At 35.9% G+C, this 69,822-nt stretch overlaps 3 protein-coding genes and 1 long non-coding RNA gene across 4 annotated transcripts in view; 3 read left to right on the top strand and 1 right to left on the bottom strand.

The window, feature by feature from the left end:
* LOC110269062 lies at positions 37,706-37,897 on the top strand. Its single transcript, XR_002358024.1, has 2 exons — positions 37,706-37,792; positions 37,853-37,897. It is a non-coding gene; the product is annotated as an uncharacterized LOC110269062 (long non-coding RNA).
* On the top strand, positions 40,859-43,052 carry LOC107627848 (protein FAR1-RELATED SEQUENCE 5-like). The gene is made up of 2 exons (XM_021117071.1): positions 40,859-41,035; positions 41,142-43,052. The coding sequence occupies exons 1-2, from the start codon at positions 40,859-40,861 to the stop codon at positions 43,050-43,052; spliced, it is 2,088 nt and encodes a 695-aa protein (XP_020972730.1).
* Positions 62,673-63,821, top strand: LOC107627847. The gene has a single exon (XM_016330666.1). It carries the CDS (start codon positions 62,673-62,675, stop codon positions 63,819-63,821), a length of 1,149 nt encoding a protein of 382 aa, XP_016186152.1.
* Positions 68,687-69,822, bottom strand: part of LOC107626000 (geraniol 8-hydroxylase) — a 3,041-nt gene continuing 1,905 nt past the window's right edge. Inside the window, exon 2 of the mRNA XM_016328760.2 lies at positions 68,687-69,438. Within this exon, the coding sequence (XP_016184246.1) occupies positions 68,833-69,438 (606 nt within the window). The 3' untranslated portion in view covers positions 68,687-68,832. The remainder of the gene's footprint in view (positions 69,439-69,822) is intronic.

Genomic DNA, 69,822 nt, shown 5'->3' with positions numbered 1-69,822 from the left:
GAGAGAAAGAAGTCTATGTGTTGTAACAATTTTCACATAGTGATATTCTCTGGTTGTCATTTGACAACGGCCGTGGTTTTTTCTCCGGTAATTGGAGTTTCCACGTTAAATTCTTGTGTTGTGATTGTGTCTATTTTATTTCTCTGTCAAAGGTATTTTCTCAAGGGGGAATGGTGTCTTATTCCCAACAAGTGGTATCAGAGCTTCGGTTCGGTGGGATTTATTCTTAGTATGCTCTGTGGTTGCAGCCTAATCTGACCTTCCACATCAGAAAAGAATTTTGTCCTATGGCTTGAGGTTGATCTTTGGTTGCTGTTGTTGTTGCTGGAAGGCAGTGTGACACTGTGAGAGTGCTGTTTGGAAAGGTTCTGGCTAAGGAAAGACCCGGTATTTAAGTGTGTCCATTGTGACCCACCTCTCTTTCCTGGGGACCCTTCCTAGTGCACGGTTGAGTTATACTATTCCAGTATACGGTTGCAACAATGTCAGGATATTCAAGTGCTGTGAAGCTTGAAATAGAGAAATTTGATGGAAGAATCAATTTTGGCTTGTGGCAAATACAAGTCAAGGATGTGTTGATACAATCAGGTTTGCACAAGGCGTTGAAGGAGAAGATCTCTGGTTGCTCTCTCTATGAGAGAAGATGATGTTCTCTAGAAGACAAGAAGTATCCTCATGGTATTACCGCACTGCCATGGACAAGGATAAGTTGTGGCAATCGGGTCCACAATTGCACACGGGCATTGGTTGGCGTTGAGATGCAAGGTGTGTGGCGGAGTTAGGTCGATGGCTGAAGAACTTCCAGGAAAAGCCAATTTGGAAGTTGCACCATGAATTTTCAGCAAGGTTTCGATCTCTACCAAGGTGAAATGCTTGGAGTGGTCTAATTCCAAGTGAGTATACTTTCATGGTGGAGTATGATATTTCTCTGAACTATGATTGTCGGTATAGACAATGGCAGCAAAGAATTGTCGGTGTTGACAATGGAACCTGAAGATGTGTGACTATTTCAATCAAGGTGGAGATTGTTAGGATTTGGTTGAATTAGTCCCACATTGCTCAGGATAGCAAATGGAGTGGGTGGCCTAGGCTATAAATATGAGGCTAAGTTCTCCATTTGTTTTTGCACCAGTCAGAAACACTTTAAGCTTGTATCTGATTTTTCTTTTCCTCTGTACTCTTTGATTAGAGAGTGTTGTGAGGTGTAGTTAGATATTTGCTTTAAGAGAGTGTGGGTGTACTGGGGTGCCGGTGTTAGAGAGAAAGAAGTCTATGTGTTGTAACAATTTTCACATAGTGATATTCTCTGGTTGTCATTTGACAACGGCCGTGGTTTTTTCTCCGGTAATTGGAGTTTCCACGTTAAATTCTTGTGTTGTGATTGTGTCTATTTTATTTCTCTGTCAAAGGTGTTTTCTCAAGGGGGAATGGTGTCTTATTCCCAACAATAGTTAACACATATAAATTGGTTTAGTCAGACACCAAAAAATATGCTACTTCGGCAATATGTATCCTTTATGTGGGTACCCAATCCGATCTGTTGCAAGTGGGGTCGAGTGCAGAGCGGGTTCTTGTACGGGTCGGATATGATACCCTGAGCTATGGTTATCGATTGATTATTTAATATTTTTTATATAAAGAACTTAATTTTGATGCATTGTCAGTGTAAAATATCTGTAGATAACCCTAGATAACCCTAGAAAACTCTAGATAACCCAAGATAACCCTAGATAACCCTAGAAAATCCTAGATAATCCTAGAAAATCCTAGATTACCCTAAAAAATCCTAGAAAACCCTAAAAATCCTATAAAACCTTAGATAACCCTAGAAATTCCTAGATAACCCTAGAAAATCCTAGATAACCCTAGATAACCCTAGAAAGCCCTAGAAAATCATAGAAAACCATAGATAACCCTAGAAAATCCTAGAGAAAACTCTTGAAAACCCTAGAAAACCCTAGATAACCTTAGAAAATCCTAGATAACCCTAAAAAATCCTAAATAACCCTAGAAAGCCCTAAAAAACCCTAGAAAATCTTAAATAACACTAGAAAACCCTAGAAAATCCTAGATAAAACTAGATAACCCTAGAAAATCCTAGATAACACTAGAAAATCCTAGATAACCCTAGAAAACGCTAGATAACCCTATATAACCCTAGAAACCCTAGATAACCCTAGAAAACCCTAATAAATCCTAAAAAATCCTAGATAACCCTAGAAACCCCTTGAAAACCCTAAAAAACCCTAGATAACCCTAAAAAACTCTAAATAACCCTAGAAAAACCTAGATAACCCTAGATAACCCTAGAAAGCCCTAGAAATTCCTAAAAACCCTAGAAAACCCTAAAGAATCCTTGATACTGCTAGAAAACACTAGAAAACCTAGAAAATCCTAGATAACCCTAGAAAACCATAGAAAATCCAAGATAACCCTAGAAACCCCTAGAAAATCCTAGAAAGCCCTAGAATATCCTAGATAACCCTAGAAAACCCTCAAAAACCTTGAAAACCCTAGAAAATCCTAGATAACCCTAGAACACCCTAGATAATCCAATAAAACCCTAGATAACCCTAAAAAATCCTAAATAACCCTAGAAAGTTCTAGAAAACTTAAAAAACCCTAGAAAACCCTAGAAAACCCTAGAAAACTCTAGATAACCCTAGAAAACCCTAGAAAACCCTAGATAACCCTAGAAAACTCTAGATAACCCTATATAACCGTAGATAACCCTAGATAAACCTAGATAACCCTAGGAAACTCTAGAAAACCCAAGTTAACCCTAGAAAACTGTAGAAAACCCTTAAAAATCCAATAAAATCTTAGATAACACTAGAAAATCCTAGATAATCCTAAAAAATTCTATATAACCCTAGAAAATCCTAGATAAACCTAGAAAATCCTAAAAACCCTAGAAAACCCTAAAAAATCCTAGATAACCCTAGAAAACACTAGAAAACCTAGAAATCCCTTGAAAACCCTAGAAAATCCTAAAAAGCCCTAGAAAACCATAGAAAACCCTAGATAACCCTAGGAAATCCTAGAAAACCTAGAAAATCCTTGAAAATCTTAGAAAACCCTAGATAACCCTAGAAAACCCTAGATAACCCTAGAAAACCCTAAAGAACCCTAGATAATCCTAGAAAATCCTAAAAAACCTAGAAAAGGCTAGATAACCCTAGATAACCCTAGAAAGCCCTAAATAACCCTAGATAACCCTAGATAACCCTAGATAACCTTAGAGAACCATAGATAACCCTAGAAAATTTTAAAAACCCTAAATAACTCTAGGAAATCCTAAAATACCCTAAAAATCCTAGAAAACCCTAGATAATCCTAGAAAATCCTAGATAACCCTGAAAAACCCTAGAAATTCCTATATACCCTATAAAACCCTAAAAAACACTAAAGAACCCAAGATAACCCTAGAAAATCCAAGAAAACCTAAAAAACCCTAAAAACCCTAGATAACCCTAAAAAACCCTAAAAATCCTAGATAACCCTAGAAAACCCTAGATAACCCTAGAAAACCCTAGATAACCCTAGAAACCCTAGATAATCCTAGAAAATCCTAGATAACCCTAGATAACCCTAGTAAATCCTAGATAACCCTAGAAACCCTAGAAAAACCTAGATAACCCTAGAAAACCCTACATAAACGTAGAAAATCCTAGATAACCCTAGATAACCCTAGAAAACCCTACATAACCCTAGATAACCCTAGATAACCCTAGAAAATCTAGAAAACTTTAAAAACCCTAGAAAACCCTAGATAACCCTAGAAAACCCTAGAAAACCTAGAAAACCCTTGAAAATCCTAGAAAATCTAGAAAACCCTAGGAAGCCTTAGAAAACCAAAGAAAACCCTAGATAGCCCTAGAAAACCCTAGAAAACCTTGAAAACCCTAGAAAATTCTAGATAATCCTAGAAAGCCCTAGAATATCCTAGATAACCCTAGAAAACCTAGAAAATCTTAGAAAACCTAGAAAACCCTAAAAAATCCTTATAACCCTAACAAACCTTAGATAACCCTAGAAAATCCTAGATAACCCTAGAAAGCCCTAGAAATTCCTAATAACCCTAAAAAACCCTAAAGAACCCTAGATACCGCTAAAAAACCTAAGAAAATCTAGAAAATCCTAGAAAATCCTAGAAAACCCTAGATAATCCTAGATAACCCTAGAAAACCATAGATAACCCTAGATAACTCTAGAAAGCCCTAGAAAATCCTAAAAAGCCCTAGATAACGCTAGAAAACCCTAGAAAACCCTAGATAACCCTAGAAAACCCTAGATAACCCTATAAAGCCCTAGATAACCCTAGAAAACCATAGATAACCCTTGAAAATCCTAAATAATCCTAGAAAACCCTAGGAAACCTAAAAAATCCTAGAAAACCCTAGAAAGCCTTAGAAAATCCTAGATAACCCTAGAAAACCCTAAAAAACCTAAAAAACTCTTGAAAATCTTAGAAAACCCTAGATAACTCTAGAAAATCCTAGATAACCCCATAAAACCCTAGATAGCCCTAGAAAATCCTAAGCCCTAGGAATTCCTAAAAACCCTAGAAAACCCTAAAGAACCCTAGATAATCCTAAAAAACCCTAGAAAACATAGAAAATCCTAGATAACCTTAGATAGCCCTAGATAACCCTAAAAAAACCTAGATAACCCTAGAAAAACCTAGAAAACTCTAGAAAACCTAGAAAAACCTAGATAACACTAGATAACCCTAGATAACCCTAGAACACCCTAGATAACCCTAGAAAATCCTAGAAAATGCTAGATAACCCTATAAAACCCAAGAAAACCCTAAAAATCTTATAAAACCTTTGATAACCCTAGATAACCCTTGAAAACCCTAAAAACCCCTTTAAAACCTTAGATAACCCTAAAAAACCCTAGATAACCCTAGAAAAACCTAGATAACCCTAGAAAATTTTAGATAACCCTAGAAAACCATAGAAAACCCTAGAAAATACTAGATAATCTTAGAAAACCCTAGAAAACCTAAAAAACTCTTGAAAACCCTAGAAAAACCTAAAAAACTCTTGAAAACCCTAGAAAACCCTAGATAACCCTAGATAACCCTAGAAACCCCTAGAAAACCTTAGAAAACCCTAGATAACCCTAGAAAACCCTAGAAAACCTAAAAAACCCTTGAAAATCCTAAAAAATCCTAGATAACCCTAAAAAACCCTAGATAATCCTAGAAAATCATAAATAACCCTAGAAAGCCCTAGAAAATAAAAAAAAAACCTAGAAAACCCTAGATAACCCTAGAAAACCCTAGATAACCCTAGAAATTCCTAAAAAACCTAGAAAACCCTTGAAAATCCTAGAAAACCCTAGATAACCCTAGAAAATCCTAGATAACCCTAGAAAACCCTAGAAAATCCTAATTAACCCTAGAAAACCCTAGGAATTCCTAAAAACCTTAAAAAACCCTAGAAAACCCTAGATAATCCTAGAAAACCCTAGATAACCCTAGAGAACCCTAGAAAACCCTAGAAAACCTAGAAAATCCTTGAAAACTCTAGAAAAACCTAGATAACCCTAGAAAACCCTAGATAACCCTAGAAAAGCATAGATAACCCTAGAAAATCCTAAATAACCCTAAAAAGCCCTAGGAAACCTAAAAAACCCCAGAAAACCCTAGATAACCCTAGAAAATCCTAGATAACCCTAGAAAGCCGTAGAAATTCCTAAAAACCCTAGAAAACCCTAAAGAATCCTAGATACTGCTAGAAAATACTAGAAAACCTAGAAAATCCTAGATAACCCTAGAAAACCCTAGATAACCGTAGAAACCCCTAGAAAACCCTAGATAACCTTAGAAAACCCTCAAAAACCTTGAAAACACTAGAAAACCCTAGAAAACCCTAGAAAATCCTAGAAAATCCTAGAAAATCCTAGATAACCCTAAAAAATCCAAAATAACCCTAGAAAGCCCTAGAAAACTTAAAAAACCCTAGAAAACCCTAGATAATCCTAGAAAACCCTAGAAAACTCTAGATAACCCTAGATAACCCTAGAAAACCCTAGATAACCCTAGAAAACCCTACATAACCGTAGAAAATCCTAGATATCCCTAGAAAATCCAAGAAAACTATAAAGACCCTCGAAAACCCTTGAAAATCATAAATAACCCTAGAAAGCCCTAGAAAATAAAAAATCCTTAGAAAACCCTAGATAACCCTAGAAAATCCTAGAAAACCCTAGATAACCCTAGAAATCCCTAAAAAACCTATAAAATCCTTGAAAACCCTAGAAAATTTTAGATAACCCTAGAAAACCCTAGATAACCCTAGAAAATCCTAATTAACCCTAGAAAACCCAAGGGATTCCTAAAAACCCTAGAAAATCCTAGAAAACCCTAGATAATCCTAGAAAACCCTAGAAAACCTAGAAAAGACTAGATAACCCTAGATAATCCTAGAAAACCCTAGATAACCCTAGATAACCCAAAAAAACCTAGAAAATCCTTGAAAACTCTAGAAAATCCTAGATAACCCTAGAAAACCATAGATAACCCTAGAAAATCCTAAATAATCCTAAAAAGCCCTAGGAAACCTAAAAAACCCCAAAAAACTCTAGATAACCCTAGAAAACCTTAGAAAACCCTAGATAACCCTAGAAAACCCTAAAAAACCTACTAAACCCTTGAAAATCTTAGAAAACCCTAGATAACCCTAGAAAATCCTAATTAACCCTAGAAAGCCCTAGGAATTCCTAAAAATCCTAGAAAACCCTAGATAACCCTAGATAACCCTAGAAAACCCTAGAAAACCTAGAAAAACCTAGATAACCCTAGATAACCCTAGATAACCCTAGAACACCCTAGATAACCCTAGAAAATCCTAGAAAATGCTAGATAACCCTAGAAAACCCTAGAAAATCCTAGATAACCCTAAAAAATCCTAGAAAACCCTAAAAAACCTATAAAACATTAGACAACACTAGAAAATCCTAGATAACCCTAGAAAACCCTAGATAACCCTAGATAACCCTAGAAAGCCCTAGAAAATCATAGAAAACCCTAGATAACCCTAGAAAACCCTAGAGAAAATCCTTGAAAACCTAAGAAAATTCTAGCAAACCCTAAAAAGCCCTAGAAAACCATAAAAAATCCTAGATAACCCTAGGAAATTCTAGAAAACCTAGAAAACCCTTGAAAACTTTAGAAAATTCTAGATAACCCTAGAAAATCCGAGATAACCATAGAAAACCCTAGATAACCCTAGAAAGCCCTAGAAATTTCTAAAAACCCTAGAAAACCCTAGAAAACCCTAAAGAACCCTAGATAACCCTAGAAACCCCTAGAAAACTTAGAAAACCCTTGATATCCGTAGATAACCCTAGATAACCCTAGAAAACTCTAGACAACCCTAGATAACCCTAGATAACCGTAGAAAACCCTAGAAAATCCTAGATTACCCTAAAAAATCCTAGAAAACCTTAAAAATCCTATAAAACCTTAGATAACCCAAGAAATTCCTAGATAACCCTAGAAAATCCTAGATAACCCTAGAAAGCCCTAAAAAATCATAGAAAACCCTAGATAACCCTAGAAAATCCTAGAGAAAACCCTTGAAAACTCTAGAAAACCCTAGATAACCCTAGAAAACCCTAGATAACCCTAGATAACCCTAAAAAATCCTAAATAACCCTAGAAAGCCCTAAAAAACCTAAAAAACCCTAGAAAATCCTAAATAACACTAGAAAATCCTAGAAAACCCTAGATAAGCCTAGAAAACCCTAAAAACTCCTAAAAAACCCTAGATAACCCTAGAAAATCCTAGATAACCCTAGAAACCCCTTGAAAATCCTAAAAAACCCTTTAAACCTTAGATAATCCTAAAAAACTCTAGATAACCCTAGAAAAACCTAGATAACCCTAGAAAATCCAAGATAACCCTATAAAACCCTAGAAAATTCTAATAACCCTAGAAAATCCTAGAAAATCCTAATTAACCCTAGAAAACCCTAGGGATTCCTAAAAACCTTAGAAAACCCTAGAAAATCCTAGATAATCCTAGAAAACCCTAGAAAACCTAGAAAAGCCTAGATAACCCTAGATAACCTAGAAAACCCTAGATAACCCTAGATAATCCTAGATAACCCTAGAGAACCCTAGAAAACCCTAGAAAACCTAGAAAATCCTTGAAAACTCTAGAAAATCTTAGATAACCCTAGAAAATCATAGATAACCCTAGAAAAGCATAGATAACCCTAGAAAATCCTAAATAACCCTAAAAAGCCCTAGAAAACCAAAAAAACCCCAGAAAATCCTAGATAACCCTAGAAAATCCTAGATAACCCTAGAAAGCCGTAGAAATTCCTAAAAACCCTAAAGAATCCTAGATACTGCTAGAAAATACTAGAAAACCTAGAAAATCCTAGATAACCCTAGAAAACCCTAGATAACCCTAGAAACCCCTAGAAAACCCTAGATAATCCTAGAAAGCCCTAGAAAATCCTAGAATATCCTAGATAACCCTAGAAAACCCTCAAAAACCTTGAAAACACTAGAAAACCCTAGAAAACCCTAGAAAACCCTAGATAACCCTAAAAAATCCTAAATAACCCTAGATAACCCTAGATAACCCTAGAAAACCCTAGAAAACACTAGGTAACCCTAGAAAACTGTAGAAAACCCTTAAAAATCTTATAAAACCTTAGATAACACTAGAAAACCCTAGATAATCCTAAAAAACCCTACATAACCCTAGAAAACCCTAGATAACCCTAGATAACACTAGAAAATCCTAGATAACCCTAGATAACCCTAGAAAACCCTAGAAAACCATAGAAAACCCTAGTTAACCCTAGAGAACCATAGAAAACCCTATAAAAACTTAGATAACCCTAGAAAAATCTAGATAACCCTAGAAAACCCTACATAACCGTAGAAAATCCTAGATAACCCTAGAAAATCCAAGAAAACTATAAAAACCCTCGAAAACCCTTGAAAATCATAAATAACCCTAGAAAGCCCTAGAAAATAAAAAAAACCCTAGAAAATCCTAGATAACCCTAGAAAACCCTAGAAAACCCTAGATAACCCTAGAAATCCCTAAAAAACCTATAAAATCCTTGAAAACCCTAGAAAATCCTAGATAACCCTAGAAAACCCTAGATAACCCTAGAAAATCCTAATTAACCCTAGAAAACCCTAGGAATTCCTAAAAACCCTAGAAAACTCTAGAAAACCCTAGATAATCTTAGAAAACTCTAGAAAACCTAGAAAAGACTAGATAACCCTAGATAACCCTAGAAAACCCTAGATAACCCTAGATAACCCTAGAAAACCCAAGAAAACCTAGAAAATCCTTGAAAACTCTAGAAAATCCTAGATAACCCTAGAAAACCCTAGATAACCCTAGAAAACCATAGATAACCCTAGAAAATCCTAAATAACCCTAAAAAGCCCTAGGAAACCTAAAAAACCCCAGAAAACCCTAGATAACCCTAGAAAACCTTAGAAAACCCTAGATAACCCTAAAAAACCTACTAAACCCTTGAAAATCTTAGAAAACCCTAGATAACCCTAGAAAATCCTAATTAACCCTAGAAAGCCCTAGGAATTCCTAAAAATCCTAGAAAACCCTAGATAACCCTAGAAAACCCTAGATAACCCTAGATAACCCTAAAAATCCTAAATAACCCTAGAAAGCCCTAAAAAACCTAAAAAACCCTAGAAAATCCTAAATAACACAAGAAAATCCTAGAAAACCCTAGATAAAACTAGATAACCCAAGAAAATCCTAGATAACCCTAAAAAACCCTAGATAACCCTATATAACCCTAGAAAACCCTAGATAAGCCTAGAAAACCCTAAAAACTCCTAAAAAATCCTAGATAACCCTAGAAAATCCTAGATAACCCTAGAAACCCCTTGAAAACCCTAAAAAACCCTTTAAACCTTAGATAATCCTAAAAAACTCTAGATAACCCTAGAAAAACCTAGATAACCCTAGAAAATCCAAGATAACCCTATAAAACCCAAGAAAATTCTAATAACCCTAGAAAATCCTAGAAAATCCTAATTAACCCTAGAAAACCCTAGGGATTTCTAAAAACCTTAGAAAACCCTAGAAAACCCTAGATAATCCTAGAAAATCCTAAAAAACCTAGAAAAGCCTAGATAACCCTAGATAACCCTAGAAAACCCTAGATAACCATAGATAATCCTAGATAACCCTAGAGAACCCTAGAAAACCCTAGAAAACCTAGAAAATCCTTGAAAACTCTAGAAAACCCAAGATAACCCTAGAAAATCCTAGATAACCCTAGAAAAGCATAGATAACCCTAGAAAATCCTAAATAACCCTAAAAAGCCCTAGGAAACCTAAAAACCCCAGAAAACCCTAGATAACCCTAGAAAATCCTAGATAACCCTAGAAAGGCGTAGAAATTCCTAAAAACCCTAGAAAACCCTAAAGAATCCTAGATACTGCTAGAAAATACTAGAAAACCTAAAAAATCCTAGATAACCCTAGATAACCCTAGAAACCCCTAGAAAACCCTAGATAACCCTAGAAAGCCCTAGAAAATCCTAGAATATCCTAGATAACCCTAGAAAACCCTAAAAACCTTGAAAACACTAGAAAACCCTAGAAAACCCTAGAAAACCCTAGATAACCCTAAAAAATCCTAAATAACCCTAGAAAGCCCTAGAAAACTTAAAAAACCCTAGAAAATCCTAGATAACCCTAGAAAACCCTAGAAAACTTTAGATAACCCTAGATAACCCTAGAAAACCCTAGATAACCCTAGAAAATCCTAGATAACCCTATATAACCGTAGATAACCCTAGATAACCCTAGAAAACCCTACATAACCATAGAAAATCCTAGATAACCCTAGAAAATCCAAGAAAACTATAAAAACCCTCGAAAACCCTTGAAAATCATAAATAACCCTAGAAAGCCCTAGAAAAAAAACCCTAGAAAATCCTAGATAACCCTAGAAAACCCTAGAAAACCCTAGATAACCCTAGAAAATCCTAATTAACCCTAGAAAACCCTAGGAATTCCTAAAAATCCTAGAAAACTCTAGAAAACCCTAGATAATCTTAGAAAACCCTAGAAAACCTAGAAAAGACTAGATAACCCTTGATAACCCTAGAAAACCCTAGATAACCCTAGATAACCCTAGAAAACCCAAGAAAACCTAGAAAATCCATGAAAACTCTAGAAAATCCTAGATAACCCTAGAAAACCCTAGATAACCCAAGAAAACCATAGATAACTTTAGAAAATCCTAAATAACCCTAAAAAGCCCTAGAAAACCTAAAAAACCCCAGAAAACCCTAGATAACCCTAGAAAACCTTAGAAAACCCTAGATAACCCTAGAAAACCCTAAAAAACCTACTAAACCCTTGAAAATCTTAGAAAACCCTAGATAACCCTAGAAAATCCTAATTAACCCTAGAAAGCCCTAGGAATTCTTAAAAAACCTAGAAAACCCTAGAAAACCCTAGATAACCCTAGAAAACCCTAGAAAACCTAGATAACCCTAGATAACCCTAGAACACCCTAGAAAATCCTAGAAAATGCTAGATAACCCTAGAAAACCCTAGAAAATCCTAGATAACCCTAAAAAAAATCCTAGAAAACCCTAAAAATCCTATAAAACATTAGACAACACTAGAAAATCCTAGATAACCCTAGAAAACCCTAGATAACCCTAGATAACCCTAGAAAGCCCTAGAAAACCCTAGATAACCCTAGAAAACCCTAGAGAAAATCCTTGAAAACCTAAGAAAATTCTAGCAAACCCTAAAAAGCCCTAGAAAACCATAAAAAATCCTAGATAACCCTAGGAAATCCTAGAAAACCTAGAAAACCCTTGAAAACCTTAGAAAACTCTAGATAACCCTAGAAAATCCGAGATAACCATAGAAAACCCTAGATAACCCTAGAAAGCCCTAAAAATTCCTAAAAACCCTAGAAAACACTAGAATACCCTAAAGAACCCTAGATAACCCTAGAAACCCCTAGAAAACTTAGAAAACCCTTGATATCCGTAGATAACCCTAGAAAACTCTAGATAACCCTAGATAACCGGTGAAAACCCTAGATAACCCTAGAAAATTCTAGATTATCCTAAAAAATCCTAGAAAACCCTAAAAATCCTATAAAACCTTAGATAATCCAAGAAATTCCTAGATAACCCTAGAAAATCCTAGATAACCCTAGAAAGCCCTAAAAAATCATAGAAAACCCTAGATAACCCTAGAAAACCCTAGAGAAAACCCTTGAAAATTCTAGAAAACCCTAGATAACCCTAGAAAACCCTAGATAACCCTAGATAACTCTAAAAAATCCTAAATAACCCTAGAAAGTCCTAAAAAACCTAAAAAACCCTAGAAAATCCTAAATAACACTAGAAAATCCTAGAAAACCCTAGATAAAACTAGATAACCCAAGAAAATCCTAGATAACCCTAGAAAACCCTAGATAACCCTATATAACCCTAGAAAACCCTAGATAAGCCTAGAAAACCCTAAAAACTCCTAAAAAACCCTAGATAACCCTAGAAAACCCTAGATAACCCTAGATATCTAGATAACCCTAGAAAACCCTAGATAAGCCTAGAAAACCCTAAAAACTCCTAAAAAACCCTAGATAACCCTAGATATCTAGATAACCCTAGAAAACCCTAGATAAGCCTAGAAAACCCTAAAAACTCCTAAAAAACCCTAGATAACCCTAGATATCTAGATAACCCTAGAAAACCCTAGATAAGCCTAGAAAACCCTAAAAACTCCTAAAAAACCCTAGATAACCCTAGATATCTAGATAACCCTAGAAAACCCTAGATAAGCCTAGAAAACCCTAAAAACTCCTAAAAAACCCTAGATAACCCTAGATATCTAGATAACCCTAGAAAACCCTAGATAAGCCTAGAAAACCCTAAAAACTCCTAAAAAACCCTAGATAACCCTAGATATCTAGATAACCCTAGAAAACCCTAGATAAGCCTAGAAAACCCTAAAAACTCCTAAAAAACCCTAGATAACCCTAGATATCTAGATAACCCTAGAAAACCCTAGATAAGCCTAGAAAACCCTAAAAACTCCTAAAAAACCCTAGATAACCCTAGATATCTAGATAACCCTAGAAAACCCTAGATAAGCCTAGAAAACCCTAAAAACTCCTAAAAAACCCTAGATAACCCTAGATATCTAGATAACCCTAGAAAACCCTAGATAAGCCTAGAAAACCCTAAAAACTCCTAAAAAACCCTAGATAACCCTAGATATCTAGATAACCCTAGAAAACCCTAGATAACCCTAGAAAGCCCTAGAAAACTTATAAAATCCTAGAAAACCCTAGATAACCCTAGAAAATCTTAGAAAACTCTAGATAACCCTAGATAACCCTAGAAAACCCCAGATAACCCTAGAAAATCCTAGATAACCCTATATAACCATAGATAATCCTAGATAAACCTAGATAACCCTAGATAACCCTAGAAAACCCTAGAAAACCCTAGTTAACCCTAGAAAACTGTAGAAAACCCTTAAAAATCCTATAAAACCTTAGATAACACTAGAAAACCCTAGATAATCCTAAAAAACCCTACATAACCCTAGAAAATCCTAGATAAATCTAGAAAACCCTAGAGAATCCTAAAAACCCTAGAAAATCCTAAAAAACTCTAGATAACCCTAGAAAATCCTAGAAAACCTAGAAAACCCTTGAAAACCCTAGGAAATCCTAGAAAACCCTAAAAAGCCCTAGAAAACCATAGAAAACCCTAGATAACCCTAAGAAAACCTAGAAAACCCTTGAAAATCTTAGAAAACTCTAGATAACCCTAGAAAATCCGAGATAACCACAGAAAACCCTAGATAACCCTTGAAAATTCTAGATAATCCTAGAAAGCCCTAGAAATTCCTAAAAACCTTAGAAAACCCTAGAAAGCCCTAGGAATTCCTAAAAACCCTAGAAAAACCTAAAGAACCCTAGATAATCCTAGAAAACCCTAGAAAATCTAGAAAACCTAGAAAACCCTAAATAGCCCTAGATAACCATAGGAAAACCTAGATAACCCTAGATAACCCGAGAAAACCCTAGAAAATTCTAAAGAACCCCTAGATAACCCTAGAAAATCCTAGAAAATCTAGAAAAACCTAGATAACCCTAGATAACCCTAAATAACCCTAGAACACCCTAGATAACCCTAGAAAATCCTAAAAAATGCTAGATAACCCTAGAAAATCCAAAAAATCCTATAAAATCTTAGATAACCCTAGATAACCCTAGAAAATCTTTGAAAATCCTAAAAAATCATTTAAAACCTTAGATAACCCTAAAAAACCTAGATAACCCTAGAAAAATCTAGATAACCCTAGAAAATTCTAGATAACACTAGAAAACCCTAGATAACCTTAGAAAACACTAGAAAACCTAAAAAACCCTTGAAAATCCTAGAAAACCCTAGATAACCCTAGAAAACCCTAGATAACCCTAGAAAATCCTAGATAATCCTAGAATATCCTAGATAACCCTAGAAAGCTATAGAAATTCCTAAAAACCCTAGAAAAACCTAAAGAACCCTAGATACTGCCAGAAAACCCTAGAAAACCTAGAAAATCCTAGATAACCCTAGAAAACCTTAGAAAATCCTAGATAACGCTAGAAAACCTTAGATAACCCTATATAACACTAGAAAACCCTAGATAACCCTAGAAAGCACAAGAAAATCCTAAAAAACCCTAAAAAACCCTAGATAGCCCTAGAAAACTCTAGAAACCCTAGAAAACCGTTGGAAAACCCTAGAAAACCCTAAAAAGCCCTAGATATCCCTAGAAAACCCTTGAAAATCCTATAAAATCCTACATAACCCTAGAAAACCCTAGATAACCCTAGAAAATCCTAAATAACCCTAGAAATCTATAGAAATTCCTAAAAACCCTAGAAAACCCTAAAGAACCCTAGATAGCCCTAGAAAACCCTAGAAAATCTAGAAAACCCTAGATAACACGAGATAACCCTAGAAAACCCTAGATAACCCTAGATAACCCTAGATAACCCTAGGAAACCCTAGATAACCCTAGAAAATCCAAGATAACCTAGAAAACCCTAGAAAACCCTAAAGAACCCTAGATAACCCTAGAAAACCCTAGACAATTCTAGATAACCCTAGATAACCATATAAAACCATGAAAAACCCTAGATAACCCTAGAAAATCCTAGAAAACGCTAGATAACCCTAAAAACCCTAGAAAACCCTAAAAATCCTATAAAACCTTAGATAATCCAAGAAAACCCTAGATAACCCAAGAAAATCCTAGATAAACCTAGATAACCCTAGAAAGCCCTAGAAAATCCTAGAAAACCTAGATAACACTAGAAAACCCTAGAAAACCTAGAAAACCTTAGAAAACCCTAGAAAATTCTAGATCACCCTAGAAAACCCTAGATAACCCTAGAAAACCCTAGATAACCCTAGAAAATCCTAAATAACCCTAGAAAGCCCTAGAAATCTAAAAAATCCTAGAAAACCCTAGATAACCCTAGATAACCCTAGAAAACCCTAGTTAACCCTAGAGAATCCTAGAAAACCCATAAAAATCTTATAAAACCTTAGATAACCCTAGAAAAACCTAGATAACACTAGATAACCCTACATAACCGTAGAAAATGCTAGATAACCCTAGAAAACTCTAGAAAATTCTAAAAACACTAGAAAATCCTAAAAAACCCTAGATAACCCTAGATAACCCTAGAAAACTCTAGATAACCTTAGATAACCCTAGAAAACACTAGATAACCCTAGATAACCCTAGAAAACCCTAGATAACCCTAGAAAACCCTAGATAACCCTAGAAAATCCTAGAAAACTCTAGTTAACCCTAGAGAATCCTAGAAAACTCTTAAAAACCCTATAAAATCTTAGATAGCCCTTGAAAAACCTAGATAACACTAGAAAACCTTACATAATCGTAGAAAATACTAGATAACCCTAGAGAACTCTAGAAAACCCTAAAAACCCTAGAAAACCCTAAAAAACCCTAGATAACTCTAGAAAACCCTAGAAAACCTTGAAAAACCTTGAAAACCATAGAAAATCCTAAAAAGCCCTAGAAAACCAAAGAAAACCCTAGATAACCCTAGAAAAACCCTTGAAAACCTAAAAAACCCTTGGAAATCCTAGAAAACCCTAGATAACCCTAGAAAATTCTAGATAACCCTAGAAAATCCTAGAAAACCCTAGATAACCCGAGAAAATCCTAGATAACCCTAGAAAACCCTAGATAACTCTAGAAAATCTTAGGTAACCTTAGAAAGCTCTAGAAATTCCTAAAAACCCTAGAAAACTCTAAAGAACCCTAGATACCGCTAGAAAACCCTAGAAAACCTAGAAAATCCTAGATACTCCTAGAATGCCCTAGAAAATCCTAGAAAACCCTAGATAACCCTAGAAAACCCTAGAAAACCTAGAAAATCCTTGAAAACCCTAGAAAACCCTAGATAACCCTAGAAAACCCTAGAAAATCCTAAAAAATCCTAAATAACCCTAGAAAGCCCTAGAAAACCTAAAAAACCCTAGAAAATCCTAGATAACCCTAGAAAATCCTAGAAAACTCTAGAAGATCCTAAGAAATCCTAGAAAACCGTAGATAACCCTAGAAAATCCTGGATAACCCTATATAACCCTAGAAAACCCAGGATAACCCTAGATAACCCTAGGAAATCCTAAAAAACCTAGAAAACCCTAGAAAACTCTAGATAACCCTGAAAAATCTGAGATAACCATAGAAAAACCTAGATAACCCTAGAAAGCCCTAGAAATTTCTAAAAGCCTAAGAAAATCCTAGAAAACCCTAAAGAACCCTAGATAACTCTATAAAATCCTAGACAACCCTAGATAACCCTAGATAACCGTAGAAAACCCTAAAAAACCCTAGATAACGCTAGATAACTCTGGGTTTTCTAGGGTTATCTAGGTTTTTCTAGGGTTATCTAGGGTATATAGGGTTATCTAGGGTTATCTAGGGTTGTCTAGGGTTTTCTAGGGTTATCTAGTGTTCTTTAGGGTTTTCTAGGGTTTTCTAGGGCTTTTAGGAATTTCTAGGGCTTTCTCGGGTTATCTAAGATTTTCTAGGGTTATCTAGGTTTATCTATAATTATCTCAGTTTTTCCAGGGTTATCTAGAGTTTTCTAGGGTTTTTTAGGTTTTCTAGGATTTTCTAGTGTTATCTAGGGTTATCCAGGGTTTTCTAGGGTTATATAGGGTTATCCAGGATTTTCTAGGATTATCTAGGGTTTTCTAGGATTATTTAGGGTTTTCTAGGGTTTTCTAGGGTTTTCTAAGATTATTTAGGGTTATCTAGGGTTTTCTAGGATTATTTAGGGTTTTCTAGGATTTTCTAGGGTTTTTTAGATTTTCTAGGGCTTTCTAGGGTTATTTAGGATTTTTTAGGATTTTCAAGGGTTTTCTAGGGTTATCTAAAGTTTTCTAGGGTTTTCAAGGGTTTTCTAGGGTTTTCTAGGGTTATCTAGGGTTTTCTAGGATTTTCTAGGGCTCTCTAGGGTTATCTAGGATTTTCTAGGTTTTCTAGGGTTTTCTAGCGGTATCTAGGGTTGTTTAGGGTTTTCTAGGGTTTTTAAAAATTTCTAGGGCTTTCTAGGGTTATCTAGAATTTTCTAGGGTTTTCTAGGGTTATCTAGGATTTTCTAGGGTTATCTAGGATTTTCTAGAATTTTCAAGGGTTTTTTAGGTTTTCAAGGGTTTTTCTAGGATTATCTAGGGTTTTCTTTGGTTTTCTAGGGCTTTCTAGGGTTTTCTACGTTTTCTATGGTTTTCAAAGTTTTTCTAGGTTTTCTAGGGTTTTCTAGGGTTATCTAGGATTTTTTAGGGTTTTCTAGGGTTTTTAGGGTTTTCTCGGATTTTCTAGGGCTTTCTAGGGTTATCTAGGATTTTCTAGGTTTTCTAGCGGTATCTAGGGTTGTTTATGATTTTCTGGGGTTTTCTAGCGGTATCTAGGGTTGTTTATGATTTTCTAGGGTTTTTAGGAATTTCTAGGGCATTCTAGGGTTATCTAGGATTTTCTAAGGTTATCTAGGGTTTTCTCGGGATTTCTAGGGTTATCTAGGATTTTCTAGGGTTATCTTGGGTTTTCTAGGATTTGCAAGGGTTTTTTAGGTTTTCAAGGGTTTTTCTAGGCTAGGGTTTTCTTTGGTTTTCTAGGGCTTTCTAGGGTTTTCTAGGTTTTCTATGGTTTTCAAGCTTTTTCTAGGTTTTCTAGGGTTATCTAGGATTTTGTAGGGTTTTCTAGGGTTTTTAAGATTTTCTAGAGTTCTCTAGGGTTATCTAGTATTTTCTATGGTTATGTAGGATTTTCAAGTGTTATCTAGGTTTTTCAAGGATTATCTAAGATTTTATAGCGTTTTTAAGAGTTTTCTAGGATTCTCTAGGGTTAACTAGGGTTTTCTAGGGTTTTCTAGGGTTATCTAGGGTTTTCTTGGGTTATCTAGAGTTATCTAGGGTAATCTAGGGTTTTCTAGGGTTATCTAGGGTTATCTAGGGTTTTTTAGGATTTTCTAGTGTTTTTAGAGTTTTCTAAGATTTTTTAGGGTTATCTAGTATTTTCTACGGTTATGTAATGTTATCTAGTGTTATCTAGGTTTTTCTAGGGTTATCTACGGTTTTATAGGGTTTTTAAGGGTTTTCTAGGATTCTCTAGGGTTAACTAGGGTTTTCTAGGGTTTTCTAGGGTTATCTAGGGTTATCTAGGGTTTTCTAGGATTTTTTAGGTTTTCTAGGACTTTCTAGGGTTATTTTGGATTTTCTAGGTTTATATAGGGTTATCTAGGGTTTTCTAGGGTGATCTAGAATTTTCTAGGGTTTTCTAGGTTTTCTAGGGTTTTCTAGGGTTATCTTGGATTTTCTAGGACTTTCTAGGGCTTTCTAGTGTTATCTAGGGTTATCTAGGATTTTCTTGGGTTATCTAGGATTTTCTAGGGTTATCTAAGGTTTTATGGGATTTTTAGTGTTTTCTAGGGTTTTTTAGGGTTATCTAGGGTTTTCTAGGATTTTCTAGGGTTATCTAGGGTTATCTAGCTTTATCTAGGGTTTTTTAGGGTTTTCTAGGGTTATCTAGGGTTATCTAGGGTTGTCTAGGGTTTTCTAGGGTTCTTTAGGGTTTTCTAGGATTTTCTAGGGTTATCTTGGATTTTCAAGGGTTATCTAGGGTTGTCTAGGGTTATCTAGGGTTATCTAGGGTTTTCTATGGTTATCTAGGGTTATCTAGGGTTTTCTAGATTTTCTAGGGTTTTCTAGGGTTATCTAGGGTTTTCTAGGGTTTTCTAGGGTTTTTAGGAATTTCTAGGGATTTCTAGGGTTATTTAGGGTTTTCTAGGGTTATCTAGGATTTTCTAGGGTTATCTAGGATTTTCTAGGATTTTCAAGGGTTTTCTAGGGATATCTAGGGCTTTCTAGAGTTTTCAAGGGTTTTCTATGTTTTCTAGAGTTTTCTAGGGCTATCTAGGGTTTTTAGGGTTTTTTAGGGTTTTCTAGTGCTTTCTAGGGTTATCTAGGGTTTTCTAGTGTTATATAGGGTTATCTAAGGTTTTCTAGCGTTATCTAGGATTTTCTAGGGTTTTCTAGGGTTGTCTAGGATTTTCTAGGTTTTCTAGGGTTTTCTAGCAGTATCTAGGGTTCTTTAGGTTTTTCTAGGGTTTTTAGGAATTCTAGGGCTTTCTAGGGTTATTGATGTGCGGAAAATGATCCAACACAAAACTCACCGGCAAGTGTACCGGGTCGCATCAAGTAATAAAACTCACGGGAGTGAGGTCGATCCCACAAGGATTGAAGGATTGAGCAACTTTAGTTTAGTGGTTGAATTAGTCAAGCAAACAAGTGTTGATTGTGTGAAATTGTGTTGACAGGAATTAAATTGCATAGAATGTAAAGGAAAATGGGTGATTTGTAGGAAATTAAAGGGAACAAAAAGAAAAAGAGCTGAATCTTATAGAACAAGAAATTAAATGGCAGAAACTTAGAACGCAAGAAATGTAAATTGCAGAATCTTAAAGTGCAAGAAATGTAAATTGCTTGAATTATAAAAGGAATTGGGAATTGAAATTGCAGAAATTAAACAAGGAAAAGTAAATTGCAACAAGCAGGAATATAAAAGATGGATTCAATCAAACCGGATCTCAAATGACAACAACAATAAGCTTGGTGTAGCAACGAAACAAGGAAATTGAAATTGAAAGATGTAGATCTCAGGATCCAAGAGACTAGATAACCAAGTCTAGATCTCAATGCCTTCCTAGATCCAAATTTAGAATTCAATTGCAAGAAAAGTAAAGATCAAGCAGTAGAAGAAAGGAATGCAAATATAAATTTCTCAGAAAGTGCAGTAAATGAAACAGCGGGATCTTAGGGTGAGATTGAAACAGAATTCCTTCAATTCTCTAACACCCAAGATTCAAACAAAGAGTAAATGAAGATTCAAACAAGAAACTAAGAGAAAGAGAATTCAATTCTCCTTCCCAAGACTCAAAATCTCCAAAACAGCTCAAAACCCAAAAGCTCCCTACTGTGAATACTATGAAAATTCTTAAAGAAAACTCTAAAAGGATAAAAAACTCCTCTAAAACTTCAAATCCTAAGCTATTTATACACTTTCTTCAATTGATCATTAAGCCTTGAATTGGGCCTTTAGTCTTGATGGAATTGGGTTGATAGTAGCCTCCGTTGATTGCTCTTGGTGTTGGGAAGAAATCTATTTGTGAACCGGGCCATGAACCATTTACGTTTGAGTCAACGTTTGAGGCAAACGTTGACTCAAACGTCTTCGTGTGTGACATTATGCAGCTCGGCCAAGTTGCTGTCATCCACGTTTGAGCCAACGTTTGAGGTCAAACGTGAGCTCAAACGTGGCTCCTCCCATGCATTTCTTTTGGCCAACGTTTGGCCTAACGTTTGAGGCAAACGTTGGCACAAACGTGGCTCAATTAAATCATCAATCAGGGACTTTTCTTCATGCTAAAATGGCGCCAACGTTTGACCTCACGTTTGAGGCAAACGTTGGCGCAAACGTTGGTTTGCTCCAGGGGTGCTTTTGCTTGTTCTTGTGGCGCCAACGTTTGACCTCACGTTTGAGGCAAACGTTGGCGCAAACGTTGGCTCTTCTCCAGGGTGTTTTTCAGTTGCTTCTCACGTTTGAGTTAACGTTTGAGGCAAACGTTAGCTCAAACGTGAATCCCTCTTTTTTTCAAGCCCATTCTTGCAATCTTCCTCCAAGCTTTATTCCACCTATCATCAATCAACAATTGTATCAAAGCTATGCCACAATCATGAGAGTTATTCTTCTTCTTGTCATATGAGCAATTATGGCACAAAAACTCATGAAAATGCATCAATTTATCCATGGTTGATTGAATCAAAGGAAACATGAAATTTAACCCAATTGACTTACTTATGGCTTAAGAAAGTGCATAAAACTAAATGAAAACAAAGGAAAAAGACTAGTGAACTAGGCTAAGATGACATGTCATCAGTTATCTAGGGTAGCGTTTGTTTTCGGAGACAGAACACAGAGACATGGACAGTACATGTTTAAAACGTGTTTGGAAGCAGAGACATGGATACGGAACACATTGTCTCCGAGACAGTTTTTTATATTTTTGTGTCCACTCTTCTACGAAGGACAATGATGGACACGGGATTTAGAAGAGTGGACACGGATTTTTTATAAATTTTGTTTTCCTTTTTATCCATAGATATTTTTTATTATTCCACTATTATCCCTTCTTTTTTTTCTATAATTAATCTTAAAATTTTTTTCATATAAAAACGGATTCTTTTTTAAAACTGATTTTTTATTTAAAATTAATCTGGCTTATTAACCTAAATAAAATTTTTTATTAATCAAACTTAGATCTATTTTTTTATTAATCTTAACCATATGTATTTTTACATATTAATAATAAATTTAAAATAAAATAAATATATTTATAATTTTTATTTTAATATAAATACTATTATATATTTTTTTATTAAAATTTTTGGTCTCTTCAAACATTTTTTCAAATTTTGTCTGTACTCCTACGTACTCTCATTCTCTATTAAATTAGTTTGTACTTGATGTAGAAATTTGGAATCATATGGTTATTTTAGTCATTTCATATAATATTTTAGTCTTGTCCATGTGTATCCAAACATAATACTGGACATTACATTAGTGTCTTGTACATCATATCTAAACACAATACACAAACAATAATTTTTAGTGTCTCCGTCCTATTGTCTCTGTCTCAGTGTCATGTTCTGTCCTGTCTCTGAAAACAAACGCGGCCTAGGATATTCTAGGATTATCTAGGGTTTTCTAGGGTTATCTAGGATTTTCTAGGGTTATCTAGGGTTTTCTAGGATTTTTGAGGGTTTTTTAGGTTTTCTAGAGTTTTCTAGGGTTATCTAGGGTAACCCTAGAAAATCCTATTAACCCTAGAAAACTCTAGGAATTCCTAAAAGCCCTAGAAAACCTTAGAAAACCCTAGATAATCCTAGAAAACCCTAGAAAATCTAGAAAAGACTAGATAACCCTAGAAAACCCTAGAGAACCCTAGATAACCCTAGAAAACCATAGATAACCCTAGAAAATCCTAAATAACCCTAAAAAGCCCTAGGAAACCTAAAAAACCCTAGAAAACCTAGATAACCCTAGAAAACCTTAGAAAACCCTAGATAACCCTAGAAAACCCTAAAAACCTACTAAACCCTTGAAAATCTTAGAAAACCCTAGATAACCCTAGAAAATCCTAATTAACCCTAGAAAGCCCTAGGAATTCCTAAAAATCCTAGAAAACTCTAGATAACCCTAGATAACCCTAGAAAACCCTAGAAAACCTAGAAAAACCTAGATAACCCTAGATAACCCTAGATAACACTAGAACACCCTAGATAACCCTAGAAAATCCTAGAAAATGCAAGATAACCCTAGAAAACCCTAGAAGATCCTAGATAACCCTAAAAATCCTAGAAAACCCTAAAAATCCTATAAAACATTAGACAACCCTAGAAAATCCTAGATAATCCTAGAAAACCCTAGATAACCCTAGATAACCCTAGAAAGCCCTAGAAAATCATAGAAAACCCTAGATAACCTTAGAAAACCCTAGAGAAAATCCTTGAAAACCCAAGAAAATTCTAGCAAACCCTAAAAAGCCCTAGAAAACCATAAAAAATCCTAGATAACCCTAGGAAATCCTAGAAAACCTAGAAAACCCTTGAAAAACCTAGAAAACTCTAGATAACCCTAGAAAATCCGAGATAACCATAGAAAACCCTAGATAACCCTAGAAAGCCCTAGAAATTCCTAAAAATCCTAGAAAACCCTAGAAAACCCTAAAGAACCCTAGATAACCCTAGAAACCCCTAGAAAACTTAGAAAACCCTTGATATCCGTAGATAACCCTAGATAACCCTAGAAAACTCTAGATAACCCTAGATAACCCTAGATAACCGTAGAAAATCCTAGATAACCCTAGAAAATCCTAGATTACCCTAAAAAATCCTAGAAAACCCTAAAAATCCTATAAAACATTAGATAACCCAAGAAATTCCTAGATAACCCTAGAAAATCCTAGATAACCCTAGAAAGCCCTAGAAAATCATAGAAAACCCTAGAAAACCCTAGAGAAAACCCTTGAAAACCCTAGAAAACCCTAGATAACCCTAGATAACCCTGAAAAATCCTAAATAACCCTAGAAAGCCCTAAAAAACCTAAAAAACCCTAGAAAATCCTAAATAACACTAGAAAACCCAAGAAAACCCTAGATAAAACTAGATAACCCTAGAAAACCCTAGATAACCCTATATAACCCTAGAAAACCCTAGATAACCCTAGAAAACGCTAGATAACCCTAGAAACCCCTTGAAAACCCTAAAAAACCCTTTAAACCTTAGATAACCCTAAAAAACTCTAGATAACCCTAGAAAAACCTAGATAACCTTAGAAAATCCAAGATAACCCTATAAAATCCTAGAAAATCCTAATAACCCTACAAAATCCTAGAAAACCCTAGATAACCCTAGATAACCCAAGATAACCCTAGAAAACCCTAGATGACCCTAGAAAATCCTAGATAACCCTAGAAAGCCCTAGAAATTCCTAAAAACCCTAGAAAACCCTAAAGAATCCTAGATACTACTAGAAAACCCTAGAGAACCTAGAAAATTCTAGATAGCCCTAGAAAACCCTAGAAAACCCTAGATAACCCTAGAAACCCCTAGAAAATCCTAGATAACCCTATAAAGCCCTAGAAAATCCTAGAATATCCTAGATAACCCTAGAAAACCCTCAAAAATCTTGAAAACCCTAGAAAATCCTAGATAACTCTAGAACACCCTAGATAACCCTAGAAAACCCTAGATAACCCTAAAAAATTTTAAATAATCCTAGAAAGCCCTAGAAAACTTATAAAACCCTAGAAAACCCTAGATAACCCTAGAAAATCCTAGAAAACTCTAGATAACCCTAGATAACTCTAGAAAACCCTAGATAACCCTAGAAAATCCTAGATAACCCTATTTAACCGTAGATAATCCTAGATAAACCTAGATAACCCTAGATAACCCTAAAAAACCCTAGAAAACCCTAGTTAACCCTAGAAAACTGTAGAAAACCCATAAAAATCCTATAAAATCTTAGATAACACTAGAAAACCCTAGATAATCCTAAAAAATCCTACATAACCCTAGAAAATCCTAGATAAACCTAAAAAACCCTAGAGAATCCTAAAAACCCAAGAAAACCCTAAAAAATCCTAGATAACCCTAGAAAACCCTAGAAAATCTAGAAAACCCTAGAAAACCCAAGGAAATCCTAAAAAATCCTAAAAAGCCCTAGAAAACCATAGAAAACCCTAGATAACCCTAAGAAATCCTAGAAAACCTAGAAAACCCTTGAAAATCTTAGAAAACTCTAGATAACCCTAGAAAATCCGAGATAACCATAGAAAACCCTAGATAACCCTTGAAAATCCTAGATAATCCTAGAAAGCCCTAGAAATTCCTAAAAACCTTAGAAAACCCCAGAAAATCCTAAAGAACCCTAGATAACCCTAGAAAACCCTAGAAAACCGTAGATAACTCTAAATAATCCTAGATAACCCTAAAAAATCCTAGATAATCCTAGATAACCCTAAATAACCCTAGGAAAACCTAGATAACCCTAGAAAATCCTAGAAAACCCTAGATTACCCTAAAAAATCCTAGAAAACCCTAAAAATCCTATAAAACCACATATAACCCTAGAAAATCATAGATAACCCTAGATAACCCTAGAAAGTCCTAGAAAATCCTAGAAAACCCTAGATAACCCTAGAAAACCCTAGATAACCCTAGAAAATCCTAAATAACCCTAGAAAGCCCTAGGAAACCTAAAAAATCCTAGAAAACCCTAGATAATCCTAGGAAATCTTAGAAAACCCTAGATAACCCTAGAAAACCTAAAAAACCCTTAAAAATCTTAGAAAACCCTAGATAACCCCAGATAACCCTAGAAAATCCTAGATAACCCTAGAAAATCCTAGATAACCCTAGAAAATCCTAATTAACCCTAGAAGGCCCTAGGAATTCCTAAAAACCCTAGAAAACCCTAAAGAACCCTAGATAATCTTAGAAAACCCTAGAAAATCTAGAAAACCCTGGATAACCCTAGATAGCCCTAGATAAGCCTAGAAAAACTTAGATAACCCTAGATAACCCTAAATAACCCTAGAAAACTCTAGATAACCCTAGAAAACCCTAGAAAACCTAAAAAATCTTTGAAAACTCTAGAAAATCTTAGATAACCCTAGAAAACCCTAGATAACCCTAGAAAACCATAGATAACCCTAGAAAATCCTAAATAACCCTAGAAAGCCCTAGGAAACCTAAAAAATCCTAGAAAACCCTAGATAATCCTAGAAAATCTTAGAAAACCCTAGATAACCCTAGTAAATCCTAGATAACCCTAGAAAACCCTAGATAACCCTAAAAAATCCTAATTAACCCTAGAAAGCCATAGGAATTCCTAAAAACCCTAGAAAACCCTAAAAAACCTAGAAAACCCTAGATAACCCTAGATAGCCCTAGCCCTAGAAAACCCTAGATATCCCTATATAATCCTAGAAAACCCTAAAGAACCCTAGATAATCTTAGAAAACCCTAGAAGAAAACCATAGATAACCCTAGAGATAAGCCTAGAAAAACTTAGATAACCCTAGATAGCCCTAGCCCTAGAAAACCCTAGATATCCCTATATAATCCTAGAAAACCCTAAAGAACCCTAGATAATCTTAGAAAACCCTAGAAGAAAACCATAGATAACCCTAGAGATAAGCCTAGAAAAACTTAGATAACCCTAGATAGCCCTAGCCCTAGAAAACCCTAGATATCCCTATATAATCCTAGAAAACCCTAAAGAACCCTAGATAATCTTAGAAAACCCTAGAAGAAAACCATAGATAACCCTAGAGATAAGCCTAGAAAAACTTAGATAACCCTAGATAGCCCTAGCCCTAGAAAACCCTAGATATCCCTATATAATCCTAGAAAACCCTAAAGAACCCTAGATAATCTTAGAAAACCCTAGAAGAAAACCATAGATAACCCTAGAGATAAGCCTAGAAAAACTTAGATAACCCTAGATAGCCCTAGCCCTAGAAAACCCTAGATATCCCTATATAATCCTAGAAAACCCTAAAGAACCCTAGATAATCTTAGAAAACCCTAGAAGAAAACCATAGATAACCCTAGAGATAAGCCTAGAAAAACTTAGATAACCCTAGATAGCCCTAGCCCTAGAAAACCCTAGATATCCCTATATAATCCTAGAAAACCCTAAAGAACCCTAGATAATCTTAGAAAACCCTAGAAGAAAACCATAGATAACCCTAGAGATAAGCCTAGAAAAACTTAGATAACCCTAGATAGCCCTAGCCCTAGAAAACCCTAGATATCCCTATATAATCCTAGAAAACCCTAAAGAACCCTAGATAATCTTAGAAAACCCTAGAAGAAAACCATAGATAACCCTAGAGATAAGCCTAGAAAAACTTAGATAACCCTAGATAACCCTAAATAACCCTAGAAAACTCTAGATAACCCTAGAAAATCCTAGAAAACCTAAAAAATCTTTGAAAACTCTAGAAAATCCTAGATAACCCTAGAAAACCCTAGATAACCCTAGAAAACCATAGATAACCCTAGAAAATCCTAAATAACCCTAGAAAGCCCTAGGAAACCTAAAAAATCCTAGAAAACCCTAGATAATCCTAGAAAATCTTAGAAAACTCTAGATAACCCTAGAAAATCCTAGATAACCCTAGAAAACCCTAGATAACCCTAAAAAATCCTAATTAACCCTAGAAAGCCATAGGAATTCCTAAAAACCGTAGAAAACCCTAAAAAACCTAGAAAACCCTAGATAACCCTAGATAGCCCTAGAAAAACCTAGATAACCCTAAATAATCCTAGATAACCCTAGAAAACCCTAGAAAACCCTAAAGAACCCCTAGAAAACCCTAGAAAACCTAGATAACCCTAGATAACCCTAGATAATCCTAGAACACCCTAGATAACCCAAGAAAAACCTAGAAAACGCTAGATAATCCTAGAAAACCCTAAAAATCCTATAAAACCTTAGATAACCCTAGATAACCCTAGAAAAATCTAGATAACCTTAGAAAATTCTAGATAACACTAGAAAACCCTAAAAAACCCTAGATAACCTTAAAAAACGATAGAAAACCTAGAAAACTCTTGAAAACTCTAGATAACCCTAGAAAATCCTAGATAACCCTAGAAAACCCTAGAAAACCATAGAAAACCTAAAAAACCCTTAAAAACCCTAAAAAACCCTATATAACCTAAGAAAGCCCTAGAAAATCCTAGAAAATCCTAGATAAACCTAGAAAACTCTAGAAAACCTAAAAAACCCTTGAAAACCCTAAAAAACCCTAGATAACGCTAGAAAACCCTAGATAATCCTAGAAAATCATAAATAATCCTAGAAAGCCCTAAAAAATCAAAAAACCCTAAAAAACCCTAGATAACCCTAGAAAACCCTAGAAAACCCTAGATAACCCTAGAAATCCCTAAAAAACCTTGAAAACTCTTGAAAACCCTAGAAAATCCTAATTAACCGTAGAAAACCCTAGGAATTCCTAAAAAACTAACCCCTAAAGAACCCTAGATAATCCTAGGAAACCCTAGAAAACCTAGAAAAGCCTAGATAACCCTAGATAACCCTTGATAACCCGAGAAAACCCTAGATAATCCTAGATAACCCTAAATAACCCTAGATAGCCCTAGAGAACCCTAGATAACCCTAGAAAATTCTAAAAACCCTAGATAATCCTAGGAAACCCTAGAAAACCCTAAAAATCCTAGAAAATTCTAGATAATCATAGAAAATCCTAGATAACCCAAGAAAATCCTAGATAACCCTAGAAAGCCCTAGATAATCCGAGGTAACCCTAGAAAACCCTAGAAATTCCCAGATAACCCTAGAAAACCCTAGATAACCCTAGAAAACCCTAGAAAACCCTAGATAACACTAGAAAGCCCTAGAAAACCCTAAAAATCCTAAAAAACCATAGATAACCCTAGAAAACCCTACATAACCCTAGATAACCCTAGATAACCTTATAAAACCATAGATAACCCTAGAAAATCCTAGATAACCCTAGAAAAACCTAGATAACCCAAGAAAATCCTAAATAACCCTAGAAAACCCTAGAAAACCCTAAAAACCCTGGATAACCCTAGAAAACCCTAGATAACCCTAGAAAACTCTACATAATCCTAGAGAATCCTAGAAAACCCTAGATAAACCTAGAAAACCCTAAAAATCCTATAAAACCTTAGATAAACCTACAAAATCCTAGAAAACCCTAGAAAATCCTAGAAAACCCTAATAACGCTAGAAAACCCTAGAAAACCCTAGATAACCCTAGAAAATCCTAGATAACCCTAGAAAATCCTAGATAATCCTAGAAAACCCTAATAAACCTAGAAAACCCTAGATAACCCTAGAAAACCCTACATAATCCTAGAAAATCCTAGATAACCCTAGAAAACCCTAGATAACTCTTGAAAACCCTAGATAACCCTAGAAAACCCTAGATAACCTAAAAACCCTAGAAAACCCTAGATAACCGTAGAAAACCCTAGAAAAACATAGATAACCCTAGATAACACTAGAAAACCCTAGATAACCCTAGAAAATCATAGATAACCCTATATAACCCTAGAAAACCCTAGATAACACTAGAAAGCCCTAGAAAACCATAAAAAATCCTAAAAAACCATAGATAACCCTAGAAAACCCTACATAACCCTAGAAAACCCTAGATAATCCTAGATAACCCTATAAAACCCTAGATAACCCTAGAAAATCCTAGATAACCCAAGAAAACACTAAAAAACCCTAAAAATTCTATAAAACCTTAGATAACCCTAGAAAACCCTAGAGAACCCTAGAAAAACCTAGATCACCCTAGAAAACCCTAGAAATTCATAAATACCCTAGAAAATCCTAGAAAACCCTAAAAAAGCCAATAAAACCTTAGATAACCCTAGAAAATCCTAGATAACCCTAGAAATCCCTAGATAACCCTAGAAAATCCTAGATAACCGTAGAAAACCCTAGATAACACTAGAAAATCTTAGATAACCCTAGAAAGCTCTAGAAATTCCTAAAAACCCTAGAAAATCCAAGAAAACCCTAAAGAACCCTAGATAGAAAACACTAGATAACCCTACAAAACTCTAGATAACCCTATATAACCCTAGAAATCCCTAGATAACCCTAGATTACCCGAGATAACCCTAGATAACCCTAGATAACCCTAGAAAAACTTAGATAACCCTAGAAAATCCTAGAAAATCCTAAAAACTCTATAAAATCCTAGATAACCCTAGAAAGCCCTAAAAACCCTAAAAACCCTTGAAATCCTTAGAAAACCCTAGAAAACCCTAGATAACTCTAGAAAACCCTAAAAACCATAGATAACCTTAGAAAATCCTAGAAAACCCTAGAAAGCCCTAGAAAACTCTAGAAAATACTAGATAACCCTAGAAAATCCTAGAAAACCTAGAAAACCCTAGGTAACACTAGAAAACCTTAGATAACCCGAAAAAATCCTAGATAACCCTAGAAAATCCTAGAAATTCCTAAAAACACTAGAAAACCCTAGAAAACACTAGAAAACCCTAGAAAACCCTAGATAACCTAAGATAACCCTAGAAAACCCTAGATAACCCTAAAAAACCATAGAAAACCTAGATAACCCTAAAAAACCCTAGAAAATCCTATAAAACCTTAGATAAGCCTAAAAAACCCTAGAAAACCCTAGAAAACCCTACATAACCCTAGAGAATCCTAGAAAACCCTAAAAACCCTAAAAAACCCTAGAAAATCCTAGATAACCCTAGAAAACCTATAAAACCATTAAAATCCATAGAAAATCCTAGAAAACCCTAGAAAGCTCTAGAAAATCATAGAAAACCCAAGATAACCCTAGATAACTCTAGAAAATCTAGAAAACCCTAGATAACCCTAGATAACCCAAGAAAACACTAGATAACCCTAGAAAACCCTAAATAACCCTAGAAAACCCAAGAAAAATCCAAAAAACCCTATAAAACCTTAGCTAACCCTAGAAAACCCTAGATAACCCTAGAAAGCCCTAGATAACCGTAGAAAATCCTAGATAACCCTAAAAAACCCTTGAAAACCCTAGAAAACCCGTGAAAATTCTAGAAAACCCTATATAACCCTAGAAAATCCTAGATAATCCTAGAAAACCCTAGATAACCCTAAAAAATCTAGATAACCCTAGAAAATCCTTGATAACCCTAAAAAACCCTAGAAAACCCTAACAAAACTAGAAAACCCTAGAAAATCCTGGAAAACCTAGAAAACCTTGAAAACCCTAGAAAACTCTAGAAAACTCTAGAAAGCCCTATAAAACCCTAGAAAACCATAGATAACCGTAGAGAATCCTAGAAAACCTAGAAAACCCTTAAAAACCCTAGAAAACCCTAGATAACCCTAGAAAATTCTAGATAACCCTAACCCTAGATAACCCTAGAAAATCCTAGAAAGCCCTAGAAAACCTATAAAGCCAAGAAAACCCTAGAAAACCCTAGATGACCCTAGATAACCCTTGAAAACCCTAAAATATCCTAGAAAACCCTAGATAACTCTTGAAAACCCTAAAAAGTCTTAGAAACTTCTAAAAACCCTAGAAAACCCTAAAGAATCCTAAAGAACCCTAGATAACCCTAGAAAATCTTAGAAACCTAAGAAAACCCTAGATAACCCTAGAAAACCCTAGAAAACCCTAGATAACCCTACAAAATCCTAGATCACCCTAGATAACTCTAGAAAATCCTAGATAACCCTAGATAACCCTAGATAACCCTAGATAACCCTATAAAATCCTAGATAACCCTAGAAAATCCTAGATAATCCTAGAAAATACTAAAAAACCCTAAAAATTCTATAAAACCCTAGAAAACCCTAGAAAACCCTAGAGAACCCTAGAGAACCCTAGAAAACCCTAGAAACCCCTTGAAAACCCTAAAAAATCCTTTAAAACCTTAGATATCCCTAAAAAATCCTAGATAACCCTAGAAAATCCTAGATAACCCTAGAAAACCCTAGAAAACCCTAATAACCCTAGAAAACCCTAGAAAACCATAGATAACCCTAGAAAACCCTTGAAAACCCTAGAAAACTCTAGAAAACCCTAGAAAACCCTAGAAAGCCCTAGAAAACCCTAGAAAATCCTAGATAACCCTAGAAAACCCTAAAAAATCTAGAAAACCCTTGAAACCATAGAAAACCCTAGATAACCCTAGAAAATCCTAGATAACCCTAGATAACCATAGAAAATCCTAGATAACCCTAGAAAACCCTAGAAAACCCTAGAAAATCCTAGATAACCCTAGAAAACCCTAGATAACCCTAGAAAATCCTACATAATCCTAGAAAATCCTAGAAAACCCTAGAAAATCCTAGATAACCCTAGAAAATCCTGGATAACCCTAGAAAATCCTAGATAACCCTAGAAAACCCTAGAAAACCCTAATAACCCTAGGAAATCCTAGATAACCCTAGAAAACCCTACATAATCCTAGAGAATCCTAGAAAACCCTAGAAAACCCTAGAAAACCCTAGATAACTCTTGAAAACCCTAGATAACCCTAGAAAATCCTAGATAACCTAAAAATCCTAGAAAATCCTAGATAACCGTAGAAAACCCTAGAAAACCATAGATAACCCTAGAACACTAGAAAACCCTAGATAACCCTAGAAAACCCTAGATAACCCTATATAACACTAGAAAATCCTAGATAACATTAGAAAGCCCTAGAAAAATGTAAAAAATCCTAAAAAACCATAGAAAACCTTAGAAAATCCTAGATAACACTAGAAAACCCTAGAGAACCCTAGAAAACCCTAGAAAACCCTAGAGAACCCTAGAAAACCCTAGAAAACCCTAGAAACCACTTGAAAACCCTAAAAAACCCTTTAAAACCTTAGATAACCCTAAAAAATCCTAGATAACCCTAGAAAAACCTAGATAACCCTAGAAAACCCTAGAAAACCCTAATAACCCTAGAAAACCCTTGAAAATCCTAGATAACCCTAGAAAACCCTTGAAAACCCTAGAAAACCCTAGAAAGCCCTAGAAAACTCTAGAAAACCCTAGAAAACCCTAGATAACCCTAGAAGACCCTAAAAAATCTAGAAAACCCTTGAAATCGTAGAAAACCCAAGATAACCTAGAAAATCCTAGATAACCCTAGAAAATCCTAGTTAACCCTAGATATCCCTAGAAAATCCTAGAAAACCCTAGATAACCCTAGAAAACCCTAGATAACCCTAGATAACACTAGAAAGCCCTAGAAAACCCTAAAAAATCTTTAAAAACCCTAGATAACCCTAGAAAACCCTAGATAACTCTAGAAAACCCTTGAAAATCCTAAAAAAATCCTTTAAAATCTTAAATAACCCTAAAAAACCCTAGATAACCCTAGAAAAACCTAGATAATCCAAGAAAATCCTAGATAACCCTAGAAAACTCCAGAAAATCCTAAAAACCCTGAAAAACCCTAGAAAACCCTAGATAACCCTAGAAAACCCTACATAATCCTAGAGAATCCTAGAAAACCCTAGATAACCCTAGAAAACCCTAAAAATCCTATAAAAACTTAGATAAACCCTAGAAAACCCTAGAAAACCCTAGATTACCTTAGAAAACCCTACATAATCCTAGAAAATCCTAGAAAACCCTAGATAACCCTAGAAAACCCTAGATAACTTTAGAAAACCCTAGAAAACCCTAGATAACCCTAATAACATTAGAAAATCCTAGAAAACCCTAGATAACCCTAGAAACCCCTAGAAAACCCTAGAACACCTTAGATAATCCTAGAAAACCCTAGATATCTCTTGAAAACCCTAGATAACCCAAGAAAACCCTAGATAACCTAAAAACCCTAGAAAATCATAGATAACCATAGAAAACGCTAGAAAATCATAGATAACCCTAGATAACACTAGAAAACCCTAGATAACCCTAGAAAACCCTAGATAACCCTATATAACCCTAGAAAACCCTTGATAACACTAGAAAGCCCTAGAAAACCGTAAAAAATCCTAAGAAACCATAGATAACGATAACCCTAGAAAACCCTAGATAACTCTAGAAAACCCTAGATAACCCTAGAAAATCCTTGAAACCCTAAAAAACCCTTTAAAACCTTAGATAACCCTAAAAAACCCTAGATAACCCTAGAAAAACCTAGATAACCCTAGAAAATCCTAGATAACCCTAGAAAACCCTTATAAACCTAGAAAACCCTGGAAAATCCTAGATAATCCTAGAAAACCCTAGAAAACCAAGAAAACCCTTGAAAATACTAGAAAATCTTAGAAAACCCTAAAAAGTCCTAGAAAACCCTAGAAAACCCTAGATAACCCTAGAAAACCCTAAAAAACCTAGAAAATCCTAGATACCCCGAGAAAATCCTAGATAACCCTAGAAAACCCTAGATAACCCTAGAAAATCCTAAATAACTCTAGAAAGCACTAGAAATTCCTAAAAACCTTAGAAAACCCTAAAAAACCCTAGATAATACTAGAAAATCCTAGAAAACCCTAGATAACCCAAGATAACCCTAGATAACCCTAGAAAACCCTAGATAACTATAGAAAATCCTAGAAAAACCTAGATAACCCTAGAAAATCCTAGAAAACCATAAAAATCCTATAAAACCTTAGATAACCCTAGAAAATCCTAGATAACCCTAGAAAATCCTACATAACCCTAGAAAACCCTAGATAACCCTAGAAAATCCTAGATAACCCTAGAAAACCCTAGAAATTCCTATATACCCTAGAAAACCCTAGAAAAACCTAAAGAACCCAAGATAACCCTAGAAAACACTAGAAAACCTAAAAAACCCTAGATAACCCTAGATAACTCTAGATAACCCTAGAAAATACTAGAAAACCCTAGAAAACCCTAGTTAACCCTAGAGAACACTGGAAAACCCTTAAAACCCTACATAACCGTAGAAAACCCTACATAACCGTAGAAAATTCTAGATAACCCTAGAAAACCCTAAAAACTCTAAAAAACCCTAGAAAACCCAAGATAACCCTAGAAAACTCTAGAAAACCTTGAAACCCCTTGAAAACCCTAGAAAACCTAGAATATCCTAGAAAACCAAGAAAACACTTGAAAAACCTAGAAAACCCTAGATAACCCTAGAAAAACCTAGATAAGCCTAAAAAATCCTAGATAACCCTAGAAAGCCCTAGAAATTCCTAAAAACCCTAGAATTTCCTAAAGAACCCTAGATACCGCTAGAAAATCCAAGAAAACCTAGAAAATCCTATATAACTCTTTATAACACTAGAAAACCCTAGATAATCCTAGAAACAAATAGAAAACCCTAGATAACCCTAGAAAGCCCTAGAAAATCCTTGAAAACCCTAGATAACCCTAGAAACCCCAAAAAACCCTTGAAAACCCTAGAAAACCCTAGATAACCCAAGAAAACCCTAGATAACCCTAGAAAACCCAAGATAACCCTAGAAAATCCTAAATAACCCTAGAAAGCCCTAGAAATGCTAAAAAATCCTAGAAAATCCTAGATAACCCTAAAAAACCCTAGATAACCCTAGAAAACCCTAGATAACCCTAGATAACTCTAGAAAATCCTAGATAACCCTAAAAATCCCTAGATAACCCTTGAAAACCCTAGATAACCCTATATAACCCTAGAAAACCCTCGATAACCCTAGATAACCCTAGCTAACCCTAGAAAACCCTAGAAAACCCTAAAAAACCTTAGATAACCCTAGATAACCCTAGATAAATCTAGAAAATCCTAGATAATCCTAGAAAACCCTAGATAACCCTATATAATCCTAGAAAACCCTAGATAACCCTATATAACCCTAGAAAACCCTAGATAACCCTAGAAAGCGCTAGAAAACCCTAAAAAATCCTAAAAAACCCTAGATAACCCTAGAAAACCTTAGATAACAATAGAAAACCCTAGATAACCCTTGAAAACCCTAAAAAATCCTTTAAAACCTTAGATAACCCTAACAAATCTTAGATAACCCTAGAAAAACCTAGGTAACCCTAGAAAATCCTAGATAATCCTAGAAAACCCTAGAAAACCCTAGAAAGCCCTAAAAAACCCTAGAAAACTCTAGACAACCCTAGAAAACCCTAGAAAACCTAGAAAACCCTAGAAAACACTAAATAACCCTAGAAAATCCTAGATAACCCTAGAAAACCCTAGATAACCCTAGAAAATCCTAAAAAACCCTAGAAAGCCTTAGAAAACACTAAATAACCCTAGAAAATCCTAGATAACCCTAGAAACCCTAGATAACTCTAGAAAATCCTAAAAAACCCTAGAAAGCCCTAGATAAACCTAGAAAACCTTAGATAACCCTAGAAAATCCTAGATAACGCTAGATAACTCTAGAAAACCCTAGAAACCTAGAAAACCCTAGATAAACCTAGAAAACCTTAGATAACCCTAGAAAATCCTAGATAACCCTAGAAAATCCTAGAAATTCCTAAAAACTCTAGAAAATCCTAGAAAACCCTAAAGAACCCTAGTTAACCCTAGAAAACTCTAGAAAATCCTAGAAAATCCTAAAAACCCAAGAAAACCCTAGAAAATTCTAGATAACCCTAGAAAACCTAAAAAACCCTTGAAAACCCTAGAAAATCCTAGAAAACCCTAGAAAGCCCTAGAAACCCATAGAAAACCCTAGATAACCCTAGAAAATCCTTGAAAATTCTAGAAAACCCTATAAAACCCTAGAAAATCCTAGATAATCCTAGAAAACCCTAGATAACCCTAGAAATTCCTAGAAAACCTTAGATAACCCTAGAAAACCCTAAAAAACCTAGAAAACCCTTGAAAACCCTAAAAAACCCTAGAAAATCACATAGCAGGCTATTTAATTTCACTTTAGTAGTGCTTCTAAAGTTTTTCTTTTTCACTTTTGTTATTCGTTTTTACTATTATTAACTTTTACGTTTTATTTTCTAAGAAATTAAAACTAAAGCATCTTTGATTATAAAAAATAAAAGTAAATTTTAACCAATCTGTTGAAAATAATAATCACATTAAACTTTTTTAATTTGATACAGATAGATATTTTGATGATAATAGATAATAATATTGTTATAAAGATTTCATTCCCATGGGAATTAAAGATACTCAAGGGGAAGATGGGAATTGAAATGATGGTATTTTGATTCCCTGTAATCAAACTTGCTTAGGAATAGTTTTTCAAACTTTGAACCAAATATGGAAATATAATATTCCTATCTTAAAATTTTTAAAAATTATTTATAATTCCCCTAATCACACGCAACCTAACAGAATATCTCCCTTGATATAAAATAATGTCACTACTAGTCTAATAGCTTGTAAGCGGTGCAAGCAACATATATATTTCCAAATATTGGTTTGACTATAGAATAGAATATCTTAGTGCAACACGTTCGGTTACATATACATTATCAATGAGGAGAATAATGTAGGGTTCTTGCCCATATTTTCACGCACCGATAATTAATTAATTGAATTATTTGTCATATTGCAATGACTTCAAAAACTTGCATGCATTTTAGATTTGTTATATTATATCATCGTATGAATGTTATTGTCCTCATATGTCCAAAGCTAGCAATTACACACACATTCATGCAAAAATAAGGAATTTGACAATTACTTGTGATAACACGGAAATATAGAGAAATTAATAATGAGGAAATCGACAAGGTTTTTTTGAGTGATCATTTTGAAAATCTTCATTTCAAGATAAGAATGAATTAAATCAAACTATAATAATCTAATAATAATAATAATCCTCCATGAAGCAAATTAAAGAATTGATTGCCAATATATATAGAGAGAATTGTGATCCACTTTATTTTCATCATCATCAATATTTACGTTTTTATTAATCAAGAATTATGCTACGTGTATATCAAAATTAACCGCCAAAGTTAGCCATCAATACAAAATACATACTAAAATATAAATATACATTAAAAATAAATTAAACTACACATGTATTTATATATAAATACATTGATAGCTAATTTTAGTATACAAATAGTATTTTTGATTACTCAATAATAGTTGCAAAAATGGGTTGCAAGGCTTTTCTAATTCTAGCTATGTTAATGGCCACCATCTTTGTGGCATCTACCGATGAGGTAGCACCAAGAGACTTAGATGTGTTAATGGCCACCATCTTTGTGGCATCTACCGATGAGGTAGCACCAAGAGACTTAGATGAGAAATTTGAACAAAATGATGGTTTAAAAATTAAAAAGAAAATTTTGATTAAAGCGACAAATACTTCTTTTTTTAAGTTAAAAAATTATGGTTAATATATAAGGTTATTATTAATTTTTGAAATTATTAAGTCTATCTTTGAGTTTGTTTTGTTTTCAAAATTTGTTAAAAGATTTAATTTAATTCTAATTTATTTGGTAGTATTTTTAAAATTTTAAATTTAAATCAAATATGATCTAATCTAATGAGATTAAATTTGATTTTTAAATTTGATTTTAAATTAGTTATCATACCTTTAGAATTTTAATAAAAATGTTTCTAATACGAAAAACATGTTAAATTGAAAAATAAAAAGTTCCCTCCAAAATCCACCCAGAGAAAGTTGTGTCCATAAATATTAAATACACGATCATCACTTCATTCCTTAATTCTACTGTCAAATATATTGTTGTCACCTCTTCCTCTTGCGTGTAGTGTTATTTTTTCTGCTTCTTATATCTATATACAAAAAACTTCAATTTGATCCCAACTATTAACACAGGTGTTGAATTCACTGAAGATGTTGCTATTTTTTGTTCGTTGGTGGATTTGTGTGTTTGTGCTGTTAAATTCAGGAACTGTTAATGGTTAGTATTACCGAACTGTTAGAGATAAAATCCTTCCATTCAATAAAATTACTGTAGATTCTTTGGGACATGGCAACTTCTCTACAATTCAATCTGCCATTGATTCTGTCCCTTCCAACAATAAGTATTGGATTTTAATCAATGTCACGGCTGGTATTTACAGGTAATAAATTTAATATTCTTTTGCTCTGCAAAAAAAATAGTAACTTTTTTTGTCAAGAATAGATGTAGCTTGCCTTGCATCCTCGAAAAACTGTCCAACAATAAAATATCGTATACATGATGAATTTTGAAAATAAGATATAAAACCTGATCAATGAAAGTAATTTGTAAAATTAGGATCCAATTCATTTCAAATATTTACCAAAGTCTAGATGAAATAATAGAATTTTTTTTTAATATTGGAGTGGTAATGGTATTTTTTTAAAATGTGGATTGTTGGGATGTTATTTTTAAATGTGGAATCGTTTATTTAGAGAAGTAGAAATTGGACCATCTGATTTATTAGAGGTACATAAATCAGACCATCCGATTTCTAGAGGTACACAAATCGAACCGTCCGATTTGTGTTTAAAAAAAAATTGAGATACAGAAATCGAACTCTCCGATTTATGTACTTTCTATAATCTTAAAAAACACAAAAAATTATAATGTTAAAATATATCACTACTTTTACTTCCATAACAAAAAAAAAATAACCCAAAAAAATTATGTACAAAAAGTGAAATTTGAACTTATTATCTCTTGCGTCGGCTAGTGAAATATTAAACCCATTCCGGGCGAGAAAGAGGTGATGGAAAAAGGAACGACACAAATTCTATTCCATAGTTATGTTTTACGTCTAGTTCTCAAAAGGTTATTAAGGCTTGTAAGACAAAAAAAAAATCTAGCATGTGATAATTTATTAGTTAATGATAAATTTTTAAATAAAATTTAAATCTATAACGAACTAATCATTAATCTATCAAATTAAAAAATATTATAAAAAAAAATTTCCTTACTAATGAAGACAATATTAAAGATATCATCATATGTGTATAGTGTATACCAATAAATCTACATAATACATCTATAATTTATGACATAATTCTTCATATATTTATCTTAAATCTTGAATCTAAAATCACTTAATTAAAGAACAAATAATAATAATAATAATAATAATAATAATAATAATAACTTATTATAATACTTGATTATTTACATGAATAACTAAATTTTTTTTCGTTACCATATTTTTTGATTCATCAAGTTAAAGACTAACTCATTTTTTTTTATTTTAACTAATAAATTGTAGGTGAATTCTTCCAAACCCATGGCAATTTTGTGGGTAAGTTACTCTTGCACATGTGTCTTCATCTCAGCCATTGATCAAAAAAATTTTCAACCTTTCATTAATTGCATTCATTGATAATAGCAAAAACCTTTAATGAACATATACTATAACAAATACTACATTAATTATTGTATACATATACTATATAGTGTATTGGGGAACATTTATAATTATAATTTATAATCTCTAACTTGTTTTTCATTTTATAAAATACCCTTCATCACTTTCTTAAATTCAACATGCATGTCTCACAAGCCTTTTAATTCATGTTTCACTTCCTGGAAAACGCATAGAACCCACTGTCCACTGGTTTTTTCGCCTTCGTTCTATACCCACTACCCAACCCTGGAATTTGTTATCCTAGAACCCACTACCCAACCCTGTTTGATTTTTAGTGTCCATTTAGCAAGAATGATCTCCTTCGAGTAACAGGTTCCGGAACTGGTACTCTGATTTCGTCGGATTGGCGTCGACGTCAACTGAGGAGAGGGCGAACGTTCTTTACTGATGTGGCTCCGGTAGAGAATTTTGTAGCAGAACTTCTGCTAGATCCGAAGCTCTGGCTGCTGGAAGCTGGTTTACCAACATTCATTTTTCGGCTGCCTTCGAATTAGGTGCGTCGGATTAGGTAAAGGTCACCTCTCTCCGACTCCGACAGTGCATTTTTTATCCGTTGAAACTCAACCTCTGGTTCTCATCAAGGTATGTCCGATTAAGTTTTTTTGTTAATCCAGATTAGTTTAATTTTGATGATAGTCTATGCCTTTTCAACGGTTCTCTGTTTACGGTGTTGGGTTGCTATTATGGATTATGGAAATAAAGCAACATTGTCCAGTTCTATGCTGTGGCTAGGTTTGGGGAATTGAAATTAAAACCTAATACTGGGGTCCAAAATAATTGGGTTAGTTTAATTGGATTTGGTTCATTTAATTTTACATGCAGCTTCGTTTAGCTTTCCTTCGTTGCTGCCATTGGCTCTGTTTATTGACATTTTTGGGTAAAATTATGGCAGGGGTTAAATTATGTCCATAAAGGAGGATGATGTTAAAAATGATTCTGATAATGATTTGGGTGATGATTTCGATTATCAACCGAATGCAGAAGATGATGCTGATGACGACGATGTGGATTCGCTGGATTCCACTAGCAAGAGTGAAGAAGTTTGTGGTGTAAAAAGAATAGCGGTGGAGAAATATGAGGTATCTCGATCTGGATGATAGATCAAGGGAGGCAAGGTCACTAACGCGAACCAAGTGTCCAGCTCGGCTTAGGGTAAAGCTTGACTACGGCTGCCGTAGATGGAAGGTATCATGTTTTGTGGAATCTCACAACCACGATCTGACGCCACCCCAATTTGCGCATCTGGTACCGGCTAATCGTCGTCTCACTGTGACTGATAGAGTCCAAGTGGAAAATCTTCATAATTTTGGTGTCAAGAGCTGCCATATTATGGGGTATATTGCATTCCAGAAGGGTGGATATCGTCATGCTGGCTTCACACGGAAAGATTTGTACAACCACATCGATCGCTATCGTCGGGCAAAAGTTAAAAACGGGGATGCCAATGCGGCAATAAACTATTTGATTGGCAAGTCAAACAACGATCCGCTGTTCTTTGGAAAGTATATGTTCACTACTGACGAAAGGCTGGAGCATATTTTTTGGTCAGATGGGCAGTCAATTATCGACTATCACTGCTTTGGAGATATTGTTGCCTTTGATTCTACCTACAAGAAGAATAAATACAACAAGCCTTTGGTCATTTTCTCTGGATGCAATCATCACGGGCAGACTGTTATCTTCGGCTCCGCCCTACTATCCGACGAAACCACAGAGACGTATAAGTGGTTGTTGGAAACCTTTGTTGAAGCGATGGGTGGGAAAAGTCCAAAAGCGGTAATAACTGACGGAGACCTTGCCATGCGAGATGCAATAAGGAATGTTCTGCCTGATGCGACCCATCGGTTATGCGGCTGGCATCTGCAGAGAAATGCATGTGAAAACATAAAGAATCCTAATTTCCTGCGCGATTTTAAGGGTCTTATATACGACAACAACGACCAGAGAGACTTCGATCGGAGATGGGCAGCCATTTTGGATAAGCACAACCTTGTTGGCAGTACCTGGATGGAAAAGACGTACGAAACTCGTGAGATGTGGTCCCATTGTTTCCTTCGGAATAAGTTTTTCGGTTACATAAGGACGACATCACAGTGTGAAGGTATAAATTCTCTCATCAGATTCTATGTTAATCGCAAGAACACCCTCATTGACTTCATGCATAACCTGGATAGGGCCTTAAAGGAGTATAGAAACAACGAGTTAATAGCTGACTTTAAGTCTCAGTGCTCAGAGCCAGTGATGATTACCTCGTTGGAGGTATATGAAAGATCTGCATCATGTTATTTCACGCGAAACATTTTCAAGGAAATTCGTAATGAGATTCAGAGGGCAGGGGCTTTGAATATAACGGTACTAAGCACAACCTTGGACAAGGTAGAGTTCAGTGTGACTGCTCTCGAAGACCCGGGCAAAGATCGACGGGTGGAAGTCGATAGAGGTAAGAATCTGTTCTCGTGCTCGTGCAAGCTGTTTGAATCACGTGGTATTCCCTGTAGTCATATCTTCTGTGCCATGAAGTTCGAAAACATACTTGAGTTTCCAGATTCGTTGATATACAAAAGGTGGACAAAGAATGCAAAGAACGAATTTATTAGCACAGAAATGCCTGTGAATGATGACGTCGAAAGGGTCTTAAAGTTTCGAGTTGGAGCATTGGCATCGAATTGCAACAAGCTGTGTGATATTGCTTGCAAGGATCTTGCAGACTTTGATGAAGTCCAGTCTGAACTTGTCAATTTAGTTATCCGCCTGCAGTCACGCAAACAGGGCAAGTCAACTCCTAATGTTAACGTGGAAGGCATCAACGATCCATTTGTTGTCAAAAGCAAAGGAGCCCCTTCCAAGAAGTCTTCTTGGAGGAAGAAGAGAGCATGCTCTAATTGCCACAAGTACGGTCATTACTACAAGCGCTGTCCAGATCTGATGCAGCATAGTGTTGAAGGTAACCATCGTGATCGATCATACGGCAATGCATCAGCCAAGGACTCAGGTTTTAGTCCAGAGAGGTTTGCTAATTCTTCGAGATCGTTCTCAATTAAGTCCGAACACCTCTCAGGACCTAATACCAAGGTACGATTTGTTTATTCTAAATAGGCTCCTGCTGTGAAAATCTTGTTCCGTGTTTGTCCCTTTAAAAACCATTAAACTATGTGAATGCTCCTCTGTTTGGGCAGCCTTTTAAAAAGGGTGGAACAAGGAAGTTTACGGCGACGGGTATGAGGAACCGGAAGGGTAAAGACAACACTTTTGTTGAGGTAATTTTTTTGAATGTAAACATCTAATTTCCGTGTCATGAACTGGGTAAATTAATGAAGATCTCGTTTTTCTTGTCTTAAAAAAAATAATTTATAAAACAGCAAAGCCTCCATGAAAGCAGCGAATCCATTGACATCGCGTCCACGAATGGTGTTTTCAATAAAAATCTCTACTCGTTAACACAGGTGTGATGCGTAAAACTCCTCTTAACCACTTTGCGATGAATGACAATTATGGTTTTATGCATGGTTATAGTTTCTGATTGGGGATTATGATGTTATCAGCAGGTGAAGGAGTCACAGCAGGACAAGAGACATTCATTCACGAACTATGAATGCATTAATGATGTTGTTGATGATAAATGTGACACACGACATGTGCAGATCGATGTCCGAGATCCGTTACCATCGTCACTGCCTTGTGGCAACAAACAAGGATCGTACATGGCATTGTTCGCATCGATGCATAGGACACGTTGACCATTTCAAGGAATTAGTCTTCTGAATTTAGTGCAATGCAAGTATAATTGGTTCTAAAAGCATGATCTATCCTGATTTACCGACCGCAATGTATTAGTCACAACTTGGTATTGAGGAGTTTTAAGTTGTAGTCATTTACGTTAAGTATGAATATGTCCATTTTGGTGATAATGATGTTCAGTAATATATCTGTGATTTGCTTACAGTGCTGTATTCTCGTTGTAGTAAATTGCGGTTGACTTTTGGGTAACGATTTGCTACCATTGTGATTATGCAATTCAGTTGATCAATTAGAGTTGTGTAAATTGATTTTTTTCCCTACTTAGTCCATTATGATGACAGTAATGTTGAATAATATGCATGTGTTTTGCTTACATTGCTGTATTTTAGTTGCAGTTTATTGTGGTTGCATTTGGAGTAAGGACTTCCTACCAATGTGGTTATGCAATACAGTTGAAAAAACAGAGCCGTGTTAATTGAATTTTTTTACTTTCTTAGTGCATTTGATTTACCAACCAAATTATTTGGATTGAATGGGTTGTAGTCTCCAAGGTTGAATTGTTCTTAGATGGTTACGAATCTCTTTTGTAACGTTGAGGTTGTGAATCTACTTTGTTATTATGGATTTCCTGTATTCATTGAAAATTTTATTTAAGGGAAAATGGCACACTGTGTATGAAAGCAGTTTAAAATATATATAGATATATGAAGCAGAGAATTCGTAAACACAAACACATTTTTATTCGCTCATATCATAGTTTCGATTATTAGGTTCAATAACATTTTGAGGTTGTTAGAGTCTTACATAATGACAGAATTTAACACTAGAAACAATAAATGTTTGAAACACTGCAGACATTTCCTTTAAGTTGTACAATAACGAATCTTTCTATGTTATCAGCTACTTGAATACGGCATGACTTTACTTTGACAGGCCGGGTTTTGCTTCATGGGATTGAGAGCTTGAATATTTCCAGAATGTAGTCATACAGCATCCGTAACATTGTTGACTATTATGACCTGATATTAAGAAAACTCATCACGACAACTATACACATTAGATGAATCAAAAAAATCAATTAAATCAGTAAACCTAAAAAAAAGGATCCACGAAACTGCTAGTTACCCTTTAGCCTTTTGGGTTCTAGGTTCTTCATCAATTTCCTTTCACAGTGTTCTAACTACATACACAACAACAGCCTATGTTAAATATAAGTATATAAATTCAAAGAAATACATCACATGGACCAACCATACATTAGTCAGATTCTTTTAATAGCTCTACTGCATGCACCCAAACACCATCCGAGACACTTCCAGTCTAAATTAGAAAAAAGAAGCATTTTTTTACCTCTAGACAGATATCTTCTGTGGGAAAAATGAATCGGTACAGCAGCACAAGTGCCTAAGTTGGTTTGGGAATGGTAGTTCTCGTTTTCACCATCTTCCTGAACTCTTGGGGGAGAAGCAACGTCATCTGTTCCCTTTGCGCATCCTCGTCGTGCATTGAGATGAGAAAATGGTTAGTTAATATTTTGCTTTTTTCTTCCGTGCAGAAGTTTGTGGAAAAGGTACCGCGGTCGTAAATACAACCGTTCGTGAAACATAGACAGATTTTCGCTATGTACGAAAATTATGAATTACTCAAGACAAAACCCAAGGCAGTATTATAGAGGTCTGTAGCCGATGACATGTTGTCGAACTTTAATTTAGTGTGTCAAGCCGACTCCAGAAGACGTTCCTTGTTCGGCTAAGTGGGAAGGAGTATCAACTCCAATTTTGTCGGAGCTATCAACGGGTGACGGAATAAAAGTCAGACGGAGGAAGGTAAATGATAGTGTTTGGTTAAATGAAGGTTGGTATGCACTTCCTGAGTTCTTAAGACTAAAGCATGGATATTTTGTGGTTTTCAAGTTCATGCTGAATCTATATATGAATTAATTGTGATCCACTTTGACTGATGCAAAGAATGAATAGTCAAGTTTGAAATGTTTTCATAACGACCAGCAGGAAGTGATACGGAAAATCATTTCCCACATCCCGGTGCTCGTGATGGAAACGGATCAACCTCGAAAATTCAATCATCTATTCACTCAGTAGGATCACAAGGAATTCATCATCGATTTAACAGTGCACAAAAAAACAACAAAATACCCATGCCTTAGCGCTAAGAAATCAACAACTCCATACCAACTTTCATTTAAACAGACACGAGCATCAATAATTTTTCTCAGTCAAACCTTTTTCCCGTCACCCGCTGGTACCTCCGACAATATTGTCTTAAAAGAGCCTAACCAAGTAACTCTGAAAATTTTATTCACATTACAACCATCACGCCATTGTCTTACCTTCATAGTCAGATTTGTTGGCTGCTTTGGGTTCGGTTATTGAGTGGCTTCACCTGTGAGTTCAGTTTCCAACATCCGAATGGCGACGGCAACCACATGGCTGTAAATTTCATCGACCAACATGCATCTTGGATCACAAAAGTCCACCCAGCAACAATTGGAATGAACACTGCTTCCCGAAGACAATCTGAAATCCCAGACAGACACATCAGGTATAAAAACTCAATAAGTAATTCATCAAATCAATTATATACATTAACAACCATGTTCCAACAAAATCATGTCCAAATACACAACCTAATATAATGACTTCACAAATTATTCCATAAACCGAGAAGAACTTACCATCGTATCAACGATAGAGCCACTTTGATTTAGCGAGAAACAAGTCATCATGTGAGACGATACAGGGCATCCATGATACTACCACTAATTGTGACGATTTGTGGAATTAGGGAAAACCTCAACCAAATGAGCGTTGATGGGGTTTTTTTTTTTTTGGTCGGTGTTGAGGTGGTTGAAGACAATCTGCCCATTTGTAGAACCCTCGCTTGGTGTTGGATAGAGTGATCTTGGATGTGGATAAAGCCTTATCTCATTAGGATCGGCAATTTGTGGTTCTCGTTCTTCTCTTCCAGATCCACCTCTTCTTATCTATGCTCTGGACCTGCAAAATGAAACCACATGACCCCCACTGCAAAGTGAATAAGCCCACACCACCTATTGGCCCAACTACCTTAAACAAGTCCACCTCTGAAGACCAAGACCAAAAACCACAATGCAATAACCCAGCCCACGTACCACCCATTAGAACCACATAACTCTACTCAAGACCACTGGCCCAGCTGAGATCCAAGCCCACCAAAATAAATTACCCACCCTAGAGTCATTAAAAGAAACTACGGATGGGCTATTTTACTCATTGATTGGGCCGAACTAATTTTTTACTCCTCTGTTCATATATCAAACAGTAAAACATTTTTCATTAAACCAAGTTAAAAAAAAAACAAAAAAAAAACTGGTGACATACGGCTTCGTTCAAACATTACCGGTGTTTTAATCTTCCTCGATAAACTTTTTTATCATTAACATTTTAAGGTCAAACCAAACCAATTTTTTTAAAAAATCCCCCCTTTAAAGTGTCAACTTTAAACCCAGCATATAAAGAGAATTTTACCTACAACAATTTGAGGAGTTGTTGTCTTCCTCACCTATTGGGCCACATTTTTTTAATAATTTTTCGTAAAAGGCCAACAAAGTTTCAATTTATTCTGGCTACTATTTTTTTAAAAAAAAGGCAACTTTGCCATTTTTAATGACAAACTAATTTTTTGTGCAATCAAGTTAGAATGGTAAAGTAAAAAAGAAAATGAGCACAAACATAAAATATTTGCGAACGCGATGCTGTTTTAGTTAACACCAAAAGTTGTTTTCAATTTAGTCACAGCCAAAAAAAAGTCATTATAAGTGTTCAACAAACAAGAAACATATAATACTCTGTAAACCCACTACTGGAAAAGTCTTAGCATGATATATTTTGACAAAGAGGTCAAACACAGGGACTAAGCGCCTTCAGTCACTCATCCTTATGCATCCTATCTGCATCGAACCTGGATGATCGTCACTGGCTCCTTTGATATCACCTCGAAGACACCCACTCCACCTGGCTTGAAGTTGCACAATGAAGCAAAGTTCTCCCATCCTCCAGAAATAACGCCGAAGCTACCATCCCTCTTTCCACTGTACCTTGTATATGTAGCTTCGACCTGTATGTGGCCATGTGTGAGGATGAGAGGGTGCCTTTGACCAGTGAAGTGACTGAGATGAGGGACGTTCGGCTGATTATAACACAAGAAATTTCAGTTAGTATTATCTACTTTAATGCTTACTTTAGTAAAACAATATTTCAACCAAAATGTCTTAACAACTTAACGCTTACCAATAATCGCGACGACATCATGCGAGCAGTTAGGTCCATCACAAAGAAAGGCCACTTGCTTTTGACCTTTGTGGCAACCGCTCTAGCACTGGCTGAAGGAGGGATGTTGATACACTTTGCAACTTCATAATTACCAGTCCTTACATATGGTGGTTCTTCAGGATGACGGAGTTGGTACGAGTTCTCAATGCCACCAAAATAAAAAATCCTTACTTGGACATTTGGAGTTTCCTTTGTGTGTGAAATATAGCATGGAGTCCAGATTGATTTTGTACATCTGATAGAACTCCTCCCAGCCTCGAGTCAATGCAATTTTGCCACTTTGGAGTTGCGTCCAGAAGCACCGACAGGGGTTATTCTTTCCGTCAGGCACAACCAGGTCCAGGTAGGGGGTACGGTTTGGTAGCTCATCGGGAGTTATAGGTAGTGACTGTTACAAATTGGTGAAGTTCTGTCAAAACATCGATAGCATTGCAAAAACTCTAAAATTAAGAGGTGTTAAGGAAATGGATGTTAATTACCAGTTTGAACATTGAAGGCCTTATTACTGGCTTCAGAAACCTCATCTTGTAGCTCTGTGTCGCACCGTTATCAATCTCTTGGACTCTCTTACCCTTGTCCTTCGAAGTCGTCGTCTATGGCAAGTGTCACACAGTTGCCAAGTTCAAAAAGGAACAAGGTCAGAGTTCATTTAAAAAAACCCATACAGTCAAAGCTTCTGATTTAAAATCAACACACATGCATGTTTTTGGAATTGGAAACTAAGTGGTTCAATTTTTTCACTCACAGTGCAACTACATTTTGTTGTAAGGTTTAGGGTCGTGATCTATTGAATCTTTAACAGAACAATCTTAATCAAACCTAAATGCATAAAATCCTTTTCAGACGAACAAATCAGAAACCCACATCAGTCCCCCAATCATTTAAAAAATGCTTAACCACGTCTTAATTTTATTTGACTACGATTGCATACATTGACACTACATGCAGATGACGATTAACAACCGATCACTATCAGGAGAAGAGTTAGGATAGAGTTTCACCTTGTTTGACATATTCTCCGAGACGAAGCTGTCGGAGTCGATGCCTTCAACAGCAACTTCTGTGTTATGTTGGGGTTGCTATGAGGAGTGTTTTTTGAAGGAAGATGGAAGGTGAATACTGTTTACTGAAGGATACTTATGTTACACGCTTGTGAATCAAAAGAAAATATAAAGTAAAAAACGAGTGGTTAAAAAACGCGGCATTTTTACAAAAAAATTTAGTGAGTTATTTAGCTACTTAAACCTTGTGGTTTTCGATAATCTCCAACAAATATTCTATTCTATCCCAATAACTCCCCGTAAATCCCTCTCCTTCGAAGTTCGTTTTCAACGAAATACCAAATAAAATTTAATTTAACTTAAAAAAAAAGAAATCCTAGGAAGATGAAATTATTAATTCATTGATTGCTATTAACCGCATTAATTTATGCAAAGTTGCTGGAACACATTTTAGGATTTAAGTCAAATAATTAATTTAATAAGTCGGTTTAAACGTAACTACTACTATTTCCTTTGAAAATTAAATTCTTCAGCAATTGTTACCATCGAAATTAATGCTAGATTAAATTAAAACCACTAGAAACTCGAAACAAACGTTTTAAATTTTTTAAAATTAAATTCATTTTTTTAAATAATCTGTTTATTGTGTATCTTTTTTTCTTTTTTAAAATGCCTGTGTCTATCTATTTGATAACTATTATTGTTTATATTTAGATTCTTCAATGAGAATTATTAAACTACATAAACCTCAAAAAAAATCGTTGCACATTTCCAAAACATTTTGATAATCAATGAATTAAAGTTTATTTTTACGGTCTCCAAAATTTCGGATAACACAGAGTTGGCTAATATTAAAGTACCTCTCTACCACTGATTTGACGTTTGGATTAATTTTACATTAAACGGATTAATAAATTCTCAACTAACATAGTCACAAAGTAAAACAACTGAAAAGAAAAAAAGTTACGTTTCTTTAGTCAACTATTGTTCTTCTGAAAACTTCCTTGGCTTCTCCCTCCCTTCAACCACAGTCCACAGCCATCGTCGAAGTAATTAATCAATAATGGAGTCTGGATTCCGGTAAGCATCTTCTTCAATTTTTACTACCTCCTTTGATAGCAGCCGTATCTGCAAAGAATAAAATGGAGCATATTGTAATAACTGCATGCATAGATTAATTAAATAAAGAGTCACAAAATGTTTGGCTACTCCATTCTTTTATGGTTTCGGGCCACTTTGTTTTATTCGTTGTTGTTTCTACATGTTGGTTTAGGTATGTTAATGCATTAAGGAACATTCAACAATCTTACAACCAATTCTATGTGTTTGGGCTCTTTGCAACAGATGTACGTATATCCACAATTTTGCATTTTTTCGTTGTTATTATTCTGTTAAAAAACGTTTGGAAAACTAAGTTGCCATGGTTTTGTCTTGTTCCGGCACAGGATGATGTTGAATTCCCACCTAATATTGTGCATCTCTTCAAGTGGTACAGTACCACTGATCTTTATTTGGTTGACACTCAAGACAATTGCCTCCACATCACACCCAAGCAAGAAGGTAACAGGTTCTGGATAAAAGGAGCTGATATAGGGAGGATACGGCGCATGTACAGAAGAAGTTCTTTGCTGAGTGTGGAGCTTAGGTACGTTGGCTGGGGAGTATTCTACATGCTCGTCCGGGACATTAACCGGAAAGATGAACCTCCGTGTGTTGTTGATGACATGTATGCGGCGAAGGTTTTGCCTGACTATATAGTTCAACGCTTAGCTTCGGTGTGTGGGGCTTACTTCAACAAAGAAGTCCAACTTAGAGTCTACCAGACAGAGATGTTCCTTATGAATCACCGCCGGATCCAACAACAGCAACATTTGGATACTCAGCAGTCAGGGTGAGTAACAATGGACCATTATTTTCTGGTCTAATTTCTCACGTTTTCATGTTTTGTGCCTAAATTTTTTTAACTTAACTACAGTGTAAACAAGAGGCAACATGGTGGGGGGGCTGAGGCAGGTCCTAGTAAGCGACAGCGACCTCAGACCTGTCCTGAATCGTCCGTCAACCAGGGGTCAAATTAACAGATTTATGCAGACCTATAAAATTTCCTGTGTAGTGTAATTAATCAAAATGTTATCCTTAATGTGTTATTTTGTATGTGACGTAATGTCTTTGACATTTGGTGATCAATTGCGATATACTATGTTTTATATTTATGGTGCATATGTTGCTTTCTTTTTTGTTGCGACTACGTTTGGTTATCAGCAGTGTATCGATCGGATATTGACTGCTACTGCATGCAAATACAATGCTACTGAATGCAAATGATACTGTTCGCACGTATCATAGATGATAACACTAGTATATGGGAAAACAATGGATTTATTTGATTTCTTAACTTTGTTATTTTTTAGTTGGAGCACTCTCCCGGTTTTTGGTTTTACAAAAGTTTAGAAAAAAAAAGAAAAGAAAGGTACTAGATTTCACATTGTCACTGGCCCACTTATATGTCATTTGGAATTTTTGGTCAGAGTGTATAATCCTTGAAGTTTTGGAAAGATTTTTTCTCCTAACAACAGCTTTAGGGCCCACTAACAAAATTAAAACTAATACACAAACTGTCAGCCACGTACACCAGTTTAAAAATGTCCAAGTAAAAAAGGTGAAACTCAAATAACATATTTCCAAAACACATTCCTGGTTTGTCTCCGACGTTATTCCCAACAAGTTCAAGTACCATGGAAAGATAATCTAACTTGGATATTAAAAAATGAGCCTATAACGTATATTTCATCTCCCTTAACAACTAAGGATTCTGTTGTAACTTGTAAGTAGATTATTTTGAAAAAAAAGACACTAACCTTTATCGTATATAGTATGACTAATTCACACAGCGATAATGTGTTCCTGTCCACCATCTGATCCAACATTTCATGCCTTGTATGGTATGATGAACGACATTTTTGTCCCCCATGATAATGCGCGGGATTGATGCGTCGTTGAAAAGAACGAAAGCAAAATCACCCGAGTCTATGTCCCTCCGAGGTATGACTGTCACCCTTTGAACCACATGACCAAACATGTTGCAGAAAAACTCAGCAATGCCATCTGCAGTGGGCATCGACTCTCGACCGAAGCATACGGTCAGTGTCTTTGGACGTTCCGCGTCATCCATCTCCTTGCAGACGTACTTCAGCTTTCCCTTATCTTGCTCAGTTTGCCTTCCTCCTTGTTGCATATGCATTCCTCGGCCATTGATATGTCTACTCAATGCCTCTGGTGCAACCGATATGCATTTGTCCTTTGTGTTGAAACCCAGTAGTTCTTTAGGAGTCCTCTGGTACTCCAACCACACCGCATCCATCGTTATGTCGCCTAGAATTCTAGCGCAAATGGTATATAGGGTATCGGGAATTAGAGTTAGCAGGACGGATCTCATCCTATGAACCTGGTATAACGTGAGCTCAGTTTCAGCACGTGTCCGAGGGTTTCGAGTTTTCTGGAGTTCTCCACAACCCCAGATAACTCCTGAGATAGTAGGCATTGCAAACAGATGACACATTCATCGGCAAGACTGTTCATAAACCAGCCTTCCTTTTTTATGGCTGTTTGCACAATACCATTCAGTCCCATTGTCTCCAGTGACAGTAGAAATGCCATGACCATCAGGGACTGTTTAACTTCGCGGTGAAGGACTTGCGTCAGGATCCTGAATGTAGTTCGATCTATTCCATGAAACATTTCCAAACATTTGATTGCCATGGTTGAGGGCTTCCTTCTAGTATCCATGTTGTATGGGTTAGAATTTGTAAGCATATAGTTTGTAGTTGTAGTTTTTTATGCTTAGACCACCTACTCATTTCCTCCTTCTTATAGTCATGCAGCATGGTCTCCACTTTATTGCACCATCTTATTGCTCGTAGTCCTAGACTAACCATCACCTACCTAATTGGAATATTATTTAATGGCCTTAATTACATTGTATACATGTATATGATTTTATTGATACCACTAGGTGCGGTTTATAGTTTCTTCTTGAAAAAGAACATGTGATAACTTTATCTAGTAAGGCGAAATTGAAATTTAATTGCGTAAACATCGCCATATTCTATGAATCATAACAGCTTATTTAGCATAGGCAGAAATAATTTGTTTATACAACATTATCGTTTTAAGTTACATGACTGAATAGATGTTACTAATTAATTCTCTAATAAAGTTAATATTTATAGACCAAAATAAAAATAATATATTAAAAGTGGGAAACAATATTTTTAATTACAAATAATAAAAAATAAAATTTAGAGAGAAATGAGAATCATTAACAAAAAAGTTAAATATTTATGTTGGTCGTAATTGAAATAAATGATTATTGTGTATATTGTTTATTGTTTGTCGGTTTCCGATTCAATGCGCACGGTTCAATATGTCCGGTCTAGTGACTAGATCTCAGACTGAATGGTCTTCGTGCCGATGGTTTATTGTCTGGTTCAACGTGTACGATTTGGGGTTCGCGGTTTGGTCGTTAGGTCTTACGGTGAATGGTTCTGTGCCTCTGGTTTATCGTTTGGCGGTTTTCGGTTCAACGTGTACGGTTCAATGTGTACGAGTTAGTTAGCAGGTCTTATCATGAATGGTTCTGTGTCTATGGTTTATCGTTTGGCGGTTTCCGGTTCATCGTGGACGGTTTATGGTTCGCGGTTTGTTCGCTAGGTCTTTTAGTGAACGGCTTCGTGCATATTGTTTGTTGTTTACCGGTATCTGGTTCAATGCGCACGGTTCAATATGTCTGGTCTAGTGACTAGATCTCAGACTGAATGGTCTTCGTGCCGATGGTTTATTGTTTGGCGGTTTCTGGTTCAACGTCTACGGTTGAGGGTTCGTGGTCTGGTCGTTAGTTCTTACGGTGAATGGTTCTGTGCCTCTGGTTTATCGTTTGGCGGTTTCCAATTCATCGTGGACGGTTTAGGGTTCGCGGTTTGTTCGCTAGGTCTTTTAATGAATGGCTTCGTGTATATTGTTTGTTGTTTGCCGGTTTCCAGTTCAATGCGCACGGTTCAATGTGTCCGGTGTAGCGACTAGATCTCAGACTTAATGGTCTTCGTGCCGATGGTTTATTGTTTGGCGGTTTCTGGTTCAACGTGTACGGTTTAGGGTTCGCGGTTTGGTCGTTAGGTCTAACGGTGAATGGTTCTGTGACTCTGGTTTATCGTTTGGCGGTTTCCGGTTCAACGTGTACGGTTCAATGTGTACCAGTTAGTCAGTAGGTCTTATCATGAATGGTTCTATGTCTATGGTTTATCGTTTGGCGGTTTTTGGTTCATCGTGGACGGTTTAGGTTTCGCGGTTTGTTCGCTATGTCTTTTAATGAACGGCTTCGTGCATATTGTTTGTTGTTTGCCGGTTTCCGGTTCAATGTGCACGGTTCAATGTGTCCGGTGTAGCGACTAGATCTCAGACTTAATGGTCTTCGTGCCGATGGTTTATTGTTTGGCGGTTTCTGGTTCAACGTGTACGGTTTAGGGTTCGCGGTTTGGTCGTTAGGTCTAACGGTGAATGGTTCTGTGACTCTGGTTTATCGTTTGGCGGTTTCCGGTTCAACGTGTACGGTTCAATGTGTACAAGTTAGTCAGTAGGTCTTATCATGAATGGTTCTGTGCCTCTGGTTTATCGTTTGGCGGTTTCCGGTTCATCGTGGACGGTTTAGGGTTCGCGGTTTGTTCGCTAGGTCTTTTAATGAATGGCTTCGTGTATATTGTTTGTTGTTTGCCGGTTTCCAGTTCAATGCGCACGGTTCAATGTGTCCGGTGTAGCGACTAGATCTCAGACTTAATGGTCTTCGTGCCGATGGTTTATTATTTGGCAGTTTCTGGTTCAACGTGTACGGTTTAGGGTTCGCGGTTTGGTCGTTAGGTCTAACGGTGAATGGTTCTGTGACTCTGGTTTATCGTTTGGCGGTTTTCGGTTCAACGTGTACGGTTCAATGTGTACCAGTTAGTCAGTAGGTCTTATCATGAATGGTTCTGTGTCTATGGTTTATCGTTTGGCGGTTTTTGGTTCATCGTGGACGGTTTAGGTTTCGCGGTTTGTTCGCTATGTCTTTTAATGAACGGCTTCGTGCATATTGTTTGTTGTTTGCCGGTTTTCGGTTCAATGTGCACGGTTCAATGTGTCCGGTGTAGCGACTAGATCTCAGACTTAATGGTCTTCGTGCCGATGGTTTATTGTTTGGCGGTTTCTGGTTCAACGTGTACGGTTTAGGGTTCGCGGTTTGGTCGTTAGGTCTAACGGTGAATGGTTCTGTGACTCTGGTTTATCGTTTGGCGGTTTCCGGTTCAACGTGTACGGTTCAATGTGTACCAGTTAGTCAGTAGGTCTTATCATGAATGGTTCTGTGCCTTTGGTTTATCGTTTGGCGGTTTCCGGTTCATCATGGACGGTTTAGGGTTTGCGGTTTGTTCGCTAGGTCTTTTAATGAATGGCTTCGTGTATATTGTTTGTTGTTTGCCGGTTTCCAGTTCAATGCGCACGGTTCAATGTGTCCGGTTTAGCGACTAGATCTCAGACTTAATGGTCTTCGTGCCGATGGTTTATTATTTGGCGGTTTCTGGTTCAACGTGTACGGTTTAGGGTTCGCGGTTTGGTCGTTAGGTCTAACGGTGAATGGTTCTGTGACTCTGGTTTATCGTTTGGCGGTTTCCGGTTCAACGTGTACGGTTCAATGTGTACCAGTTAGTCAGTAGGTCTTATCATGAATGGTTCTGTGTCTATGGTTTATCGTTTGGCGGTTTTCGGTTCATCGTGGATGGTTTAGGTTTCACGGTTTGTTCGCTATGTCTTTTAATGAACGGCTTCGTGCATATTGTTTGTTGTTTGCCGGTTTCCGGTTCAATGTGCACGGTTCAATGTGTCTGGTGTAGCGACTAGATCTCAGACTTAATGGTCTTCGTGCCGATGGTTTATTGTTTGGCGGTTTCTGGTTCAACGTGTACGGTTTAGGGTTCGCGGTTTGGTCGTTAGGTCTAACGGTGAATGGTTCTGTGACTCTGGTTTATCGTTTGGCGGTTTCCGGTTCAACGTGTACGGTTCAATGTGTACCAGTTTGTCAGTAGGTCTTATAATAAATTAATATACAAGAATTACATTTACAGATTTTAACAAAGCCAAACAAAAATATTTTTTTTTACAAAATCAAAAGTAAAAATTTAATAGAAAAATATAATTATATATTTAAAATATTTGAATACTAAAGAGATTACAAGCAATTTACTAAAGGGTAGAATTGATAAAACAAAATAAATCCAGTCCTAACGTGATTATCTAAACGCAGAAGCTACAATTTCCAGCTCCTTATAAACGCACGTTAAAAACCTAAAATCACGTTGGCGTATAAAGAAAAAAAAGCACCCAAACAAAAAGAGAAAGCATTCAATGCACTCAAATGTGCTTCTCTTCCTTCTAACGCAAAATCAAACACACCCATAATGGTTCCAGTTTTAGAGTGAGTAAATCCAATGTTATGATACTAAAGATTATACTAAAAAAGTTCCAAACACATTACTAATAGTTAGTTTTAAGTTTCCTTATTATCTTTCGGGGAAGGCAGTGCTTTGCGATGAGGGATGGGAAGTTCAGTCTCCTATAAATGATAGGCAACGGGCCTAAAGGTGGAAAGCAAAAAAGTCATTAAGCAATAAATTAGGGTGCAGTATAAGTTAGATAATGAGTGACCATGACAAACGAAAAATCAAAGATCTGTGTGGGAGACAGGTAATGGTATACACATAGTTAATGAAAAGGAATATAACTCATAGGAAATGGAATAAAAATTCCCCTTTTCGAGTGTTTAGCCGTCGCATTAAACTTTGTTGCGGACTAAATCTTTGACCCAGTGTGTGAAACAACAATAGATAACAACAAACACAATTCTGATATTGAGCATATTACTTTATGAGCAACTTAATTGAGACAAGCATTCATTACGAAAATTAAAACAAGTCTTCCAGTAACCGATTGGTAAAAGAAAAAAAATATACGGTTACCAGAAAATGTTTAATAGCTTTGACTACAGAAAAGGAAATTAAACAAATGTATTGAGCTGAATAACTTCAAATAGATTTAAAGGATCGATACCTCGACTAAACGAAACTAATTTAAAAAAAAAAAACAGGTTGGAGCCTGATCTTTAACCAATGAGAAAAAAGATTTTTATGTAAATTATAATTTTACTCAAAAATTTAGGAATATAAACTCTGGAAACGTAAACTGCCTCATATATTAGAGGTCTATAGCCAAATATCACTCAATTGTCAAAACTCCTTTGAATAGTAGGGACAAGCTACCGTGTTTGTTATTCTTTTAAGAAATTGTGCTTGCTAGTGGAGTGCAACTCATTAACTGAACATGTTGCAGTATTTTTCATGTTTTTTTTAATAAAAAAATTAAACAGCTAAAACACCCAATGGCTGCCAGAGGAAAGCGACGCTCAACACAAAAAATAGAAAAGGGAGACGACGAAGCCAAAAAAGAACAAAGTAGAAAGATCTCAAGAAAAGTTGTCGACAAGGAAGTGATAGAACTGTCATCAAGGTTAGAATTAAATTACATTTCGAGAAACTAGTGAAGTCCTTTTATAACGATTCCGAGTATAAAGTATTCATATTTTTAAGTTTTGTTTCTCATAGTCTCCGAGGAAGCACCATGCATGACCAGCGACTGCATGTAAATTTTAACGGTGGAGCCAGCAAAGAGATAGGCGACGACTTCGGTAAAACTACAGTCGTAGAACCTTCCCTAAAAGAAGTGGTAACGCAAATGTCGACGATGATGAATACACTTTCAAACCTGATTGCTTCCCAGACCAAGACGTGTTATCCTGTGTTTGGAACTATGCCACAAACGATCAATCTTCGGAATGGGCCACCCGATAACTTCAACCCCACAGTAATGCCTGTGATCATGAGCGGATTCAGCATGCCATCCGGTAATCTTGAGAGGAATCTGGATTCCTCCAAGAAGATTAGATCCAACATGTCAAGCATTCATCAAGCCGCGGATTCAATATCGCATATGGCTACAAAGTGTTGTTCAATGTCTCCGAAGTGTGAACAGACACCGGCAGATGATTATGTTATTCGCCGAAGTTTGTTCTGCGATGATGGTACTGGAAAGAAGACAGTTACAAAACCAGTTATAACGAGTAGCTTAGACAAGGCTGTATATGTTAGCTACTTCAACCCGGCTGACAGAAAATTGCCACTAGCGAAGGAAACCGCAAAGATACCTGCGGTGGGTTATATCATGTTAAGTATGTGTTAGAGATTTGTTGTGCTGGTTTACTATTAATAACTAACGGCTTAGTTTTCGTTGTATCAGTGGAAGCCTGTTCTATTCCGTCCCCCAGCTGAGATGGCACTGTGCAAGGACGAAGTTTCAGTCGTAACCTACGTCTTTGGTTCAGATCTGGAGGATGAAGAACTGAATTCGGAGATAATTTCACAGACAAACTTGTGGCACGCTAATAGGAGAGTCATGTATACTCTACTGCCAAACAAACGATTGGTGGACGAGGTATGGATTTTTCAGTCATTACCCTTCGTTAATTTCATAAACGAAACTCCCAACATATAAAATAATTTTAACAAGGGAATATATGTTTATATTTTTTCTTATTGGCCGTCAATCAACGAACGCTGAAGCAGATCATAAACCTCACATCAAGCATGCTCATGTGTGATGCACGCAAGGACACCGGTTTTCCCTGCTTGTGGTTTTTACCCACTACATTTTCGGTGAGTGAAAACCATTAAGAGGATCTCCATCTCCTGGTTTCCATTAATCTTACACATGTTTATGAAAAATCTAATTTCAGCAATTTGCCCTTAATTGGACTCACTCCCCAAAGACTTTGAAACGCTATTACGCTGAGGAATACATGGGAGAGTTTGAGTCGTTATGCAAGGTAACTTTCTAATTTAATTCTCGTAATAGATGATAATGTAAATTAAAAACGCTTATTCCTGTATAACTTATTTGTGTATATTTTTGATAGATTTTTGTTCCTATGAACGAGGATAACATGCACTGGTACCTGCTTGTAATTGATATAGAAAAAAGACACCTAATATTATTGGACTCTAAACCATGCGTCTCAAGCAGAACCAGGCGCCGTCGTTGTGCGAAGCTAATGGTAGTGTTGCAAAATTTCTAATAGGCGGAAATAGAGTCTAAGTTGCTTGAACAGACACCGGAGTTGACACCTGACTTAAATTTTACTTTGATTACAGGTACTGTTTATTGAGGAGATGCTTGATGACTCCACATTCTATGCTAACCAAACAACACACAGACCAATAATTTCAGAGTATCCTATAATACACCCTGCAGAAATTGGCGAGCAGAACGATGACTCGTAAGAAACCTTACAAGTTATTATTGATACGTTTTCCTTCTGAATTACTGAGATGCATCAAAGAATTTGCTAACGTGTGATGAATACGTTTTCCTTCTGCACAAGTAAAATAGACCGCTAACATATTTATTGACGTTGTAATAGTGCTATACATTGCTTTTCCGGCCAGCCTTGGTTACGAAAGATAATATTTTTTTACAGTTCCATTTCGTCTGCTATGATTTTTTTTCCTTAGAAATTAAGTTGGTTATAGACTTCAATAAACTTTTTTTACATATACAAGGAATGATTGTGGAGTTTGGATGACAACCTGGATGAGGGAGTGCCAATGGAGGAGTAACTACAATATTAAGGTAGTTATAAAATAAAATTGGTTTCATGGTTTCATATATTATATCGAAATTTTAATCTAACCTATGCGTCTGAATTCTTTTGTTTTCTCTCCTAGGTAAATGATAGCACTAGATTACGGCTGGCTATTGATCTGGTCATGAATCCGTTCAATTTGAAATCCCAGGAAGTCCTTGAGGCAGCAAAGAAATACTACAACGAAATAGCTAAAAAGGAAGAGCGATTGGTTAAGGGGTTAGGAAGTATGCTCTGAGTTATTTATACCTAAGGCATTAAAATAATTGTGTCCATTGCATAGACTTTAAATACTATAATGCTTGCAATAAGTTATTCTGGTTATGTTATTTTAAGTACGTTCTGTTAATTTTTGATTGACGTTTTGTGTTGCGCTTACTGATTGGGAAAAAGCTACTGGGTCGTAAAAAATATGATTATGTTATTTGAAGTACTTTATGTTAATTTATGAATGGAACAGCACATTGCGATATGTTAATAAAGAAAGGTTTGCATGATTTCCTATATTTTGTCAAACAATATAGTAAACATGATTTCAATAATTTATCTAAATATGAACACCATATTAAACTTATTATATTTTTTTTAATTTTATTATGTACAACCTTCGTTATGTTTATTCATCTAGTGATACGTATACCAATGAATGGTTATTAAACTACATTTACCTAGTAATACAACTCAAATAGAGTTTATTATGTGTATTTATTATTTAGTTTAGATTTACGAAAAGGTTTGATTAGTGATAAGGTTTGAATCCTAATGGATGGCTTCAATATATCCCTTCAACTTCATTTCCAACCGGTGTGACCTCTGGTTTTACCCTCTTTAAAAGTAAAACTTGACTTCCTAGAGAAAATCATTTGACAACACCATTGGTAACCCTCTCCTAATTCACTCACCGTGCCTATCAACTTCAGAGACTAATCACTAAAATTAGCAAACAAAGATGGAGCCAGAATTCCGGTAAGCAGATAACTAATTTTTTCTTTTTGTTAACTATTTTTTCCACACACATGACCATCTATCCTTGCATGGTTTGTTCTTTTTAACATTGATTACTTCTCAAGTTTCGGTTATGTCCTTCCATGGTTTCTTATTCTTAACAATACTGACTTTTCAACATTTGGTTCGTGGTGGCTACCGGCTAGTTACGTCAGTGCCTTAAGGAACGTGAGAAGATGCCCTGACCAGACTTTCGTCCTAAACCTATTCCCAACAGATGTAAGCTTACTTCCGGCGCCGCAGACGCCACTTCTCTTTACGTTTTTTTATCTAATTTTTTTCAAAATCTGTTTAACATCTAATTTTGTTTCTCTGACTATAGGAAGATGTAAGGATTCCACAGCATATCGTACGGCACTTTTCGTTCTTCACAACCACTGATCTGTACTTAATAGACAGACAAGACAACTGTCTCCATATCCACCCAAATAGAGACGGTGATAACTACTGGATCAACGCAGCCGACATGGGGAGGATAAGATCTCTCCATCGACCAACTTCACGGCTTATGCTGGAACTCAGTTACGTAGGTTGGGGTATCTTCCACATGCTTGCATGGGACCATACTCGTTCGGTAGAAATGCCCAGAGCCGTTGATGAGATATATGCCTCCAACGTATTGCCGGACCAAATCAAACACTGGCTGGCGGACAGATGCAACGTACACTTCAACAAGGATGAACAGGTGGCTGCATTTGAAACCGAAAGGTTATTACGCGGGCAGCATCGGAGGCAAGAAGGTTCACCACCGCGTTCTCACGAGTCAAGGTAACAATAACTTGTTTACTTAGGAAAGTAAGTCTACATACTTTATTATATTCATTGTTGTATAATAAATTTTCCAAAATTACTGCAGGTTCAACTGCCGTCAACAGGGGGGAGGTGCAGCGGCAGTACCTAATAGTAGGGCAAATGCAGGACCTAGTAGGAGGTATGGTAGAAATTCGCCATCTGACTCTTCCGACTCGTCTGTGGACCAGATAGTACCATCATCGTAGGACAAAAGAAGAATTATTAATTTGTTTAAGGTTTATTGGTGAAATAATGTTTTGTAGTAGTGTTTCGGTAGCCATGTCTGTATGTACATGTTGACTTTTGTGGAAATCTTCCATTAGTATTCTGTGTAATAGCTTTGATTTTCTGATTATGGTGTTGGACTTCGTTATTTTGATAATTTATATACATCTATGGGTTTATTTTTGATCAAGTCTCATACAAGTCTCACAAAATCTATGGATTTTTTTATTCCGGTCATTATTTGTAAGAAAATTTGGTGACAACGACTTTTTTATCGTGTGGAAAACTTGAATGTTGTTTACCTGTGGCTGCATGGATGATGGTGTCGCAATGGTTGCTGGTAACATCCTAATTAGGTATTGGAATTACTTAATGCTGAATCTGTGGAAATGATTAATTTGGGAGTAACATGGTTTTCTTTAGGATGAGGGGTTGTAATGTTGTGATAAGGCAAACAAAATTGGAAATCAAGTATCCAGAATAGTGAGTATATCAGCAAATTAAAACTTAATAGGGAATATTTGCGGCTGCTTCTAATTTCAAACTAGAAAAACGAAAAATCAAAGATAATATTGGAGTATGTTGGAATTCCAACTGAATTTATTTACTAGGGTAGGCAAAAACTTGGGAAGACGAGTCAAATTTAATGGTACTAAACACCTAGTTCAAACAGGTTAGGATAACACCGGTAAATACAATATTCTGCCTCATCAATTCTCGTTGGATGCTGCATCTCACACAATTAATAAGTTAGACTAACATTACTTAAAAGAGAGCAACAGACTTCAACAATTCAAAAACTACAAAGTAAACACAACCGAAAACCAAGATTACGAAACGCGCGTCTAGTAAAATGGCTAAATTCCAACTTTCCTTGCCGATTATTCCGGATGAACTGCTACAAGAAATCTTCCTGCGTAGTAGTGCCAAAGCTGTAGGGAGATGTATGTGCTTGAATAAATTCTGGCACCGACAGCTACGCCAACCAGAGACATGCATACACCACATGCGAAGGCAGAAAGTGTTAGATCAACATGTTTTGTTTCATGTTGGATACTCACTACTGTTAATGGGTTCAGATTCACTGTATATAGTGAATGCTGCTTCTGGAGAAGAAGTGAATGTTCAGCATCCTTTCGGAGTTGGCATCCATGGGTGGTTCCGCATTCTGGGAGTGTTAAACGGGAACATATGTTTCAAGTTCTCCCGTGAACAAGACGACACAAGACTTTTGGTATGGAATCCGACAACACAATGCTCTAGAGAAATTTCTGACCCCCACAAGGACCACGGTAGATCGTTTTTCCCAGTATATGGTTTCGGTCATGTTCCAAACTCAGATGCATACACAGTCATACATATGTGCAAAAGGGACATAGCTGATGCCTACGTTTTTTTCTCTAGATATTGTTCAAGGCGTTCTACATGGTTTCACTGCGTTGATTGTCTCCCTGGTGTAGAAAAAATTGACCCTAACTCTGTTTTTAATAATGGTCACGCGTATTGGATAACTGGTACAGGAGATAGCTATGCTACACCCAAGTCTGTTTTATGTTACAGTGTAGAAGATGAATCATTTAGCGAGGTGTCTATCCCTGTAGGTGCAATATATACCGTTCACAATTTACTAACCCACAAGGAAAAACTTGCACTCCTCGCTCATACACACAACGAATTTGGGTATGTCGCAGCAATTTGGCACTTGAATGAAGACGCGGATGGAAACAAAATATTAGAGCAGTACTGCAGGTTTGCGAGTCGAAGCATCAGAGAAAATCCAATACTATTCGTGGATGATAACCTACTTTTGTTGGTGAACAATTCAAAGGAAAGAGAGTTACTCGTCAATTACAGGTACAGAGAGCTTGTGTTGACAGAATATGACATCGAACATGGCACTAGAAATCTATTGGTGAGGAGAGCATGGCGATACCCAGAAACGCCACACCCGATCACAGTAAGGTCTACACTCAAGTATTTTGCAGGGATGTTTCCTGTCTAGAAATAATTGACATTTAGATATACTCCGACTACATGTATTGTGGAACTTGGTTGAAACTCTTTGTTTAGTATTCCGATTGATGTTAATTATGTTTTTTTTTTGTTAATGGAATCCCTAGAACTGTTATGACAATGGTTAATTCCTAGTGTTTTTTCTATCAGTCTGTCTTTACAATTGTATGTTTTACATTTTTTTGAAAGAGCCAAAATTAAGAGAAATGGTTGCATAACAACCTCAATCTATCTAATTCGATGTGTCGTGTAGTCTTCCTCATGTACAGGAGATTTATAATGGTGTTATTTTGTTTCTAACCATCCTAGTATAGGGATTATGTAAGAAATAACAGTTAACCTACTAACAATTTACGCGAATATTCAATCAAGAAATGCTATTCCAAATTACATTGATCAAATTAACGGTTAACACAATAGTTACCTGGAAAAACTTGGTTTCCTTTTAAAATTCCGGAGAGAGTTGGGCTTAACAGGTTTCAAGCCAGTTGCTGCATTAATCCTGACTTGAATTATCCACTAATTATTTTTGTAGCTGGCCCAAGTTGATAGATAGCCCACTTTACTTTTAGATATACTTGAACTACCAAAAAATAAACATCTTTCCAGGTTAGTTGACCGAGCCCAATCCCAAGTATGACAGAAAGACTAAATATTCAGTTAACTAAAGTAACCAACCCTGGGGAAAAAAATTTCTATGACCTTTGATCATATACTATGTTACACCTTAATACCTAACCAGAACTGATCCGGGATAATCGTGAATCGAGACAATTCGACGTATAATTCGACCAAAGTTTTCCTATGTAACACGATTCGACCAAAAAAGACGACATATAAACGGACATATAAACGGGCAATGTTACAAGAGAAACTCACATGATGGCCCTGGGTTTTAGGAGAACAGTTGTATACACCACTGCTTTGTTGGACAATGACAGAACCTAGCCCAGTGCACGGAAAAACCTGCAATAAGCCATATACTCGTTGAATATTACTTTATAAGAAGAAAAAATGAGCAACTCAGTACATGGTAACCTGGTAATACCTGCAATAAGCCATTAGCACTCCATGAACAAACTCCAGCTTGCACTCTACCTCCACGGCCAAGTCGCTGAAATGATCAACCCATTAGCACTCGTTCATTTACTTTAGATTATAGAGTAATAGGAATTCAATCAAGTGCATGAAGGGGTGAATAAAGTCAAACAATTTGAGCAAACAAAGGATTCAGCAATAATGGGAAGTTATGGTAATTTAAAAAGTCAGATCTTTCAATTGGAGTATTATACATCATGTGCAAGGGTATAAAGATGATGATCTACAACTTCAATACCTAATGAGATGAAGCCTTTAAAACCCAATATGTTAACAGACAGGCTAGCTTATTTCAAGCATAATAGCTTGCTGAACAATTTATGTGTATTAGAACAAAGCAGTGGACATTCATCATGATCAAATAAACTACAAGTGTTAAGATTTATTTAGGTTCAAGGGATTAGGAATTTCGAAACATATGCAGGAAATTTTCTGAAAGGAAAGCAATTAAACTTGACCAACAAGTTGCAATTCAACAAATTTCCAAAGCCTAACATAACATTCTAGTTTACTTTCAGCTTTTTCATTCTATCACAACTTAAAATTTATGCTGCACACTAGTATATAAGAAGAAAAACAGATCTTGTCAATTATCTATTGTGGTGGCCGCATGATTTGTCATGGAAGTCACCAAATCATCGGTGTATATTGTCATGCCCTTCTCCTTCCTACTCTTACAGAATTGCCGAAGATTGAGTTATAACATGACTGCAATCTCAAGCATTCGTTTCACTAATAAAAAGGTTGCTATTTTCTGGTATTCAGTCTGACTTACTACAACGTATAAGCCTTCATACGCTATTGAAATTAGTAGGGAACTTTGGTAACTAAGTCACAAAAATAGATACCATAAAATATATACGTATCTATGGGTAAAACAATAACACGTAACTAGAAACATAAACAAATTCCAACCATGTTGCACAAGTCAAATGGACGTCTTCGACAATTTTTTGCTTTTAAAGCTTCAAACATTTGTGTCTCTACATTCTAGTAGCAATTTTCAGCAAAGAAGGAAATTATTCTTAAGTTTCTCAACCTAATAGAGGTGCTTCAGGTTCCAGTTTTGATCTAATGGTTAGACTTTGTTGATGAAGCCTCCTTCTCTCTTGCAGCTGCTTCTCTAGTCTTCTTCCTCAACTCTCCTTGTATACTTTTCCTATTCAGTAGCTTCTCTAGGTTTATTATTCTTTCCTTTACATGTGCTATCAGGTTATCCATTTCCAAATGTTCTTCAACATGATTCTGCTTCCCATCACTCGATCCCCTTGTAGCCTCCCCCTCTCTGACCCTTACAATGTGGTCATCAACCCAGAGAAAGAACTTGCAATGTGCTTCTGTCACCTACAACGAATAGAACACAATTAATGTAAGGGGTTACAAAATACTCCAATTCAATCTAATCCATGTACGTCACTGTAATTAATCCCTAGATTCTACATCTACAAAATCCTTTCAAATTTTAGCATCCATTTTTAATATCAGATCAGGTACCTAATCAATTCTTGTCACAATCATGATTTTTAATCTAGGTAGATCTATTTTGAATAAATCAACTTTTTCTCAATTCTCAGTCATTCATCAAAATTAACCAGCACCAATATCAAATTATATACAATATCAACCCAATTTAACAGCAAATCGCTTACAAAATCAAATCATTTTCATAACCAATAGGCATGCCATTCCAAACAATTCAAAATCACATCCACAACAACTTGAGCAAGGTGGAGAATAACCAAAATATAGAGTCTAAAGCTCCATTCCAGAAAATTCAAATTTTAATCAAATTTTAGCATAATCTTAGTTCTCATACATAAAGAATTGCGTGGTTACCTTTAATAATGGGCATCCAAAAAATAACCTATTTGGGTTGGTGTCTGTCTTCGACATATAACTGATGGCATATTTTTCACAGAAGTATTTTGGGGCCACACCATCTATTACATCCTGAGGTTGCAGCGAACTTGAGGTTGCATTTCCAGATCTCAGTTCCCGTTGTCCGCCGGCTCCCCCTATGCCTCGTCTCGTGTTTGAGGAGCATGCATCACTGGCCATCGATCTGATTAACATTTAACACCACCATGGAAAACTATCATCATCTATTGCATTCGAAATTGAATCAATCTTCTTCGATGAACGGTGATTACAGAAAGTGATTAACAGAACAAATCACGCAAATTGGCTAAAAAAACAAAAAAACAAACGAATGACCTAGATGAAGAAGCAGTAGGGCTTACAAGGGTTTTCCGAGAGCGTTCTGCACGTGGGTCGCCGAAACCTTGCTAACAAGGGGATGACTTACGTTCTTCGAAGGTAAATCACAGAAAATGACACCCGCGTAACCCTGGACGAAGACGCAGAAGGCAGGGTCTTCCACGGGGTTAGGAAAAATCTGTCCCTGACGATGACTGACCTTGAAATCAGAGGAACGAGGTAGAAAAAGAGGTTATGGACATTACAGCGGTATTTAGGGAATGTTTTGCGAGTGGGTCGTCGGAAAAATCAAACGCTTAAGTTAAGGGGAGGGTAGAAGAAGCACTGAGGTAGATGAAGGAGCTGTGGATACTACAGGAGTATCTGGGGAAGGTTTTAGGAGTGGGTCGCCGGAAAAATCAAACCCATCACCCACAGGAAGGGTAGAGAAGAAGAAGAAGTGAGATCGTAGAAGGGTAAAGGAAGCAGTGATGTTGAAGAATGAATGAAGCAGTTCTTTTGAAGTGTCTTTTGAGAGGTAGAAGAAGAAGCTGTACACATTGAAATGGTATTTGGGGAAGGTTTTGATTTGTATGGTATTTGGGGAGAGATTTGTAAAATCAACTATTTGCGTATTGCATCAAGTATAAATACATTACGGGGTATAATGTAAATAATATAAAATACAATGTAGTGTGAAAACATTTAATGCATCAATTAATGAAAAGTTGAAAATTTTTTTGATCAACGGCTGAGATGAAGACACATGTGCAAGGGTAACTTACCCACAAAATTGCCATGGGTTTGGAAGAATTCACCTAAATCGTAGGATATACAAAATATGATTCAAATTTTTAATATTTATTTAAAGGTGAATTCTATCATACTCTCTCTAAAATATAAGGGTAAATTACCCCTTATGATATATACAGTGATTATCGATAATTATTTTTCTACCAGAGTTTCAGATTCATGTTATCTTCTCTTTTCTTTTCAATTGAAGCTATGTTTCTCTGGTTACTTGATAACAATGTCATTTTCATCATTCCACCAAATACACTTCTTCTCCAATTTTAAAATTCTAATTCCTTTTAAATTGAATCACTATTTCCAATCAATTAAGTTAGGATTTTGAACTTGTTCTTACGTTTTTAATCTCTAATTTCAACGAGCACAACTATCAATTTTTCAGATTTTTTTCGTATTAGAAGATATTACATTCAGAGAAAAGCAAGAGGGTATGGGTTTGTATGACAGATATGAATTTGCACCATAAATAAAATTATTGTAGATAATTAATGGCATGAATAATAAAATAATTAATTAATATTTGAGGCGAACGTGAATATTAAAATACTTATTCAATTTTGTCTTATTGTTATCTGAATAATAATTTAATATTTTTTGTGATAATATAATAGTTTAATAAGCTCCCACCAATGCATTAGTTTTTTTTTTAATTAGGGAAGAGATGTATTTAGCGGAGATGATGAAAATGATACTGTTATTAAATTTTAAGAGAAACATAAAGAAAAAAAAAAGATAACGTAAATTTTGGAGTTCTGATGAAAAGATAATTTATCAATAATTACTGTATATGTCACAAGGAGTAATTTACCCTTTATTTTAGAGAAGATATGGTAGAGTTCACCTTATTTAAATGGAGATGAACTACCCATTTGACCAACCATATTAGTTATCAACAACTAAACTTTGATAGGTACAAGAAATAATGGTAGGGCCTTATGCAAGGTAATTCCATAACTATAGCTCATATCTATATCTTCTGGATTCATCTCATTAGCAACCTTCCAATTAAAGTGATACAAAAGTGATGCCAACATAAAATTCAAGGTCCTTGAAGCCAAAGATAATCCAGGGCAAATTCTTCTTCCAGAACCAAATGGAATCAACTCAAAATTTTTGCCCTTAAAATCAATTTCACTATCCAAAAATCTCTCAGGTTCAAATGAATTAGGGTTAGCCCAAACCCTTGAGTCTCTTCCAATAGACCACACATTAATTAGGATTTGTGCACTTTTGGGAACAGTGAAGCCTCCTAACTCTACATCATCATTTGCTTTGTGGGGTACTAGAAATGGTGCTGGTGGATGAAGCCTCAAAGTTTCTTTCACAATTGCATTAAGGTATGGCAGCTTTGAGATATGAGACTCTTCAACTTCTCCATTTTTGCCAAGTGATTCTTCAAGTTCTTCTCTAACTTTAAGCAATTTTTTTGGACTATGTATCAACTCTGCCATTGCCCATTCTAATGTGCTTGATGTTGTGTCTATTGAAGCAACAAATAAATCCTAATATAACATCAATAAATTAAAAGGGTTAATTCATGAAGTTCACCAAATTATTATTTCCAGGGTAAGGTGAGCTTTAATTTGTGGTTAAAAACTAGTAACACATGTTCTAGTAACAAAAATTGCTAATATATTTGTTGTTAAATTTTAGAAAACTCATATTTATCAAATATTCCTTTATAAAAAACAAGGGTATCAAACTATCAATAGCCAATACTTACCTTTAGAATTTTACTAACAATACTAAGGTGAACATTTTCTGTTAACAAAAATTAAAGACTTTAAACATTTCTATCTTATTAATCTTCATGAATACCCAATTACTAGCAAAATTCATGCTTTTATAATTAAATCACAATTATTAAATATAATAAAAAAATACCG

This window comes from Arachis ipaensis, chromosome B02 (genome assembly GCF_000816755.2).
Source record: "Arachis ipaensis cultivar K30076 chromosome B02, Araip1.1, whole genome shotgun sequence".
In the NCBI taxonomy this organism is placed as follows: Eukaryota; Viridiplantae; Streptophyta; class Magnoliopsida; order Fabales; family Fabaceae; genus Arachis; species Arachis ipaensis.
The sequence above is the reverse complement of the archived record's forward strand: the minus strand, read 5'-3'. Positions and strand labels throughout refer to the sequence as shown.

What these genes read in the sequence shown, in the direction of transcription:
- LOC107627847 (XM_016330666.1), top strand. Translation starts at nt 62,673, where the DNA reads ATGGCTAAATTCCAACTTTCCTTGCCGATTATTCCGGATGAACTGCTA.
- LOC107627848 (XM_021117071.1), top strand. Translation starts at nt 40,859, where the DNA reads ATGTCCATAAAGGAGGATGATGTTAAAAATGATTCTGATAATGATTTG. An exon ending in TAGCGGTGGAGAAATATGAG is followed by an intron (nt 41,036 to 41,141) that starts GTATCTCGATCT and finishes CGTAGATGGAAG; the next exon opens with GTATCATGTTTTGTGGAATC.